Below are 63,607 nucleotides of genomic sequence, written 5' to 3' on the forward strand. Positions count from 1 at the left end.
GTTTGGCGTTTGATGATTGTCCTCCACTGACACCACGGCCACACCGGCCTCTTGGTGGATAATCAAACCACTTTGATTGCACATTTAGGAGATGTCGTTTTTTTGGCAGAATCAGTTAGGTCTAAATAGATAGATTGATAGATATAGATTAATGCAGATTGCAAAACAAAATTGTGGAGAAAAAAAAGAAGAAAAAACTAATTAGATAAACACTAATATAGATCTCAATCAGAGCTCTTGCTTTACTAGACGGACTCAGGACTTCCGTATTAAGATTGTGCACTTCTTCACTCCACCATTGAGTGGCAGCACTGGAATGATCAATGACCTGCAGCGCCATTCACATGTTTTTATTTAGGAGGAAATCCTCCCTTGGTATCGGATATTATGAAAGTTGATGCATTAAACATTTTCCTCTTCACGTCTTCTTAATGTCTTTTTTGTCTTTCTTTCTCTGGGCACAAAACCTCGATCCACTCCAACTTTCCCAACCTTCACAACAAGCCGAATCATATCACCCACACAACGACTGATATGTTAATGTCACCCCATCACGCCGAACCTGATTGCACCCCCCCCCCCCCCCGTGCGGCAGAGGCAGCCTGATGGATGGACGTCCTCGTTCGAAAAGCAGCTCCTGCTGCTGCTGACGTGACCAGCTGGCGAACCCCCCCCCCCCCCCAGTTGTTAATGACACACATAGACCGAGGGTGCCGGCTGTATCTCTAAAAGAGACAATAGCCGTCAGTCTGAATGGAGCGCAGGCGTGAGGAGATCGAGGCCACGGCCCTCCCACCCCCGAGCATCCCGTGCAGATGAGACGCCAGTCGGTAAATGCTGGAAGGTTTTCGAGTGAACTTTGATCGATGACTGTGCGTAACCGAACAAGAGCTCCGATATAAGCTGTCCTACTGGCCAGATGTGACCATGCAGGACAGAGGGGGGCAGTCGGCCTTCATCAGAGTTGGATAACACAGTCGAAGGAACACAAGGATGAGATGATTGATCGCTAAAGAAGTCGTCTTACACGCACGAGGACACGAGGAGTCAGCGGGTAGTCCACGGCACTGTAGGACCAAACAAGCCGGATCCTAACTGCACACCTTCCCATTTAGTGCAGGTTGCTGCAGCTGAAAGGACGGACGGACGGCGAGCTGCACAGTCACACACGGCCGCATTATTCCGCATTGTAAGGGAATTTTAAAAAAGCAAAAAAGCCGATATGAAGAGTTTTTCCTTCTGCTCGGTCACGAAGCAGAGTGGGATCAGGTTTCAAAACACCGGAGCCTCACTCGTGCATGTTAAGCTGATCTTAATATGAACCGTCCCTGGAGCAACAAGCAGTCTTCTGCTTCCAAAACACGTGTGTGTGTGTGTGTGTGTGTGCGTGTGTGTGTGTGTGTGTGTGTGTGCTTGCCTGTAACTAAATATTGAGGAATCCTCCCATTTCCTGGATGAGAAGCATAGAGCAGCTCGTCTCAGTGTTCATCCGTCTCTGGTGTCGTCGCAGCTCCCGTCACGAGTGACACAACAGTTGATATTATCACTCACATCCGCGAGTAAACACCAGCTGGGGTTTTATTAACAAGGAGCTTTGTGATATTTGTATGTTTTTCAGGGTTTTCAGTATATTTTCGCTTTATCAGCCATCCCCGTTAAGACTCAACACCGTTTCGATTGCCGTGCCATGAAAATGTAGTGCTGATGCATTGTGTGTGTGGGTACCACAGAGGCCCTTTGGCTATAGACTCTTATTTCAAATGCTAAAGAAATGAAGAATGAAAAAGAATGCAATTCCAATTAAGTTCAGCATCATTAATCTTTATTGATTTCACTGCTAGAGTTGATTATGCAATGAGGAATTGTGAGGCGGGGGTTCAGGAACAAACACAATACATTGTAGGTTACTTTCACACACGAGACACATAAAAGCTCAGAACATCCTGACTGTTCTCCGGTATTTTGATCCAATCCAACTTGGTTCACAGACCTGTTTAAAGGGCCCCAGGAGAGCTTCTCTCCAATGTTGTAAAACCACCGGGTACCAAACAAATATAATAAGAGCGCTGCAGTCCTCGCTGTCTGGCAATGTGTATCAGCGGTAGTTTTTCACGTCAAAATGTCTAAACAACGACCCTCGGGGAAGCTAGAAAAGATACGGCGTTGGTTTTAAGACAACAGCAGTGTTTCTGCAGAGAACAAACCTGCATTAGAGGAATCTCACCTAAAGGTTTTGTGTCTTTTAAGCGCAACAAAGTTTCTTCCCGACTCGTGCCCCCGTGTCGGTATCCATGCCAACAGATCAAGGCTGTCCCCAGAGAGAGATAAGAGGAGAGATGTATACACGGAATGTGTGTGTGTGTGTGTGTGAGGTAATAAACCAAGGAATGGCCTTTACAAAATCTATTTAGCCACCAACACACTTCAACTGTGTTTCCATGGTTACCTTAACTAGGATGTTGAGAGGGGGAAAGGGAGCAAAAGGAGGGAAACGATGATAAGAGTGTGCACATTGAGGGAAAACAAATAAAGACGATAAAGACGGGGGGAGGGGGGGGGGGAAGGGCGGGAGACGCCGGAAATGTGACATTATGAGGAAAAAGACAGCGGACAGGAAGTCAAAAGGAAGAAATAAGCAGAGTTTTTTTATAGAATCAGAAATCAAAGTTCCTACAGGAACGACCACAAAAAACAGCTGGATATCAAGTGGGGGGAACAATGGCCTGAAAGCAGGCATGTTGCTAAGCACTTACAGATCTCCACAGACGGATAGAAACGTAATTGTTTTTGCAAAAAGCTCTGAAAAGGAGACTATATTGACGTTAATGAATAGTGTCAGTGTAATTATCAAAGCAGATGGCATGAAAACAAACCCTCTGAGGCACATTGATTAAATGCTTTTCCTCCGTTGCCTCTCTTATGGCACAATTAAAAAGAGCAGCGTAATTTGTATTTCAGCAATGATTATTGTTTTATTAAACAGCATTACAAAAAAAGAATTGTCCCTCTGATTAGTGTGTTTATTCTGCAGTGCAGCCGAATCTCAGGGGAAAAAGGACCCGTCTGCGTTCATCGTGTGTTACAACTGTAATTATGTTTTAAGTGTGAAACACTCACAGAAAGCAGACAAAATAACCCGCTGGCTCCAGGACGGACGGATCAGGAATTCCACAGTGAGCTGCTGCTCTCGTGATTAAAAGGGGCGAAGACAACTCAAGGATGTTCTTCTGTCACCATTTTGCACTTATGTGAATGAACTGAATTGAATATTTGTGACCGCAGCGCTGGGCTCAGGATGCGGTGACCCAACCGGAGAAATGAGTGGGACGGACGTCCTCTGTCTCCTCACAATGAACCGGCGGGGGGCTAAAGTCCGAAAGCGTCCGCTCGCCTCGGATGACCCCCCGAAGCGGCGTCACCGCTCTGATGAATGGTCGCTATAATCATCAATAATCCGAGCGAGAAGAGCCCCTCTGACGGCCCAGATTGCGGCAATCTGGATGTGCGTTTGTGTAAGTGTGCACACAAAAGATACGGATGTGGCTCTGATCTTTTGTTCCGGTGTGTGTTGTGGATCTTGTGTGTGTGTGTGTGTGTGTGTGTGTGTGTGTGGTCTGACAATTAGCGAGGAGACAGACAGAATGGATTTCCTGTCGGTGCAATGAGGAGACACAGTCCCTCAAAAGACACTGAACACACACATTTGTTTTCACTATCCTTGTGAGGACCGATGGTTTCAGAAAAATCCTTTTACATGTAAACGTAAAAAATGGGATTGTGTCGGTTTTAACATTTCCCTTTAAAGTGTAAAGTTTCTCATCTGTGTCCGTACGCAGCACATTGGCTCCTGGTTAATAAAAGACGGACTGGTTGTACTGGGACAGAGAGGCTGTGAGCTGAGAAGTGGAATAAAGCTAAAACTAAAATTCTTTATTAATATCCCAAATGAAACAATGTCCTCTGGGGCTGTAAACAGCATCAAAGTAAAAACCTCAACATCCGCTGCGTTGCCTAGCAACGTTCCATAATGGCGGACTGAGGACTCCCTTTGTGGCTTCTGGTTGTGTTTGTTTTTTCATTAATAATTCTTAATTTATTCGCTTGTCGTCACATTTTACCCATCGACGATTTAATTAATTTACCATTACTTCCTTTTGTCTCCCAGTGGTCCACCTGGCAGTACGGGAATCCCAGCTTGGCTGATGGCCTGTGACACACACGCACACACACACACACACACACACACACACACACACACGTGGAGGTGGCCCCACACCACGTCCTTTTTAAATTGAGGTCTTTCTTTGAGCCTCTTCCATTGCAGTACAGGAAGTGTTTGGCCTGGATCAATAAATGGCCCATCTGCACATTCCACCTGGGTGGGTCGAACACGCATGGAAGCACACCTCGGGATCATCGCTGGCATGCGGTGACGCGCGATGACGCGTGCAGTGGCCACCGCCACCGCCCCCACCGCCGCTAGACGCTCTGCATTCCGCGCCAACCTGCCTGGCAACAGCCTCTTCTGGTCCGCCCCTTCCAGCAACAGATCACACGGACGAGGGGAGACACACCCCCCCCCCCCCCCCTCGCCGCCGCGCTCCCCCCACCCCCCGCCTGTGGGAACCATCCTCTCCATGGCCCCTTCCCAGCTTCAGAGGAGCAGGGGTTCATCCCGCTGGTCAGTACCTCAGATCTGTGTTTCTCTGCCTCAGGAACAAGTGGTTGGACCTTTCAAAACGCATCTTCCCCACAGCACCATTTGAGCCTGGAACAAATTCAAATACTGCGTAACTTGGTCCCCTCCCCCGGCTCCACAGCTTCTATATTTAGATCCAGGACCCAGGGTACAGTAGCGGGGAAATCAGCCCCGTCCTGTGTGAGCGATGAGCTGCCGGCGGCCGGCCTCCTTTTCAGAGAATCGGCAAACAATTAGTCGCACGCGCAACCACGCACGCACGCACGGAACCACGGAGATGTGGACGTCATAACGCAGAATCAAGCCCCCCCCCGCCCCCCTCCGGAGCTTCAAGGTCCTTGTGAGGACACTCAGCGGTGCCCTCGGCCCGAACATCTCAGGTAAACTCCAAACTTGAACCTGAGCTCCTTCTGCATCTGAACCCTCAAAAAAGCCCCAAATGCCCTCACGTTCATTCCTACAATCCTGTCAGTGACTGGCTGAGGCAGGTTTGAACAAATATAGTATCTGTTTAATAGGGAAAAGCTCATATTGAATCGAAATATAAATACATCAAATAGAATCAAAATCAAAAAATGAGGTTAAACACAGCGGAAGCCTCACTGTTGGTGTGATACTGTACCGTGGCGTAAAGCAGTAATCCCTCTCCCACCAACCAGACAACTCAAGATCTACCAAAATTCGGTTTCCACGGTAACAGCCCCCAGCCCCCCCTCTCTATTTCGAATCTATTTAGCTAGATGCTAAAGGACCAGTCTTGCCTCCCCGACTCCGTCATCTCCTGTTTGCTTTGACTCACACAGACAGTTGGCATCCACCCCTCCACCCCCGCCTCCTCCTCCACCTCCTCCTCATCCTCCACCTCCTCCTCCTCCACCGCCTCCTCTTTCCCTTCGCTCTCAAAGGCCCAGTGCCAATCCCCACCAGAAGGCCTAAACCCTTAAGCCTTACGGGCTTAATTGATGTTAATTTTCAAGGTCTAATCCTCAAAAATGGTCTAAAAACCGTCGACTGTGTCCAATCCCGACCGTCCATATATTACACTTGGTACATAATGTACTCACAGAACATCGTCCCATGAAGAACACGTGAATCTTAATGAGGTAATTTATCAAGCAACCAGAGGCGTCGCCCCCTGCTGGTCATTCGAGAGAATGCAGGTGTGAGGCAGCTCCCATCGTGACGTCACACATCTCACAAAAAGAAAGAGCAGCTACACTCTAGTATATGACTTTTCCTTCTGAGTCTGTAGATTGATTGATAAGTATACGCATTGATTTTATGCGTGTCTACAACCCCTTTACCCCGTGTTAACGGTTGTTTGCTTTCTAATAAAGCGCATCCCCCCCCCCTCCCCCCATATTCCTGGGCGGTTTCGATATCAGACCAATCATATGTCACATCCCATTCTTCCGGCTAATTAATGCGCCGAGAGAACAAATTGGAAACATTTGACCTCCTCCAGCTTAAAAATAAGTCCCACCCAGAGGAGGCTTTGTCAGAGCGGCGCACGGGGGGGACGTCCCCATTTCCAGTGCATGCGTGTGTGCGCATGCGATAATTACTGCAGTGCAGAGGCTAATTGGGCCAATGCATGTGAACTTATTAAAATTTCTCCCTGCTGGTATCCATTTCCAATCTGGGGCTCATCTGTTGGACGGGGGAGGTGTCCTCGCTGGCTCCTGGGGGAAATGAAAGGAATCGTTCTCAGGTGACATCCAGAGGTATCGAGACGTCTGTCACAGCTCGGCTGGGCTGGACAACTTCCTCTTCCCCTCGTCCCAGGCGTCATGATAGCGGTTGTTCTCTGGATTCTTCTGTCAAAGGAAAGTCGACATCCGCGGAACAAAATACCGTCATCTTTATTATGTGGTTAACTGTGAATGAGAAGCACATCTAAAGAACCTCTGGTTCTTCTCCAATCGCTATACCGTGTGTGTGAGTGTGTTCATCCGAGAATGCCTTCTACTCCATGAACCAGATGAGAAGGAAGCCATCAGCCGAAGGGCAAGACAAGCTTTCCGCACAGCAACGCTGCAACACAGGCCCGCTGTGACCGTAAGCCGTTGTGTGTGTGTGTGTGTGTGTGTAGGCTACCTGAGGTCATATCATGCAAACAATAGATACACACAATAGGACCATCGGCCAATCCTTCATAGCCAAACCGATGAGTCACACAATCCATTGTTTTTTCAGTTGTTATTCATTGGGAGAATACAAAGTTCAAACTGTGAGTGAAAATCCAACTTACCACAATGGAAAAGAAGGTGGACAAAGACAAAGGGGAGGGGGGGGGGGGGGGGGGCTGGACTGTGGATAATTGGGAAGGGAGCAGAAGCCAAAGGGTTGGCTGGGGGCGAGGAAAACGGGAGTAAGAGAAGTACGTATGACAATGATGATGATGACGATGATGATGACGAGATGACGGCAGGTGAGGCTACAGATCCAGGGAGAGCAGAAAAGGGGCAGAGGTGACACACTCCGAGTTACAACGTAAAGTTTACAGCGTCAGCAGAAAGCGGCTTGAAGGGAGGCAGAGGCGCTTCAGGCAGACGCGAGGAAAGAGAGTAAATAATTGAGGAGGTAGATGAAGTGATCAGGGAGCGGATCAGCAGGTGTTCTTCCTCCTCTGTGATCTCTGCTTCGCCTCAGCGGGAAGCCGGCGGAGGGAATCAAAGGATGACTCATCCGCCATCGGCCCACTTCCTCCTCGTTACCCCTTTCCGACAAACGTGGCGGCGAGGAGGTGAAACTCGAGGTTTCCAGACTTCGCCGGGTGTTTAATTGATGCTGAGGCAAAGGGTGCATTACTGCCCATCTATAATTGACGTGACACGTCCCCCCCCCCCCCCCTTCCCCCCCACACTGTGTAAAGGGACACTCCAGACCCTCCGGATAGAATAAAAGGCATGCGCTTGCTATCGGCTGTCTTTATCTACACATTGTAAAGCAAACTAAAGGAGGTTACCTTAACCCCTGCAAACGCATAATACGGTTCTGTTTTAAAATACACCCGATGACCATCAACTGCTGTCGCAGATTGGTTGCACATATACGCTAAAAGGCCAACTTTTTTTTTGCTTTAAAGAACTGTAAAACGATTATTATGTTTTATTAAAGTGTTTTCCTTGTATTGGTTTAGGTCTAAGATTCGATCGATTGACTCGTAAACCCGGGGACAAAGTTAAAAAGCCAACCCAGTTTTACACATTCCACTAACTTGGTAAAATATCTACCTTATAGTCTGGAACGTGAATTGTACACAGAGTGCCTCTGATCAAATGCCACGCTGTTAACATCCAATAATATAAGATGATTAGCAGACGGATTGGAGGGTCTTTGATCAGAAACACAAAGTACAACACACAAATGTTTTCTGTTGTTCAAGCGCACACTTATTGAGTCAGGGGCTTGTGGGTGAGCGCTCGCGTTGCCTAGGCAACAGACAACCGCATCCACCCGACGACACGCGCTTTCTGAACGAGTGAAACTCACAGGCACGCACACTGAGTAATGCTCTCATTCTGACACACACACGTGTCACATAATATAATTAAGTGAGCAGGTGATTGAGTTTAGTTTATTTTGTATAGTTACTTATTGTTTGCTGTGGTCTCTATATATTGTTTGCTGTGATTTTCTTAGTTGTTGCTGTGGTTTTGCGTTATTGAATATAGCTGTCAACCTGTATTTCTTTCCCTCTCACGATTAATTGACACACCTGCACCTAATTAGCTCGGATTGGCCAGCTGGAAGATCCCTCCCAATAAAAGGAGGTGAGATCTCTTTCCAAAACGGATAGGCGTGCTGCACGAGAAGCAGCGGCTCGGACGGCTGGACGTGTGTCCCCCGGAATCACTGGCTGGATCCCCTGTGCCCTGCTGGAGCCGTTTCCTGGAATCCCCAAGGGCAACGTCCGCTACTCCCTAATGGAAGGTGCCCGGTCCGGCAGCTGACGGCGGAACAATATTGGGGAGACGCGTAGTGAAGGAGCAGAGTGGCGCCCCAGAAACCCTGGTCCCCGGACTCCTTCATGTGAAACGGACTCATTGAAATCACGTGAGAGTGATCCATTCGGTGCCTGGGACTGAGGAAAACCCGGATCAAATCACACTCTGGACTGAACCTTAACAGGTTCTTTTACGCTGGATCGAATCATCCCTCGGGTTTTATCGTCTCCTGGCTTTTTACTTGATGTGTTTTAAAATTCTTAAACTTATCTTAAATAGAAATAAATTATTGTTTTGATACGTATATATCTTGTCTGGCTGTTTCCTCGCTGTATTGGTGTGGCCCGGGAATCGAGTTCAATTTAAAAGTAGCCCGCTTCTTTACGGACAAAGAAGAGAAAAGGGGGGGGTTACATTAGTGGCGTTGTCGGCAGGATTCCCTTCCCACACCATGCAGCGTGGAATGGCAGACGAAAATGAAGGGCAGCCTGACGGTCCAGGGTGTAGTGTGTCACAGGGAATTGGGGCCCGATCAGAGAGTGTTCTGCCTAGTCCGCCTGTGATAAATGCAATGATGATGCCTTGGTTTATGGGAGTCCCCTGGATCCCAAGATTTAATGGGGACTCTAGTAAAATGAGTTTTGCTGAATGGAGTGGGCAGGTGCAGGCAATGCTGAGGGCACAAGGGTTAAATGAGGAACAGAAAGTTGATTTTATATATGGGGCACTTGAGGGTGACGCAAAGAGAGAGATGAGGCTACTGAACCCAGGAAGATGCTCCACAAGCGTCGACATGCTGCAGGAGCTAAAGAGGCTGTATGGGCATGTAACCCCAGTAGCCCAACTCCGGGCACGTTTTTTTAAATGTCTCCAACAGGAAGAGGAAACTGTTGCTGCTTTTATTCTTCGTCTCCGGGAGTTATTCTCTGCATGGAAGGAGCAGGAACCAGCGGGGTCTGCCCAGGACCAGATGACTATTAGAGACCAGCTTGTCCTGGGTTTGAGGCCTGGTGTGGTACAACAAGAACTCCAAAGGCAGGTGCGTAGAATGCCTACACTGACCTTTACCGAAGTGTGTAGTGAAGTGAAAGCATTAGAAGCTGAGCTCAAGATGGAGCCTGTCCGTGCCTCACGTATCTCTGTGCCACAGCCAAACCCATCCATGGTCGCACCTAGCCTAGAGGAGTGGAGGGAGACAGTAAGAGCCGAACTTAGACAAGAATTTTTAGACCAATTTTCTGTCCTTAAAGAAACCCTAACTGCTGAGATTAAACACCAATTCTCTTCTCAGACTATGGTGCGTAGAGACCCGCCCTTAACCTCTAGGGGGGCTGTTCGGGAAGGCCACTATACTACCTCCCCTAGGCGCCATCACACTCTGGAATGGGACGACCGGGGCAAACCAATCTGCAGAGGCTGTGGGAAAGCTGGTCACATCCAGAGGTACTGTCAACAGGGGAGGAGGCATTTAAACTAGCTGCCCCGACCACTGAGAGCCAGGTGGTTGGGGAGGTGGACCAAACGGACAAACCATCCCTGGTGGGGATGTGTCCAGGAGTTGAAGTTGTTGTTGCAGGAGTGAAATTGCCCTGCTTGCTTGATACAGGCTCACAAGTTACGCTGTTCAGTGAAACTTTCTTCCAGAAATGGCTGAGTGGAGAGCAGAAGCGAAGCCACAAGATCTGCTCTGGCTTTCTCTAAAAGCAGCTAATGGACTACAGATCCCATATACTGGCTACGCCATCTTGGATTTTTCTGTGGGAGGAGTCACAGTGCCAAGTAAAGGTGTTATCATTGTAAAGGATGAGTGCCTGAGTGCTGAAAGGGGAATCCTAGGGATGAATGTAATTTCACACTGCTGGAAGGAGCTGTTTCAGGGAGTCCACCCTGGCCTGACTGTCTTTGGTGCAACTATGTCGCGTGAAGCAAAGGGGGAATGGCAGCGTGCTTTTGCTGTTTGTCAAAAAGTGTCACAGGATGAATCATCTGATGGACTGATTGGAGTGGCCAGGTTAACCCGCCAAGATCCAGTCTATTTGCCTCCTAACAGTGAGATGGTGCTGTGGACACACCTCTATGGTGCGAAAACCAGGTCGGATTTTTGTGCTTTGGTGGAAGGCCCAGAACGAGATGATGAGTGGCAGGTGGCCCGGACTGTTACCACTGTGGTGAAAGGACGCCTCTCTATAAGGGTACGTAACTTAAATCCTTACCCTGTATTGATACCTCAACGGCGCCCCCTTGCTAATGTCTTCCAGGTTGACCCAAAGCAAATTCGAGGGGAAAAGGACCTTGTCTTGAGGACTGTAGATCCAGGTGTGGTGGAAGTGGCTGTGCAAACCAATCACATCAGCACAAAAGAACAGCATCCAGTCGACTTACTGAAAGGTGATGGCTTAACAGTAGACCAACAACAGCAGATGGACTCACTGCTACAGCGATGGAGAGACATCTTTGCAGCGGGTGACAAGGACTTTGGCCAGACCAGTGCAGTCCTCCACTCAATACCTACAGGTTCTGCACCACCCAGCAGGGAGCGCTACAGGCCAGTTCCACCAAGCCTTTATCCTGAATTGAGAGAACTTCTGCAAAACATGCTGGACAATGATGTCATAAAGGAAAGCTCCAGCCCTTGGGCAGCACCAATTGTCCTTGTGAAGAAGAAGGATGGATCCTGGCGTTTCTGCGTGGACTACAGGAAGCTCAACGCCCTAACCCACAAAGATGCCTACCCCTTGCCAAGGATAGAAGAATCCCTCACCAGTCTCAAGCAAGCTGCTTGGTATTCTACCCTGGACCTGGCCAGTGGATATTGGCAAGTAGATGTGGACCCGAGGGATCGAGAGAAGACTGCATTCACCACACCCCTGGGCTTGTATGAGTTCCAAAGGATGCCCTTTGGCCTTTGTAATGCACCTGCAACGTTTCAACGTCTGATGCAGCGGTGCCTGGGCGGGCAGGTCCATGACTCTCTCCTGATATACTTGGATGATGTTGTTGTATACTCCCCGGACTTTGACACTCACATCCACCATCTGGAGCAGGTTTTCGAGAAGTTGGCATCCCATGGCTTAAAGTTGCAACCCCACAAATGCAGCCTGTTCCAGAAGAAAGTCACATACCTTGGCCATGTCATCTCCGGTGAGGGGATATCCACAGATCCTGAAAAGACGGCTGTCGTTGAGAACTGGCCCATCCCCTCTACCATTAAGCAGGTACGATCATTTCTCGGGTTTGTGGGGTACTACAGAAGGTTTGTGAAGGGGTTTTCCAAAACGGCAGCACCCCTGAATGCTCTCCTAGTAGGTTCTGCTAGTATGCGGAGAGGAAATACTGCCATCAATTGGACTTCAGACTGCCAGATGGCATTTGACTCTTTGAAGACTGCTCTGGTGAGTGCCCCAATCTTAGCATATGCTGACTTCTCAAAACCCTTCCATCTTTATACTGACGCCAGCCTGGGGGGGTTGGGGGCTGTGTTGGCACAGCTACAGGATGGTAGAGAGAGAGTTATAGCTTACGCCAGCAGGAGCCTTAATCCCAACGAAAGGAACGATCAAAACTACAGTTCTTTTAAACTGGAGTTTCTAGCCCTTAAATGGGCGGTGACTGAAAAGTTTAAAGACTATTTGTGGGGGAATAAATTCCTGGCCTTTACGGATAATAACCCTCTCGTCCACCTAAATACAGCACACTTGGGAGCTACAGAACAACGGTGGGCAGCACAACTGGCGAATTTTGATTTTGAACTTAAGTATCGCCCTGGTGCTTCCAATCGTAATGCTGATGTTTTGTCTAGGTTACCTCAGGAAATGGAGCCTGACAAACAGGCCCAAGTGGGGACAGCCATGGTGGAGTCAGAGGCCAGCACAAAAGCCAAAGACAATTGGAAGGATTGGCAGGAGGAAGACCCGACGGTGGCCCAAATGAAGAATTGGGTGGATGGAAATCACTTCCCAGGAGCCGAGGAGAGGAAAGCATGTTTGCCTGCAACAAAACGCCTCCTAAAGGAATGGAACCGACTACACATCCAGGAGGGTGTGTTAAAGCGGAAGGCCCAAGAACATCATACAGGGTTGAGCCTCCACCAGATCGTGGTTCCCATGGACAAGACCCAGAAGTTGTGGGAGAAGTATCACAACGCCTCAGGCCATATGGGGATAGCAAAGATTGAGGGCTTGCTAAGAAAAACCTTCTATTGGCCCAGGATGGGTGCTGACTTGAAAGAATGGGCATCTAAATGTTTAACTTGCACTCAACAGAAAAGAGGACCAGAGGTAAGGGCACCGATGGTGCCTATTTTTGCATCATATCCTTTGGAAACTGTTTCGATTGACTATTTGTCGCTTGGTAGACATGGTGATGCCTATCCTTATCTGTTGGTAATAACTGATCTGTTTTCCAAGTACGGATGGGCTGTCCCTACAAAGGACCAGACAGCAGCCACTACGACACGTGCTCTTTGGCGACACCTAATCCAGCCATGGGGATGTCCAGAACGAATCCTTTCAGATCAGGGAGCAGCCTTTGAGTCAACCATGATGGCACAGCTGTGCAGTCTGTATGGGTGTACCAAAATCCGAACTACACCCTACAGGCCCCAAGGAAATGGGGCCTGTGAAAGGTTTAACAAGACTGTTCTTTCTCTGTTAGGAGCATTGAGCCCAGAAGACCAAGTACGGTGGCCAGATCACTTGCCAACACTCCTGCAGATGTATAACAACACCCCTCACGAGACCAGAGGATTGACCCCTCACTTTGTCATGTTTGGCCGACACGCTCGCCTGCCAGTGGAAACGGTTGTCAGTGCACCTCCATTGACCCAAAGACAAGACTTGGAGGGTTGGGTTTATCAACACAACCAGACCCTACAGAGAGTCTACAGACAGGTGGCAGTAAAAACCAGAGAGAGCAGAATGCGGGACAAGGCCAGGTATGATCAGAAAACAAGGAACCTCCCCTTGTTGCCCGGAGAGAGAGTGCTCTTGCGCAACTTCCGTCGCAGAGAGCAAGGGAAGTTGGCACCTCACTGGCAACCCCAACTTTATGTGGTTATTGACCAACTACGCCCAGGCCTGCCAGTTTTTCAGATAAAGCCTGAAGGAAAGGAGGGCCCCATCAGGACAATCCATCGGAATCACCTGAGGCCTTGTCTTTTCGAACCCCCTGAGGAGCCTCAACAAGCGCCTGAGACTGAAACGGTGAACCCTAATATTGCAAATGACTTGTATCCTGGGCCCTTGTTGTTCCCTCTGACCCTTGTGCCCATAGCATGCGACCCCCCTGCAGTTTTAGTGGACGATGACCCAGTAGTCCCTATGGCGGGACTTGAGCCAGGAGATGGATCACCCCTGCGTAGGTCCCAGAGACAAAATAGGGGTAGGCCTCCAGACAGGTATGGACACTAGGACTTTGTCGGGACGACAATGGTTAAAGGGGGGAGGAGTGTCACATAATATAATTAAGTGAGCAGGTGATTGAGTTTAGTTTATTTTGTATAGTTACTTATTGTTTGCTGTGGTCTCTATATATTGTTTGCTGTGATTTTCTTAGTTGTTGCTGTGGTTTTGCGTTATTGAATATAGCTGTCAACCTGTATTTCTTTCCCTCTCACGATTAATTGACACACCTGCACCTAATTAGCTCGGATTGGCCAGCTGGAAGATCCCTCCCAATAAAAGGAGGTGAGATCTCTTTCCAAAACGGATAGGCGTGCTGCACGAGAAGCAGCGGCTCGGACGGCTGGACGTGTGTCCCCCGGAATCACTGGCTGGATCCCCTGTGCCCTGCTGGAGCCGTTTCCTGGAATCCCCAAGGGCAACGTCCGCTACTCCCTAATGGAAGGTGCCCGGTCCGGCAGCTGACGGCGGAACAATATTGGGGAGACGCGTAGTGAAGGAGCAGAGTGGCGCCCCAGAAACCCTGGTCCCCGGACTCCTTCATGTGAAACGGACTCATTGAAATCACGTGAGAGTGATCCATTCGGTGCCTGGGACTGAGGAAAACCCGGATCAAATCACACTCTGGACTGAACCTTAACAGGTTCTTTTACGCTGGATCGAATCATCCCTCGGGTTTTATCGTCTCCTGGCTTTTTACTTGATGTGTTTTAAAATTCTTAAACTTATCTTAAATAGAAATAAATTATTGTTTTGATACGTATATATCTTGTCTGGCTGTTTCCTCGCTGTATTGGTGTGGCCCGGGAATCGAGTTCAATTTAAAAGTAGCCCGCTTCTTTACGGACAAAGAAGAGAAAAGGGGGGGGTTACACACGCACACGCACACACACACACACACACACACGCACACACTGACGTCCCTCAGGAGTCTGCTGTGTGATCAACTGTCCACGACGGTGCTCATTATTTCTATTGTGAGAAACAGCTGGGCGAGTCGTCACAGCTTTCAGTCTCAACACACACATTTAAAAAAAAAGGACGGTGTTCTTGTTGTCGGAAGTCGTTGTTGTTTTGAACGTGCCGTTTGATATAAGTGCTTTTAATGGAGGGGGGGGGGGGGGGGGGAAGAGAACTTCCCGTAAAAATATCTCAGTAATGAATAAAAATCGACTCTTTTTTTTTAAACGGTGGCACGGAGCGACTTCCGTACCTCGTAAACAGAGTTTCATGCGTTTAAGGGGAAAAGCTCAATCCAAAACAAATGTGGTAAAGCTGACTCACCTTTGGACGTCATGTCAGCCTGTCTTCCCTTCCTGCTGGTTTCCATGCCAGTGGACTATGAGAACCCCCCCCCCCCCCCCGCTGTCAATCAATGAAAAGACCACAGACCGAAGCAGTGATGCATCAACAAGAGGGAAACCTGCACAACCGGTCAAAAGCCGTGCTTCAAATCATTTGTCAAGCAAATTTTATTGATTTTTGGAGGCCGTGTGAGGAGATCACGCCTTGGCTCGTACAGTATAGGTGCGACGCCCTCCTTCGCCTCCACATGAGTCACTCCCGCTGCACTCAGCTCATCAATATTCCAAAACCTTTGCCTCCCTCCCCACGCCGGCGAGGCCCCCGGCTGCATCGCCAATTTAAACTTTTTCTCTTCCCTCCTCTCTCCTGCGCCCGCTGCGATGCGCCGGAGAGAGGCTGGAAGCAGCATCCTGATGAGCCCCCGTTCCCCTGCGGGGGGGGGGGGGGGGGGGGGGGGGGGGGGGGGATCCGAACCCGTCGTGTCCTTGATTGAGTTTACCAATCACACTGTTGAGAAGGGGGTGGGGGGCGGGGGGGGGCAGCTCTGAGAAGCTGTAACATTGAGCAGAAGTGCAGTGAATCTCTTTCCCCCAGGTGTGTCCGCCTTCTTGCCGGCCTTGTTTTGTCTCGTTAATGAGCCCCTCTGCAGCCTCAAAGGTCACCCGGCTTCACCTCGTCGGCCTCTGGTCCCCTCAAGCTGCCCCCCCCCCCCACCCTTCTTTTTCAAGGCTGAGAAGAGAAACCTTGAGAAGATTAAAACCACATTGATTGATTTCTGTAGTTTACATTCATCCCAAGTGCTGTGGGCTCTTTCCTTCTGATGCATTAAAACCACAAGATGAAATCCTTTTCAGAATCAAGCGTCTGAGAAATGAGCACTGTTTTAATGCGCAGTCACCCGGCTTCGTTTGAAGGATGACACTCTGCATCACGGCAACAAACACTCTGCCCCGTTAGCGGGAAAGCACAAAGAAATGTTTTCACCTTGGTCCAGAGGACCTTGGACCATCTGCCAATTTCCTGATTGGGTTCTGGTGCTCGGACCGGAGGGAGCGGCTGCGGTGGACTCCCCGGAGGAGGGAGACGGAGCAGCCTCATTCAGCCTCGGCCCATTTTCTCTCCTCCTCCTCCTCCTCCTCTTCCTCCTCCTCCAGAGGGAACTCAGGTTCCTTGATGTGAGGTGTCTCACGCTGGTTGGCTGGAAGTGGAGTTATCTCATCTAACTCAGGTGGACGCCAGAACAAATGTCATGTGTGTGTGCAGCCGAGAGACTTTTAAAGGACGGCCGTTCATCACCGTCTCGGGCCTAGCAGCAGCAGCTCGGAGGGGGGGGAGGAGGAGGAGGAGGGGGGGAGGGGAGGAGGAGGAGATTAAGCGGGCCGCCAGGTGCGTTAAAGCTGTCTCCGTGTGTTCAAGCCCAGTAGAGTTATGCACCACTGGGAGGGGGGGAGGAGGGTAAAAAAGGCGAGGTTTAGATTTCATGTCAATGCATAACCTCCCTATATGCAATTACAAAAGTTAACATACATATATTTTCACGAGTGCACAGTAAATAATAAACGGGTGGGTTTAAGGGCGGAGCTTTCATTCATCTCACATGCTTTTCTTTAGCAGGTACGTCGTCGTGAAATGGATTTTAAAAAGTAGTCAAAGTAGCCTTTACCAGCTGACTCCATACCGTCTTTAGTATTTAGTCTTCAGCCCGATGCCATGTGTGCGTCCACCATCAGAGACCGTTTGTGCTCGTGATTGGTGTTTTACATCAATGGATTTAGGTGGATTCACAGTAGTACGTGCTGTTGGTCCGGTCCATCTTCACGTGACTCAGATTCACGTTTGCGGTGACATCAGCATGTCAAGCAGCAGGCTAGTTCCTGGGACAACTGGAGAAAGGTGACCCCCACCAGAAGGTCTAGCAGATTGAAGTATATCAAACAGCAGGATATTCAGTTTCCGGCTCGAAGTGATTTGGAACGCACTCCAACGTGGTCAGACATTGATATGAAGAGACTTTTAAAATACACACAAATACAGTGCATTAATACATCATTAGGAGAACAGGCGTGACCCCGACATGCACGACGTGTAACGTATACACATATGGGTTTGTGTGCGTTAGGGTTGAAGTGATTACACACTCGGACACGCAGCCGAAAGGCTGTTTGTGAACAACCGTCGGGTCTCTCTCTCTCTCTCTCTCTCTCTTTTGAAACAATATCTGCTCTTTATTGAGCTCTCAGACTCGAGGCGGCGCTCCCCTGCAGAGCGAGTGTCACTGCTGGATATGCTGGTGAGGTTCAGGTCCAACGCGGCTGCCATTGTCTTTCCTGAAAAGACGAGTATCCGGTTACATGTCCAGCTCATTCATGGGTTTTCCACGTGTCATGGAGCTCGGGTCAAACGGAGCAGCGGAAAATGCTTTGAGTGGTTCCATAAACGAGGCTTTTTTTCACCATATGAACAAACTGCAATTGGGTTTTTCGTGTATTTCCTGTGGCCGTTGTATTGCAGCAGTAAAAACCAACCCGGGCCGTAACCTGGCAACACAACTGTAGGGATACAAATCATAAGCTGGATAATGTTGTTTCAACAATCAGCCTCAGAGAGCTTCGAGGATGCACTCGACCCTTCAGCACTGGGCTCCTTTTTATGCAGAATGATGTCATTTAAACCTTCCTGATTCACTTCATCCCACTCAACCCCCCCCCCCCCCACCCACCCACGTCCCCCTCGCTCTGCCTCTGATTGGCCGGTTGACGTTGCCTTTGTTGGTTGGGTCGTTTGGGTTTGGGCAAGCAGGTTGGTTATAGGGTGAGACCATCAGAGTCAGCCAATCAGAGACGGAGTTCAAGAGATGCTCAAAACATATCAGCATGTCAAACAGCGGGTAGTTTGGCTCGGGTCCATCGCTGGAAGGGGAAAAACAGACCGTGGGCAATTCTGTGATCGTGAAGCCTGCGGGGCAGAACATGTAAAAAACGACTGTAAAAACTGAGAAAACATCTCACAAAACTCACAAACCTGCAGCTTGAGGCGTTTCGATGAGTGGACGGAGAAAACAGAATTTTCCACCTTAGTTTTATTCCGTTCCTCCGCCAGAGAAAACATCACCTTTTTTGAGTTGGCGCAGTGAGCAGCATGCAGCTCCGTTGCGTTTAAAGGCTCAACAAAAACAAATACTCAAATGTCAAAATACTCGACTAAATGTGGCTTAACCAAAAGGTTTTTGTCTCACAATGGTTGGCATGATGGTCTTAGTGAATGATCTTTTACTACAATCTTTAGAACATGCACACTCGGGCCCCGCAGCGAGAAATCATCCCTCAACATTTCATTACTAAAACAAAGAAAATAAGAAGACTTTTAATGACATTCTGCCCGTTTATCGCCGTCTGCATTCTGCTTATCGACATGTCCAGACAAATACATACATGTTATCATGTGACTCATCTGTATGTTTGCTGGTGAATTCCTGTGTTTAAACACCTGTGTGTGCACTCGACCATCAACAAATAACCGAAATGGACTCATTGCAGCTGCTGTCTTTTACATAAAAAGACAGAAGAGGATCCCGATGCTTCAGCCGACTTCGACAAAGGTCGAACAGTTCTAACGGCGCTCGGCTTCGGGGGGGGGGGGGGGCGGAGCTCCGTCACGCGCGGCGGGGAGTAGTTCTGGAATACCGGAATGAAGGTCGGTTTTCTGGGCCGCTGTATTTCCCACAGTGACCGTCCCGCCGGGGGAAGAGGACGCGGTGGCTGCAGCGCAATGCGACCGCTGCGCTGTTACGCAAGGCCGGAGAAAGTGCAACAGCAGCATTGAACCCCCCCGGCTCGGATGAGGGAAATTGCAAACAGTACACAAAACGCCTGGGAGACAGAGAAGAGGGAGGAAAAGGCGTGCAGGGGGGGGGGGGGGGTAATCCAATCACATCAGTGTCCTCATTCACAGGACAGAGAGACAGTTATGAACAACTAATGAAATAAGCAGAAAGCTGAGTCAGATATTTGTCCCTGTCTCACCTTCGGTGATACAACAGAGAGGTGAGACAAGTCGGGGGTGGGGTGGGGTGGAGGTGTGTGGGTGGAGAGCACACCACGATAACAAAGCAGGACGGGATGTTCCTCCGCTTACAGTAACTCCTCCACTCCTTTCGGGTCAAAAGGTCACGGAAATAGAAGACGAGAGAAGCTCTTGCATAGCAGCTTCCCATCCGCTCAGATCGCTGCGAGCTGAAAGAGTGCATGTGAGACCATGCAATTGCACACACGGACACGTGCGCGCACACCCCCCGGCAGGCCTTTGGACACGCAACTCTCCAAGCACCAATCATTCACACTTCCGTGCACTTTGTGGAGCTAAACTTGGCACGAATCTCCGAACGAGAGCAGCAAACTGTGCCAGATTTCACCGCTCAACCTCCACAAATCAGCGCGGCATCCTTCACCTGGATACCGCGTCCGACAATACAAACACGATGTATCAACACAATCCGACAGAATCTGGCTGTATGCGTGGTTTTGACTCCTGGCTGAAGATCTGTTCTTTTTCTTCACATTTGTCTGACTCATATTGGAAGCTTCATCGCAGGCCTTTTTACCGGAGATATTTGGAAAGGCTTAAACAACTTTAACCTGTTGGCTTGGGGTATTTAACATAAAGCGGACCAGTTGGTCTGCGTTTGCTTGTTTTTACAAATGTAAATGTGTGTGTGGACGGGTTTTTCTACATTGTTGTCGGTTAAGATCAGGGGTCCTGATGTCTGATCAGTGAGGGGAACATCTGCACTTGTTCTTCTGGCCCAAAGTCATAGAAGCTCTTAGCACATCTTTCACTACACTGGATGAGCAACCACACCAAGACACACCAAACACTTAAAGGGCATTGCTTGGGCACATCTCTGTTTGAACGGTTGCGTTTCATCAAGGTTTAATGTATGAAAGTATTTGGATGTATATTTCATGGCTCAAAACAACATTTACTGTTTTAAATCAGTCCTCAAGCAAATTCTCTTAGACTTCCACTAATCAGAAATGATTTTAACTTAACGTAATTTGTCACCAAGGGTTTCTGTCACCTGTATTTCTAACACATATTAAATTAAGTGTCATTTTGATGTCTGCCCCTCCAAGGTCAGGGACGATACCACAACACTTCTTACGATGAGTCATCGCACCAAACGCAGAACGTTTTTGGACTGCAGACTCGTAATAATTAATGAACAGGTCCTTGGGTTGATCTCTTCCTTTGAGGAGTGCGAGGTACCTCACCGCCGCTTACCTTTCCTCGTCTACAATCCATTAGGGCTGCACGGTATACCGGTACTGGTATAGGATCTGATCTGGGATATGTTGTCGGCATCGATGGTCAATTTGGCGGCCCTTTTAACCCATGTTTAATCTCCGCAAAAAACAAACGTTTACAATGACGATGGACGTGCCTACGGCAGCACACGGCTAATTCACTGGCGTTAGCGTCCTTTTACTGACTCTGGTTACGAAAATTGTTGCTTTCATAATTAAAACAATTTTTGGCTCAAAAGGTAGTTAACGCCTACTTTAACACCGTTAAATCACCTGAAAACCATACACGGTCATTTTTATCAATAGTTTTTCTGGATAGTTAGCCAAAAACCCGCCAGGTCAGGAAACAGTGACATTAACTCATGGAAAAGAGCGATACAGGAGACCAGAGATGCACCAACACAACTTGTGCCCAAGAGAGGAGCTGTGTCTGTTTTGAGGGTTTTTTGGTTTTGATAAATCCGACGTAAGTTACGTTAGATCAGAAAACGATTTATTGCAAAGTCTTTCGAGCCTCTGGTGGCAACACTAGCAGACCAAAACAAGCTAACGCGCTAACGAGCTAACACGCCGGCCAGTTGCGAGCAAGTTGGCCAGCGAGCAGCGAACAGCGTTTTCGGGGTGAATTAATGAATGTGTTTACTTGAAAAAGCAATACCGTGATATACCGGGTTACCGTCAGAATGTTTCATAATACCGTGATACGGATTTTTAACCCACACCGTGCTGCCCTACAATCCACGCGGGCAGACGTTGTCTCTGGGAATCGCTTCGGCTCGGAGCTGTTTTCGTAGGCCGGCTGTCCCTTCCATGAGCAACCAAACTTAGTCCGACGAGGCCACCGGCTGTGAGTCATCTCCAACCTTCCCACAGCTGTCTCAGGGTCTGTGAGGCGTGACCATGGCTCAGTGTGTGTGTGTGTGTGTGATTCCAGATGCAAAGTGGCCAGGTTGCCCTACAAAAGTAAAAGAGCTCCTTATGTGTGCTGACTTCCACTGGTTTATTATTCAAGTGGTGCATGAAGAAGTCGGCGAGCAAATCCTGTAAATTGGAAGAGTTGTTATGCTTGGCTGAGGTGCTGGTGAGGGATGACAACTGATTGTGAGAGTCGAATATACACAGACTGTGAATAAATCAAATGGTACGTGAAGCATATCCATAACCTCACCCCTCCCCCAAAGAGAGGAATAAGAAAAAAACATCTCAAGTGTGGAGCGAAGAGTAGACTGGGATTTATTTTCTCCAAAAACAATATAAATATTTTAGTCATTTAACATTTTAAATAGTGTTATACGCTAAACTAATTAGTGTGATTATTATGTTATTTATTTATTTTCTGTGTTATAGCGTCATCTTGATTTGAGTCTTTTCTTTGGTATTTCTCACTAGTCTCAGCATTGTTGTAAAACCTTAAATCCCACTTTTTTCAAAAGGCCCATTTCCAAGACTTTCATTGTTGATGTTCTAGGGATCAAATTGTAGAAATAACAAGTTTAGGGTATTTTTCAAAGGATTTTAAAAGTGGAAACCATGCTCAAATCTAAAAACCAAAGTTCGATGGTAACTTTTATTTGCATGTCACAAATAATACGCATGAGTCTTTCAGAATTTCAATTCTGTGTCATTTTGCATGATGAAGATAAACCTCCAGTCATATCATACTATCAGAGTAACGAAGGAGGTCATGCTGTGTGTTATAAACACGGTACCTATAGGAACACTTTCCTGGTGCGTTGGTCTGTTTGTGACCTCTGCGCCTCCTCCATCTGCATGGAACACCCAATGTGGCGCTGCAGATTATATTAGTATCCACTCAGCGCGGGGCGCCATCATTCTATGTGACACACGCGCATGTGTATCTTAGCTTTCTCCAGCGAGACAGAGGGTGATGGGGGGGGGGGGGGGGGGGGGGGGGGGGGGGTAGAGGGAGAGAAAGAGAGGGAGAGAAATAAGAGGAGGGCTGTGCGCAACGTCGGTGCCAATAGGCGCAGCGCTGTCTAATTAAAACCCTACCACGTAATCCCCCCCCCCCCCCCCCCCGGTTTAAATCCACTCCACCGGAGCGCTCGGCACCAAAACACACCGTCCCGGATCGCCCATCCCGTCCAGACCTCCGGAGGAGAGGAAGACAGCGGCTCCCCGCACCGCAGCACCGCAGCACCGCCACTGCTGCCCCCCGCCTCCCGGTGACATGGTTTGCAGGGCTCGGCTGCTGTAGCCAAAGCCCCCCCCCCACCCTCCCCTACCCCCCCATCCATCCCACTCCCCCGCCCCCCACCCCAGTCTGCGTGGAAGGAGCAGCAGAAGCAGCACTCGTAAAGCAGACGGAGGATCCGGCATCAGGAGCAGGCGGGGGGAGAAGAGATCGTCTGGACAGCCCGAGACGATCATTCCTGCACCGGGAACCGGGAACCGTCCCGCACACCGGCCCCGCTGAACCGGAGCAGGGAGACCATCTTCCCCGCGACAGATACTACCTCGGCTTCATCGGGTAAGGACTAAGGGGAGAGGGGAGGGTGGGGGGGGGGGGGGAAGCATTCGTGTACAGCCCTCCTTAACGATGCGGGTCTCACGGGGGTCGTGTTGGGCTTTGGACACGCGATGTGTCGGACGTGAACCCGCCGACGGGACCTGAACCCATCCCGTAGATCTCCGGCGGGTCGTTAGATTGCTTTGTGTTCCCCTCTGTGCATCCCACACAGGTTGATCATCTTCTTGTAGAGATTGAGTCAAAATCTGCACCTAGCACAATAGGATGAGAGTGTTATTCGTGTATTTTATGAATGATGGATGCGCACGGTGCTGCTGTGCGTGCCACAGCCACGAGGAGCATAATTATGAGCTACGTTCATCCTCTTTGAGGTTTATGTGTCATTGACCACGCCGCGGTACAGTGGTTTCTGTTTTGTTCGAGCAGGCTGTGGTAGTAAGTTTATAAAGATGCATTGCCATATGTTCTTATTGCAGCGGTTGAGTCTATCTTGCTGATTCCTCCCCTACAGAAGAGTAGGATTACTACAATGTGAGCCGAGTGAAAGTTCCGTTGTCTGCTCCAGTCCTCTTCCACAGTAGCTCTGCATCGCATGCAGCTTGTGAGACATTTGGAATTTGTATCTCAATTGGAAATCTCTTCTTATTTGCAGCGTTGTGTGGTCAAAAATAATAAAATAATAGGCAGATGGGCCCGTGTGCACCATGACACCTTCAATCCGTCACCAGGTGTTCTGGGACCACTGCTCTCCTTTTCCCTTCAGAGAAGAAGAAGAATAAGCTACACTGATGCAACACCTTCTTCCCTAAATGCCACTCGGCTGCTTCCACTCCACCCACTCAGGTTTAACCGGTTCCTGTCTTGTGCAGTGCAGTCAGCTGACCCGACCCCTGCAGGGGACGTTGGCAGGTGACTGCCAGTCGTGTAGGGCTGAACGTGTCATTTTGAGGGCGGACGATGAGAGGCGTGGACAACGTGGCCGTCATTTGGGGGTGACCCCTGGGGTTAGTGATGACGGGTGGGGGGGGGGGGGGGGCGCGGCGGCGCATGTCCGGGGGGAGGAAGATCGCTCAGTCTGATCCGGCGTGTGTTTTGGTCTGGAAGAAGCGGGGTTTTAGCCTTCATGTGCTAACGCTAGTTGTTGCGTAAGAAGATAAATGTGTGGCGGAGTGCATCTCCCTCCCGCCTGCACACGCACACACACACACACACACACACACACACACACACACACACACACACATAACTTGCATACGCACACATGCGAGCAGATGTTAACCGTGAGGCGTTAAGCCACGATCTGAGGTGTGTTTCATTGAGCCCGGTGCTGTGCGATGCACTTCTTTTCCATAATTAGACACAGGTGACCTTGCTCTCGTACGTCACCGCGACCAGGTGCCCCCCCCCACCGCTGGTCTGCCTGGAATTCCCAAGTCCAAAACCCCCCCGAAAGTCACTTTGAATTAAGGAGTCTTTCTCTGCCACGTGGGCTCAGGTCACTGGTGGGTCATGTGATGGAAGCACATGGCGGCCGGGCCTCGCGGAGCTCGCTCTTTGTCCCGCAGAGAGACAAGTGAAACCTTCGAAATGCTCCCGAACGCTCGGAGACCTCTGTGGAGCCGGAGAGAGGCCCCCAGGCCTTGGGTCGGTGGGGCTAACCCCCCCCCCCCCCCCTCCCCCACCTACTCGCCTTGCATAGGAATGCTGTTTGTACATCTTCAGGCAGCAGGGGGAGGCCAGTGGAATTCGGTCCATGCAGAGGAAACTGCTGTTTTTTTATGTTAAATTTGTCTTTTGTACTTTTTTGATGATGCTCTCCCAAAAAACCCTGACGATGCCCTTGGTGAGATACTGTTTTTTGACTTGTGACCCTTTATCGACCAACGCTTATACCTTTTTTTTTCAAATGATCTGATCGAAATAATTCTAGAAAAGCTCCTCTTTAAACCTTTCACCAAAAATGTGGTCATAATTGTCAAGAAAAAACAACCCCAAAAAGACTAAACAAAAACACAACAATATGAAAGTTATAGAAGTTACATCAAACTTTTTTGTTTCTTTTAAGGGCGAAAACTTTCAAATGTTTTAACAACAATATTAGTATGTTTTCTTTGCTGTATTTACTGCAAGGGTTTGGTTCGATGAAATGTTGACATCATCTTATTACAATCACTCATATTATTAGCGCTCAAAGCTTCTGGAATAATCCAAAAAAGAAAGTACTTTTTGTGGAGGACACCTCAGTCGGCCCTCAAAAACCACGCCATGCCTGCAGTGCCCAAAATAGTCCCGATGACGTCATCGGGGTTGTTTCTCAGCCTCAACAAAGCTCCCCTCGAGCCACACAAGACATTATGCATGCTGTAGGCCCTCCTCGCGACTACTTAACTGAATTTCATGTGTCCCTTTAATGCACTACACTACCCATAATTCACCTGCCCTCGGGCGCCAGGGAGACAACAGAGAATCTGATCCACCTCGAAAGGAAGCCGCTTTGTCTCCGTCGCTTTTGCCTTCGTGCGCAGGGGAGTCGGCGGGTGGCCCCCGCGAGGGTCAACCGCAGGTCTGTAAGGGTCTTAATCCGCCCTGATCCCGAGGGGGGGGGGGGCGTCTCCTGCCCTTCACGTCCGGTCTGATGATGAAGCCCGCGGTGAGGCTGAGGGAGAGCAGCTGCTCCGCTCGAGGCCCCACGGCCCTGAAACGAAGATGTTACCTCCACCCTCAACGTAGGGATGCTTTGCGCCTCTTTTCTTTTTGTGTTTGTTTTCAGTCTCGCTGGCTCAACGTTGTGAGCACTTTATTCGACTGTTTATGAACTGTTTATGAACATTATTTCCATTCAGTGAGGTTCACCCATCCAGCGATGCACCAGGTTCCCTGTAGAAAGATGAATATCTCAAACATACGCATTGCGTTTGATGTCAATTCTGTTTCATATACTTTGAAGCTAAATGATTATTTCCATCATTATTGTGATTTTCCCAAGTATTGTTTATATTTTGTACTATCGTGTCCTTTACCAGCGCCTTTATTTCAAGTCATTTTGGGTTCCTTGTTGTCGACCTGAGTGGAACATCTGTGTGAGCAAACCAGATGTGGAGCTTAAGCAACATGATTATCCAAATCCCCCCCCCCCCCCTGTCGTAAAGACCTCTAGCTGCTGCCAGTGAATCCAATCAAAAGACGCTGGGCCCGAGTAATGTGACACAACTGCTTCGCGATTCCTCCTTTTGTCCTCCGGCAAACAAAAAAAACAAATAAGTTGGAACAAGAAAGAGCATCTGAAGCTGAAGCCATCAATCAGCCGACAGCGAGTAAGAGACGGTTTGATCAAACATGTGTCTGTGTGTGTGTGTGTCTTCTGATAAGACCCGTTGGAGAACACACACACTCCAGCGATACCTCGGCTGAGATCGTATCTCAAAGCGGCCTCAAAATAAGCAGGAATAAGAAGCGAGAGGTCCCCCTCCCCCCTCCCCCCCGCCCCCCACCTCGGCCTCTCCACGGGGCTGATAACGCCGCTCGCTGATCGCTTCAAGAGCAGCTGCCCACTCCACCACGCCGGCAGCACTTGGATTATGAAGCGCAGAGTTTAAACCCGAGAAACAGCTGCCGGGCGGCGGCGGCGGGGCGGCTGTAATCTGTCATCCGGACGGGGAAAGAAAGGACACGGCGTGTCTGCAGAGACCCGAGGAGCGCCGCGTCCTTCTGTCTGACTTATGCGGCCTGTGCGACCTGGGGGAGAGAGTGAAGGGGGGGGGGGCGTCCCTGGTTGCACCTAAACCTCCTGGACAAATGCACTAATGAGGACGCTCCGTGTTGAAGGGCGAGGGCAGAGTGGCCGCCATCGATGCTCCTCTGATGTATCTCTCACTTTTTTTTTTTTAAAGAACCGTCTGATTAACCCCCAGAATACCTTCTGTTGTCCCAGTTTCAGCTGCAGGACGTCGGATGGACCGGTCCCGCCAACGCTAACCCTAACCCTTGGACTTGTTTGGTTTGTGTATGAATTCTATTGGCCCGCTCCTTTTCGTCTCCTTCCATCTGTCTGTAGAGGGTCAGCACATCAACGGAGCGCGTTGCGGCTGCTTCTTGGGTGTTTCCACAGTGACGGCTGAACGAATTGAGAAATGTCTCCGTTTTGAAATGTCACAGCCCGTTTCATGCCGTGGCAGCATCCATTAAGCTCAGCAAAGGGCCCCCGAAAAGAAGCCGCCATCAATGCGGCGCCGGCCCGGCTCGGACGCATCTATGCATGCAGCTGCAACGACTCCCTGGACTCACGTCGCAAACCTGCATCCGCGGAGCTGCTCTGGCTCCCATTCGACGCGAGCGATGCTCTTTAATCATGCAAAGCGCTGCGGTGCGTGCGTTGGTGTCTCTCCTCTCGTACGTCACGGACACACACACACACACACACACACACACACACACACACACACACACACACACACACAATGTCTATCCCTGGAACAGGTTTCCTTGAGGTTGAGAAGGTTCGTTTCTTTAGCTTTTTGGTAGCTACAGACGCAGATATTTAGAGACGGACTCTGACTGCATTATTACTCATTATCGCGTGTGTAAATGAGCAGTTATTTTTTTTTTTTGTCTTCATTTAAATTGCTCCAGTTAGTTCTTCTCCTGTGGAGGAAGAGAAGCTAATGGCGTCAGCTAATCGGCACGTGACTAAACTTTTACCTGATTGAAATGTAAAAGTAAATCATACGCAGTTCTGTACCTTCATATCTGCATCACGTAAAAATAATGCGAGCCCTGCACGCGCCAGCACTGTGCCCCGTTGCATTGTGGGACATCTCCACCACGCGGCTCGTGATGAAGGGCGAAGGCTCGCTGAGTCGGCCCTTTTCCTTCCCTCCAGGGTATTTTTAGACACTTTCCCTCTGTTGTTTGGCTTTTTCATCAGCTGCAAAAGTGAGAGCTCGCTGCTCTCCGCCAGGTGTGAGATTCGGGTTGCTGTCAGAGTCCGATTATGGATCCTCTTCACCTGAATATATACATTAGAGCCTTTAGAGCCATTCGAGCAGCGCGGCCTCTCACAACTTCCTGGTTTGACTGTAACGACGCCCAAGCAGCAGCGAGCTCGGGCCCGAGGCATTTAGCGAAGATCGGGGGCTGTCGGGGGAATGACAGGGTGACATTGGCGTTGTTTTATTTTGGCGGGGCAGAAGGAGGGAGGGAAACAGAACGGAGAGGGGTGTAGTCTGTCAGCGTATTGATCGCAGCTGAGGATAGAAGTACATCAGGATTCTCCTTCACCTCCGCGGCAGGAATAGAACTGCCCCCCCCCCCCTCCCCCCGAGGGGAATCTGTAGACGCTGTTTATTGGTTTAGGGGTCAGTCGGACAATGTCACATGACTCGTCGATGGGAAACGTGATATATTATTTGGTTATAAAAATAGAACTTCATGCTTATTTCTCAAACCAGCAAACGACCCCATCGACTTTGAACTTTTGTGATGTGAGATTTGTCTCATAAGCGGGGGCTGTGTACCCCTGACGCTGTCCATGGCGGAGAAAAGAATGAGCATCAAACTCAGTGACGCAGGATCTTGGTTTGAACCGAACACACCTGCTCCAATCAGCAAATTGATTCATGATTTCCACGCCGTGTGCAGTGGGTGCGCTTGTGAATGCCGTATCGTTGGTAAAAACTGCTGCACTAATCTGTCTACAATCCCGAGGTTCATCCACGGGATTACGCTGATCGCTGTTTGGGCGCCGCGGCGGGTAATTATCGGACACGTTTTGTTGGCGTACCTGAAAAAAAAAAGACTCACACGCAACACGGCCACCTTTGATCCAGTTCAAGGCCTTGGAACCGGCTCAGACTTCTGGCGTGAGTGCACGTGTTTCTAAACGAGTTACACAACAGCGCCCCGACAGAAGGTTGCATTCTTTTACAGGGGAGAACGGCGCTGACGTCTTAAAGTGCGTCTATTAATACCACCGCGCCCCGCGGGAGCCCGGAACCTGGAACCCGGCTCCCTGAAAAAACTGCGACTAGAGGTCGAGCTGTCTCTCTCTGACCCCCCCACACCCCCCCTTCCGAAGCAGACCGAGTGCTTCCACGCGTTTTCTTTAATCCTTCCTTCCATCTGCTCTCCGCTTTGCCCGTAAAGCAGACTGGCCAATGGCAGCGGCCTTGGTTCGCACCCAATTGGCCATTGCCACAGCTGTGCTATGCTAGCAGGTAAAGGTGTACTAAATGTCCTTTTCCAATGACATATTTCATGTAATGCTCAAAACCTTCTGTCCTTTTCTATTTCCTAAACCTTAGTAGCGGTCGCTCCGACAGCTTGACTCGGTAGCAGCAGAGGGGGAGGGGGGGGTGGGGGGGGGGGGCTTAACGAATGGGTCAATTGCTTTCGCCCGACACATTTCACATGCATCGCTTTGCACCGTGCCATTATCACATAAAAACTTCCTGCATCATTTTTGCAATGCCACACAGCAGTCGGCGTGCAGGCAGGGAGGCGGACGGTGGAGCGGCTGCACGGCTGCATTCTGTGATGCAGGCCGCAAAGATGAGCTTTCTGGTGTGAATATTTCATGAGGGGCGAAGGCAGCGAAAGAGGCTAGAAAAATATGACATAAATATTACATCAACGAATATCCTCTCTCTCCTTGTTGGCGTCAGCCGGCTTGCGTCGCTCCCCTGGAAGGAAACACGGAAGAAAATGTGTGCTGACATGTTTGTAGGATTGATTTTTTTTTTTTTTTTTTCTTAAATTAAAAATGAAACGAGATTTCGGTGTGTCCTGGACATCGGCAGAGGGAGAAACTCGGGGGAAATGGTTGCTTGCTTTGGGATGGTTGGAGCGGTGTGACTTCTTCTGTAATCACCCCCCCGAAGCATGTGAAGCGGGACTTCTTGTTAAACACAAACAGGGGGACGTTTCCCTGCATGTCTTCAATAGTCCCAGATTCCATCACGGAGGACCGATTCGTTTTGACATGACTATTCATAATTCCCTCCACTGCACTCAGAAGAAGTCTCTCTTAATGTGATTATGGCGATCGTGGGAGCACGATCATTTCCATTGGTTCTTTGAGGTCCGTCTCTCGTCCCTTTCTCTCAAGCCTTTGAATCCCTCTTGAAATGTTGCTGCAGCGCTTCATTCTCCTCCTGGCAAATCATCGCGTAGTTTTCACATCCCATGCTTTAAATGAAATGAGGGAGGTGGCAGAGTACAATGAGGTCTCTTCAGGAGTTATTATCGGCATTTCGACATGCTCCGAAAACTCTTCGTGGAGAGAGAGAGAGAGAGAGAGAGAGAGAGAGAGAGAGAGAGAGAGAGCTCCACACACCGAGGACCAGTCCTCATTCTTATTTTTAACCGCTCCCTAAATGTCTTTTCCTTCAATAACTCTCCGCACCTTCATCAGTCCTTCTTCTTCTTCTTCTTCTTCTTCTTTTTTTTCCGCTGCCGGTCTCTTGAGATGGAAACATGGGCATTTGGAGCCTGGGTGATTTCATTGGTATGGATCGGTGACTTCGTGCCCGTTTTATCGGTGGCAGGAAAGGAGGCAGCATGCAGCGAGGAGAGAGGGGACGAACAGGGTTGATGTGAGGAGTTTGAATCCATGATTTACATGGAGGAGCTACCAGCGTTCCTCTCCCCAAAGTAGTGTGACAATCAAAGGAAGAATGTGCCACCTCCCACCTTTGCAATAAAACCAAATGAAATGGTCTACATCGTCGGGTGATGATCTTCCAAAACGTTTCCATTACTTCCTGGTTGGGATCAAGCTCTCTGAAGGACTCCTCAATAGTTACGCGAGGCCTATCCGTCGCCTCGGGAACGGGAGGAGACCCAACTCGGAGCCCCAACGATCTCGAAAATCACAGCTGGGTCACAAAGGGCTGGGCTGGGGAAAGGGGAGAAGAGAAGGAGGAGGAATCTGTGGTTGGCCCTCAAGTGGCCTCTCAGACTGCTGCTCTTTGAGAAGACACTCGAGTGGAGAGAGAAAGAGATCAGTGGCGTTTCTTTGATCCGTTGGGGTTTTTTTTTTCCTTCACTTGGTATCAGCTCGGCTTCGCTTCCTTCTTCAACTCTTCAACCCCTCGCTTTAGTTCCCCCCCCCCCCCCATAATGACTGAGCTGTTGGCAGAACGCGTTTTCTTGTCTTATGAGAACATTAAAACAGCTGCTCTCCTCCGCTTTCTCCCCACTTTGGTTTATAGCAGCTGCAGGTTGGGCGGACGCGGTGGAATCGGCCTTTTATTAAAATAGAAGACAGTCTATTTGTTTTTGTTATTCCACAGAGAATTTAGGGAGGATTTTTGCAGTAAAGCCGCAGCTACTCGGAGAATTCAATCACTTTTAGTGTCCACTGATGGGCAATACAATGCTTTAGGAATTTATAGCGCAATAAAATGGCTTCATACATTTTTAAAAAAAAAAAGCTATTATAATATTGGCACAAAATATCTGGCTACTGGCCGCTTAAAAGAAAACTATGTTCTGAATCACACCTCATTAAAGGTTTCATTAAAAGTTGTTCCTTGACTTATTAGATTACAGGGAGTTTGTTGCTACTTGGTAATTGTTTTTTTTAAATTATTTTCTATTTCATTCTCGATCGGTCTCTGACTTTCCATCATCCAACAAGGCTCTCTGTCTCCGGAGGGAACGTCTCACCGCTGCTTGTGATCCGCTGTCCACCTTCGTCCACCTTCGTCCCTTCGTCCCCTTCGTCCACCTTCGTCCCTTCGTCTCTTTCGTCCCTTCGTCCCCTTCGTCCACCTTCGTCCCTTCGTCTCCTTCGTCCCTTCGTCCCCTTCGTCCACCTTCGTCCCTTCGTCTCCTTCGTCCCTTCGTCCCTTCGTCCCCTTCGTCCACCTTCGTCCCGTCCCGTCCCGTTCCGTCCTCCTTGGGGCGCAGGGGTCAACCGGCCCAGACGCCGGTGACCCGCCTGGTGGCTCTGGAACAGATGTTGGAGGGGAAGAGTCCCTGTGGTGGGGGGGGGGGGGGGGGGGGGGGGCGATGGAGGGACGGTACGAAGGGGGGGGGGGGGGGGGGGGGGTCGGAAGTACAGGCACACAGGTCCAGGCCTGTTAACCTCTACAGGAAGCAGTGAGAAGCATTGGCGCTTGTTGTAGCGAGACGTGTACCTGGAGAAGACGAGTTAGGCACATCTGTCCAACGGTGGAGGGCGAACTAACCCGAGCAAATGAGATTAAAGGAGATGTGCGCGGAGATAACAGGAGATCGAGGACCAGGGACTCCATGTCAGTGTGATTTTATCAACTCGAGCAACGAGGCGATCGGCCCGAGTGGGTTTTGTTTTTTCGCAGGGCAGCAGATCAAAGACCTTCGACACCCACAGCGGGTTCACACCGCTATAAACACGGAGTTTATGTTCACGTATTTTGGCCGCGGAGGTCGAAGAGGTCGGACGAGTTGCAGCGGAAGGTGTCCGCGCACACACACACACACAGGACACTGCCTTTGATGGTGAAACATGGCTTAATTAGCTGTCTACTGCAGAGGAGGAAAGTTAACAAGTACACGTTGATCTTCCCTGGAAATGCAACCAAAACAACTTAATTGCTCACATGAAGGCCGAAAATGTTTTCAGATGAGAGCAAATTATATTTTGCAAGCCGTATTCAGGTTGTGTATTCATGCACAGTTTAAAATAATGATAATAATTGTGTTTGTACGTTCGTTTTATCAATGTTCCTTTCACAATTTTCTTCTAAAGGATTCAATGCACGGTTTAAAAACACCTTATTGTAAGCTCTGCAGTGTCACGTTAGAAAGACACCTTCATTTTTTCTGTTAATTTGCACACAAAAAAAGCCATCAAACAATGGCGGCGGTGATACTATTGTCTTCTCAGGGAGTTCAGAGCTGAGATGAAGATTATGAAATGTGGCACACACACACACACACAGCAAAAAGATGATTTGACACAAACACACAGCTGGCCAGATAAACCCGTAAATGTGATCAGTGGGCGCACCCCTTGTGACGCTCGAAGGATTATTCCGTGTTTTGCTCATGTGATGCAGCGGTTTGAAGCCGCGTGGAATTGCGCAACATTCCGTGTCGAGGGAATCGGGGCACGATACGATGCGACCGGGGCTTGGATTACATCCAAATCTGAATCGTGGAGGAGTGAGAGATTTTCTGTGCCCTGCTCTGAGACGGAGTGTGTATTCCAGATGGTTAGGAACAGACACCTTCCTCACCTGTCGCAGACAGTATCTATCTATAATCCTCTCTAATTGCTCTTTTCTTTTCTTTTTTTGGGGCGAGTGGCTCCAGTGACATCACGCTGCTTCTCATTGGTCACGAGAGGTCACCCATCCCTCCGGCTAATTGCCGCTGGTTTCTTTGTCCTGTCTCTGACAGACAGGTGGGGTGGGGGAAAAAGCGGCCTGGCTATAGTGCTGCAGTCGCTGTCGTCGTCAAGGAAACCAGGAGCCCGGTCCCGTCGCCATGGGGAAGCAGAACAGCAAGCTGCGGCCCGAGATGCTTCAGGACCTGCGGGAGAACACCGAGTTCTCCGACCACGAGCTGCAGGAGTGGTACAAGGTACGCGTTGACCCCCCAGAACAAAGAACGGTATTAGTGCACAAGTCACAAGGGACGGTAAATACTTTGCTTAGTGACCTGCTTAGTCATCTTGGTGCGTAGGCATTTTAGCACAATAACACAACCAAGTGCTGAATAAGGCAAACGCAATATTACAGTTGACTTTAAGCCACGGCGGCAAAGGGCGCAACACAGAAAGACAAAAACACAGACGACTCACAGACGTTGTGGCAGGGGCCTGTCAATCACAAGTTAACCCCCACCCACAAAATGTGTGTGTGTGTGTGTGTGTGTTTGTGTTTGTGTCACTTCTTTACAGCTTCGTGCGTGGACTAAACCCATGCAACAGCAGTGCATGAGAATAAGAGCTGATATTCCACCACTTCCCTCTCTTAAGTCCCACTGAACCCAGGTCCCTTCACAAAGTGGTGCTCGCTCTCAGCAGGGTTATCTCCAGGAGGCTGGAGACGTGATGTGGACCTCAGAGGACATTCCTCTCTCAGTGCTGCTTCATCAACGGGACTCAGTGAAAAGAAGATAGAACCGCTTTCAACCATCCAAGACCAAGCACCTTTTTCAGCCTGTTTCACGTGGAATGTGAAATGGTCCATTTGGATCCGACGATGCAGAGGTGTGTTGTATTCTCCGGGACCAACTCATCCCCCCCCCCGTGTGTCGTCCTCTCCCCCAGGGCTTCTTGAAGGACTGCCCCAGCGGCACCCTGAACGTGGAGGAGTTCAAGAAGATCTACGCCAACTTCTTCCCCTACGGCGACGCCTCCAAGTTCGCGGAGCACGTCTTCCGAACGTTTGACACCAACGCCGACGGGACGATAGACTTCCGGGAGTTCATCATCGCCCTGAGCGTGACGTCCCGGGGAAAGCTGGAGCAGAAGCTGAAGTGGGCCTTCAGCATGTACGACCTGGACGGAAACGGGTACATCAGCCGCGATGAGATGCTGGAGATCGTGCAGGTGAGCAAAGGACTCTGGGTATTGCCGTTCTTATGTGGTACAGTGCAACCCACAACAATCATTAGAACCCTTATCGTAGGATGAGAGGGCTCTTAGTTCCTCTCATAACCTTTGAAAAACAACTTAACCCGTGAAGAAACCATTTGAATCCCTTATTTTACAGTGTTTGTCCTCTGGCCAAGGAGTAAACCCGCAGTGACAGCATTATTTTCTCCACTTGTTGGCGAGTCTTCCACAGCGTAAGAGGATTTTTTGAAAAGCTGAGTCATTATTGTCAATCCGCATCAATTGAGCTGCCAGTGCAATCAGTGGAGTTCCTTACGGTTATTATAGGCGGCACAAACAAATCAAGTTCAGAGGGATCTAAAACAGTGACACGTGACATTTGTGTGGTGACCCCCGATTTATGTCAGAAGTATGTTAGTTTAAAAAAAACTTAACTTCACATTTATTAACCCAAAAACGATCCTTGGCAGTTACACACTTTGTATGTTCAAAGAGGCTCAACGTTGATGTGCAAAGACCTTTAAAGACATACTTAAGCACAGGGCTACATTAGTGCTGGATGTAATCCTGTCACTCTGGAAGAGGAGAAATAAAGACACGTGGAGATATCTGCCCACGGATCTCGCTGTGTGTGTGTGTGTGTGTGTGTGTGTGTGTGTGTGTGTGTGTGTCCCTGTGTGTGGGCTTCTGGGTTCTCATAGATTAGCGGGTTAAATTTAACCCGAGTTCATCCCTGAGTGTGCAGAATACCGGGATTATCCTTAACCTCGTTAAGGTTACGTTGCGTTGGGCGAGAGAGGAGGGGCCCCATTGAGAGAGAGAGAGAGACGTGGTCCTCATAGGAGGGAGTTGTTCTAATTATGGGATGACAATTCACATAATCTCCAACAAAACACAGAGATCGGAAAGTTTTATCAAATATAAAGAAAACGGTGAATGGATGCATGTCATTATTAAACTAATGTTATAAGGAGGATATTTACCCCCAAAAGAGTTGTATGAGAGGGTTGCTGTGTTACTCAACCTGTGTCATACACATAAAAATGATAATCAGATATCAATGTCAGTCATTAAAAAATGGCCTTTCAATTGCATCGATGTGCATTCCTCTGTGAATGGAGTTTGTCCAAAGTTTGAATAAATATTTTCACATGCAATGAATCTCTTTCTCTCTGAAGGAAGACGAGAGGTACGGTTTTACAGCCGTTACCCAGAAGGCACAGAGGGCTTACGTTGTGCAAGCCCCCCTTCCCTTCTGCAGGGACACCGATCTGCAGTCAGTCAGTTTTAACACCCCCCCCCCCCCCCCCCCGCCCTCCCGGCGGAGGAGCTTTGATTTAATGGGCGCGTAAGCTGATTGTAGATCTGCATCTCAGGCCGGCTGAGACTCTTCTTGCAGAGGTTAATTTAATGCTGTCAGGGGACACGAGGCGCTCGTAACGACCCGCAGGCTGAAGATGTATCAGATCAATGCCGTAAGCTCCACTTGTAAACCCCCCCCCCACCGCCCCCCCTGAAGGCATGTATGCGGACCCCGGGAGCAGCATCGGGAGAAACAAATGTCCTTAAATCATGTGGACTGAATGTAGAAAGCGTTTATCAGCAGCATCTCGAGAAGCTGCAGTGGCTTTATTTTTTTTTTACTTCTTTCCTGCTGAGTCTCCTTAACGAGTCCCCTGATGGCTTGACTTTGTCTTTCTGTTCTGCCGCCCACCCCATAACCCTGTCTTCCTCCGGTCTCCCCCCCCCCTGCCCCTTCAGGCCATCTACAAGATGGTGTCGTCCGTGATGAAGATGCCAGAGGACGAATCCACGCCGGAGAAGAGGACGGACAAGATCTTCAGACAAATGGACCTCAACAACGACGGTGAGACGGATAAACGGCTGCTTGGAGGTCCGACTGTGCAGAAGGAGGGAGGGGTTGTGGATGATGTGTCAGTGATGGTTCTCCAGAAGCATTTGTTTTTTTGGGGGGAAAACCCCACATGGAACCCAAATCTCTCAATGTAGAAACAGGTTTTTGTAAGAACCCAGCTTTGCATATATTCAGTTTTTTTTTTTTACACATCCTCCCATAATCTCCTTTTATAAAACCATTCTTTGATTTACCTTCATATTGCATATTTACACATAATACATAAACAACAGAGCGACTCTGCAGTAAGTAGCTTTTTTAAATGACTCAGCAGAACCGTTAACATATAAGATTAATGTGTTCATCAGTACAGTACAGAGGGCTTCATGTAACACAGTCCTCCAAAATAAAAGCTTTTTTTTCCCCCCTTTTGTGTCTTCCATCTCTCTCTCGCCTGCAGGCAAATTGTCCCTGGAGGAGTTCATCAAAGGTGCCAAAAGCGACCCCTCCATTGTCCGGCTACTCCAGTGCGACCCCAGCTCGGCCTCCCAGTTCTGAAGCCCCCCCCCCCCCCCACCTCCTTGCTACGACCCTTTCCCCCTCACCCTCTCTGTTGCTTTTGAATCACTCAAATCAACGCATGATGGTTCTCGTCTCTCGTATCGATTTTTCTTTTGTCCGTTTTGTGTGCGACGATGGAGGAGGGATTTTAAGGAGCATAAGAAAAGCCGTCACTATCATTTCGCTTTTATTTATTTTGTTACATTTGGAAAAACTGAAGGGACATTTAAGGATAAGGCGTCGGTGGCCTCCGCTAACGTTCCCGCGTATCTCTCCCTCTCTCCCTGTGGAACGATGGATTTCCAAGGAGCTCGTGACAAAGTGTGGATTTTTTCGTCCTCCGACACGCATGTACATGGTGTATATATATATACTGTATGTCCCTATATGTCACAAGGTGAAGGTCTCCTTCATGTACGGCTCACGCTCTCTGGCATTGAAAAGGCAGTATTATGTAGCACAGCTTTCCTAGTCTGATCAGAGTGGTCGGGGAGGATAGTCGGGATTTTACTGCTATATGATCTTTTGCTGAAAAAAAAAAGGCCTAAAATCCCCATCTGCTTTTTATTGATATCTACTCGCATTTTTGTTATTTGTTTTTTAAAAACGAGATGTTATTCTTTCTTTAATTTGTACATATTGTTTTCTTTCATCAAGCGGTTTCATTTATTCATTTTTACTTGTAATATTGTGCTTTTAATTTGATACGTTATTCCGGTTCACAGTGATCGGGAGAGAAGGCGTGAGATGTGCTGGATCCTTTTGGGGAGTGGAGGATCCGCTTAGGCATCACGAGGGGAACCCCATTACGCTTTTTTTGATCAACACCAGTAGCACACGCGGTCCGCCGCCGCCCCGCCGCGTGTTTGTAAAGTCCGGGCTGCGCGCATTCGGTAGTGAATGTAACGCGTGCACGTGAACATGCACTGTGAGTATTTAGAGGTCCTTCAACAATCAGAGCGGCCAACGTCTGAGATCCTGCATGATCCTACGGGCCCACGACTCGCACAGGGATAGCTAACGCACATCGCCATATTTTTAACGCGGCGCAGTATTTGTCTTGCTTTGGCACTAACCCCCCCACCCCCCAACCCACCAACCCACCAAACCCCCCAACCTCTGACCGACAGGGAACTCACCAAGGGCTCGTTCATCACTCTCCAGCTGAACGCTTCAATTACCTCCTGGATTAGCAGCTAGATGAAGGGACTTGTTCCACGAGACAGGATGCACCGGCGTTCCCATCGGAGTTCTTAAGGTGTCCACGGCGCCAGTGGCCGCGTTCGCGTTGGGTTCGTTGAGGGGAGCGGAAAACGCGTCGACGGGCCGGGAACCCGGTCGGTCGCCCCCCGACGCGAAGAGGAGATGCAACTTCAAAAAGGGTCCAGAGCTGGACACCACGCAGGCTTCAGGGAGTACCGGCTCCACCCACACCACCCACAAGGCCCTCATCGGCTGGGCCCTACTGACATCTTCTGTTTATTGAGCTCAGGCATGTAATAACTATAGTTCCTATTAGTTTGATAGATCATTGAAAAGATCATTGCATAAAACATAGCGTATTGTTATCGATTTAACTGCCACAAAGTATATGAAACTTGTACAAAAGGTTTTCCTTTTGAAGGAGCTTCATTTAAATGCAGACTGATAAAATGATTCCAGGTGGTTGAGCATCTGTATCATCAAAGGTTTAGACGGACTTTGCACTATACATTTTGAGACAAACAGTAACTGGGTGGGATTTGTCCCTTTAGCGTATTCCCTGGATTTCACAAACAAACATATGATTTGTTTAACAGCCCAACATTTCACTGGCTCACAAACCAAACTAGCGCAGCAGGAGGGGCAAAGTGAGCTTCCAGTGCTGCCGCATCCACACGTTGGGCCGGACCTCGGAGGGTAACAAACCCGGGAGCATCTTCTTTGGGATCCTGAAGTGTCAGTGACCCCACCTGGCAGGATGAGGAAGTCCAGTTTAGCCCTTTTCTCTCTCGTCACTGCTCCTAAAGAACTGACACCTTGCGTTTGATAACTAGCCCGCCTTCTTTGGTTCTTCCTTACTAACCTACCTTTCCTTCCTTCCTATTTTTTTCTGTTGCATGGAAACCTCTTGTGAGGATTGTCATGTTTGTTCCAATGGATCTGAAATTGATATATTGAAATATACTTATGTGTTTCAAAGCTGCCCGTGTGGACTGTTTTCTCATTTCTGGTTATTTGTAAAGAATGCACCAAGCATGCTGCCATTACCACATTTTAACTTCAGCTACCAAACACACACATGGAGGCAAAACTTAATAAATACTTTATTTACTTGTCGACTTGCAGTAGCATAATAAAAGAAGAGACTCCATCCTTCACCCAGACAGATAAAAGCTTGTACGTCACACACGTCTCCACTGACGGGTCAGCCGTGTTCCCTCCACGCGTCATACCAACAACACGGGACCCTGGACACGGGAGAGCGACCGCCGTCACCATGACAACGCGAACGTACGCGGTAACCTCACAGTAAAACGTTACAACGCGTCGTTATCACACTTCTGCTTTTGGCTATTGATCGGGACCCTCTGAACAGAATAAATAAACACAAATAAACCTTGAAATTGCAGCCTAGATGTTTCCTCCTGCTTCTAGTCGTCATGCGAAGCTAAATTAAGCTAGTTGTCACTGTGAGATCAATCAATCTGCCTCTGTGCAAAACTATTCTGTCAACTCTGAACGATTTTGTCTCACGCAGCCAACAGGAACCATGTGACCCTCGTCAGAACATAAATACATGGACAGACGCGCTAAAAAACTGGTCCCCTGCGCGACTAACCCGAGCCGCTGCTAATTACAACATCCAGTCCATCCAAGTAGGGCAGCTCGACGCTCTAAATCCAGAAGCCGGACCTTTCCAGCGCGGCCCCCCCTCGCAGCGGCCGGTGCCGCTCCGGGGCCCTTTGCGGGCTCCCTCGCTCGGAGGGAGGGAGACTCCGGTGCTGATGGGGGGGAAGCTGTGGCCGGGCAGCAGGTCTGTGCTGCCTCGTCCGAGGGTCGCGGTGACCACTCAGAGGTTCAGAGCGGCACCTTAGAGGAGGTTGAGTGCGGCGCGTTGGAGCTTCAGGGTGACCCGTTGGAGCTTCAGGGTGACGCGTTGGAGCTTCAGGGTGACGCGTTGGAGCTTCAGGGTGACCCGTTGGAGCTTCAGGGTGACGCGTTGGAGCTTCAGTGTGACGCGTTGGAGCTTCAGTGTGACGCGTTGGAGCTTCAGGGTGACGCGTTGGAGCTTCAGTGTGACCCGTTGGAGCTTCAGTGTGACCCGTTGGAGCTTCAGGGTGACGCGTTGGAGCTTCAGGGTGACGCGTTGGAGCTTTAGTGTGTTGCGTTGGAGCTTCAGGGTGACGCGTTGGAGCTTCTGTGTGACGCGTTGGAGCTTCAGTACGGCGCGTTGGAGCTTCAGGGTGACGCGTTGGAGCTTCAGGGTGATGCGTTGGAGCTTCAGGGTGACGCGTTGGAGCTTCAGTGTGATGCGTTGGAGCTTCTGTGTGGTGTTTTGGAGCTTCTGTGTGGCGAGAAGGAGCAGCTTCCTTCATCGGCCTCACCACATTGATCTACAAAAACATATTAACCGTTTAGTTACATTAACAATAATAATACCTTCGTTTTGGATAACCCTAGGGTTAGGGTAATGTATTAGGGTTTCTTGGTACCCAAAGACGCTATAGAGTTTAAAACGTATAGGTAAGAGAGACTGACAAGGCCCTGTCGCCCCAGGTCCGACGCATGGTCCGGATACATTTTGTAATATATGGTTGTGAATCATCCAATAGTTTATACTCGAAATCTCACCGCTTGTCTCAAGTCCCTGGTTGTCTTCCTGTTGCGGCAGCAGGTTAGACCCAGGAACGAAACACAGACCGCGAAGCACCGGGCGGAGAACACCATCTGGATGACACAGGTCAGGATCAGAGGCACCCAGAGGATCAGAGTGGTGCTCTGGGGAGAGACGGAGCAAAGCAGAGACAGCGTAGCTTAAAATACGCAGAATGGATCAAATTCGGACTGAACGGAGGGAATTCAGAGAGGACCTGACAGGCCACAAAGAGGATGAAAGGTATAGGTAGAGCTTTCTTAAGGAAAAAAACTGGCCTTTCCTTACTGGCTCTAAGCTACAGCTATTAACATCAGAACCAGTAGCTCAAAACACCCCCGGGTGATGTGATTGGCCCTCCGGCAGCCATGATGGATGGTCCCCTCTCCTCTCAAAAACTAAAAGAGGGATCTTTATTTTTGGTTTACAATTTCTTTTTTTTTTTTTATCTGAGGTAAAACTCTGAACTCTGACCTAGAAGCTCGGCTGCATTCATCTACACCGGGACTCCCGCGAGTGTGACTCCAGCTCAGGACAAAGGTCACCCAAGTGACAAACCGCAGACGACTGGCCGCGCTTAAAAAGGCCAAATCCGTGCTGATGTGTGGCGGGGGCGGCTGTGAGGACGAGCGGGCCTGACAGTCCGTCTGCTGCAGCACACTGGGACCCGGACGCAGCCCGAAGGGGGGCTGACGGTGTCGGGGCGGCGTTCCTGCCCCTCCCCCCCCACCCCCGCACCAGACGCAGAACGTAAGTGACAGAAAAGACACGCACGCCTCCACAATGTGCAGCCGCAGCGCTCTGCCGTGTTTGTGCCGACGCTTGAAGCTCAGGGGGGGGGGGGTCACGCCTCCGTCCCGGGACTCACGTAGATCCGCGTGGGGTCAAAAGGACACTCCCCCGTGATGCTGAAGTAGCCGACGGCGTCGGGGAAGCGGCAGTGGGTCACGAAGTTCCGCCCCCCGCGAACCACGGCGCTCACCGCGGACACGGACAGTCCGACGGCCGAGGCCGCCGCCGTGAGCGCCGCCGCCAGGCCGACCGACAACAGAGACCAGGTCTGAGGGGGGGGGGGACAAACAGGAAGGGATCAGAAGGCTGGTGGTTGATGAGACAAAGCTTCCGCAATGCATGGTGGGAAAAATGAGTAAATACATACAGTGTATTTTTACTTTGAGCTTCTCACTTCCTAAAGGATTTCAATTGGCCTAAAAAAACAGCTGGTTTTAAAAAAGGAAGATGCTAGAATTTTTTTTTTCTTCTCATGAACAACAATTCCCACAAATGGATTAAAATGAACAATTATTCATCAGTTTGTCAATTAGTGGATTAACAGAAAATGAATGCTGGTAGATGTCAGTATCGCACAGCCAACAAGACTGCAGCTGAGAATGTGCAAAAACAAAAACTATTTCATTGTTGTTTGAGTGATGTTTGCTATAAAGAGTCTAGCACTTCATTCGGCGTCTCGAAAAAACATTTTCAGATGAAACTACGTGATTATGACCCTGGACGAGAAGAGGCGATAATTCATCAGTAAACATTCCATCTATGAAAAGAATGAGTCCGCCTCCACAGGGTTTGCTTTTCACTTCCGTTAATGCAGCCACGCCTCAAAAATCCTGAAAGTGGTGTTTATGGTGAAAGAAATACATGCAAATAACACAAAACTTGTGTTTTTACAGTGTATTTTCTGCAATTATCCACAACCCAAAGAAGTCAGCAGCTTTGAGCAATGCTAAGGTGGCTGAACCTGTCCTTTAATGCGTTTACATGCGGCACAGCACATGGTGAGAACGTGGTGAGAACGTGGTGAGAACGACCCGACGGATCAAAGTCCGTGAAGGGAAGAAGTTTACTGACCAGGCCTCTGCTCTTCTTGTTTTTAGACAGGACGATAGCCACAACGCCGCCAACGATTCCCTGCAGAGACCAGACGGAGGCGATTCAGGGAATATTCACGTCGCTCTGTATTTGCGGCTGTGAACGAGTTTGAATGAACACTCTCACCCACCATGAAGCATCTTAAATGTGTTTTAGTAACTTTCTGGGGCTTTGAATGTTGGTTTTTGCGAAGCCGAAAGAAAAACAGGCACTTACATGATTCCTGGTAACTTTCAATTAATTAAAGATTATCAGATACATTTTAGACTTTCACTTTTTCAAAAAGGGGGGGGGGGTCAACATATATATATATATATATATATATATATATATATATATATATATATCCAACAAGGAGGGTTCTTCAAGGGCTGTTTGTTCAAGATTTCTGCGTTACGAGTTTTACTGTAGCTACATCTGCGGTCTATACGGTCCTCGAGGGAACATCCCACATCCCACACAGAGACGTATTAAGACGTTTTCTTAACGGGGGGGAGGGGGGAAGAGGGACTCACCACGAGGCCCGAGGCGAGGGCGACCACGTTGGCGACGGTGTACTCCGTGGCCCCGGCCTGCTCGTCGTTGGCGACGTGTCGGAGCACCACGCCGTGCATCAGCGCGCCCAGCAGGAAGTTCACGTGACCCAGGAGGAGCATCCACAGACCCATCTTCATCAGGGTGTGGGGCACCTCCAGGCTGGCACAACACAAACCTGGAGGGGCACACACACACACACACAGGATCCCCACAGAGGAGGAGAGGATTCACGTGACGTTACGTCATGCTCACTGTTTTGATCGGTGACAGGAGAGCGAGGTCAAGCGCCCGGCGGCGTTGACCGCGGTGTCAATCATTTGCTGCTGAACACACAACCGCAGGACGGGCCGCCAAACAACATCAAGAGGGACGCCGCATTTTACATGCGATTAAAATGATGATTTATTATTAGCACTTTTTGCCGATATGGCACATGTCAAAAAAGACCATTGCGATTTAGCATTTCTGGCAATTCACAAAAATAAATATTGGAAATAATCATTAATAATAAATCATTTTTCTTTACTCCTGTGTGAAAAGTATATTCATTGCAAAATTATTATTTTTTTAAATGACATAATGTATGTTTCTATGTCTCCATGCATGCAGACAAACATAATATTATAATAATATAATAAAATAGTTCCATTTAGAAGTATTGCCACAAGTATACACAAAATGTATACGTAAAAATATTAATTAAAAAAAACATTTAGGGACAAACGTGTGTCCATCTGCTTCATTTATAACCCAACCCCAAAAAATTATACAAACTTTAGTGTGTGTGTGTGTGTGTCTGCACACGCGCAGGACAGTATGGATTTGACTTGAGCCTCAAATACATTTATTTAAGAGTAATTCATTAAAAGGACTAATGGGTTCTGTGTCTGTTTCAGGGATTTAACCAGAAATTCCTAAAGATGAACAGTGAAATCACACTTTACGTCACAGCTCGTTTGCGCACAGGTGCGCGCACCGGAACAAACATTCCTCACAATCACATGACTCCCGTTTAAATGGGTTTTAAAAAAGTTGCCAGACACGTGTCGTCTTTTACCTGCACGGGCCATCTCCGTGAGGACCTTTCGGAGGGATTAGCGCCGTGTCTTCCCTTCTGTCCGACCGGCAGGCAGCCCGCCGCTGTCCCTCACTCAGCACAAGGTGAAAGGGAAAAGTGACCCTTTTCAAAATAAAGTACCATCATATGTAAGTGTTTCAGTATATGGCCTGCCGCCTGCGTTTGATAAACGCTGTGTGGAATGAGCAAAAATTGTTTTTAACAAATAGAGGAAATAAACATTAATTCATGTGATGTTCAATGAATAATCTACTGTAGATTTTCACTTATTTAAAATATATATTTTTAATGCTTTTATCTTGAAACCAATTTGTCGTTAGTAGAATTCCTTCAACTTTACAAAGGTAAACCTGCCTGTATGTTGGGGTTTAAAAACAAATCCAGTCATCTGCCCCTACTGAATATTACCTTATTTATTTATATTTACATGTACTTATTTTATTAGTTCAAGGTCCATGAAAGACGAGCAGAAACAAACATGACAGACAGCTGTGGGCTTTATTAAGATCTGATGACCGGGTGAAAGAGCAGAATGGTAAATACAAGTTAGGAATTTTGTATACATGCTTAATTGGCTGAGCAGTACAAACATAATGCGCACCCCAGTTGAACTGATTCCCAGGTTCTCTGCATGTGGCACAATGACGGTGTGGTGCCACCAGGTGGAGAAATGAAGGTGGAGTTGGTAGATCTTATCCATGCTCGGTTTTTATTGTGTAGTTGGAAATGTTTTCAGTGCTTTGACAATTTGTGTTATTCTTGGGGAATACAAAAAACAAATGATGTCAGGTTTAATTGTTTTTTCATGGACAAAATCTGTAATGTGATCTTTAGATCAATGGAAAAAAATAATCTAATACCCTTACGAAGCATACTGTTTCTTACAAAAAGAGAAGAAGACCCTGTTCAGCTTGACTTTTTAAATGAATGTGCCCTCAAAGGGGAAAAAAGAAACACCCAATTGTGCGTCAGCTAGAGGCCTATAACCACAATTATTGATTGCCTTTTAAGAGGCAACGGAGGACTTGCAGTCCGCGCTGGGGTGGACCTTCCTGGACGAGGTGCGGACGCTGCCCGTCCTCTTCAGGGTCACCATCCGGAAAGCCACCAGGTAGAAGATCTCGCAAATGTTGAGCACCACGCACACGACGGACGCCCCCACCATGAAGTAGGTGAAGACGGTCTTTTCGGTGGGCCGGGCTATGTAGCAGTCCACCAGGTTGGGACAGGGCTTGACGTCGCACTGCACCTTCCTGGGCAGCCGGAAGCTGTCGTAGACGCGGTGCAGCAGGTAGAGGAACGTGATCTCGAAGGCGGTCTTGATGAAGAGGCTCCCCAGGTACGTCCACCACAGGCCGCCGTGCTTTTGGCCCGGGTTGTCGTACAGCCCGGTGTCCTCCCCGTGCTTGGCCCGGTACTCGCGGTCCCGCTTCTTCCGGTAGGTAACGTGCAGCACCACCATGAAGGAGGGGCAGGTGACGAAGATGAGCTGCAGAGCCCACAGGCGAATGTGGGAGATGGGGAAGAAGTAGTCGTAGCAGAGGTTGGTGCAACCCGGCTGGCGGGTGTTGCAGTCAAAGTGTCCCTGGTCGTCGCTCCAGACCCGCTCGGCGGCCACCACGAAGACCAGCACCCGGAAGACGAAGACCACCGAGAGCCAGATGCGTCCGAAGGCGGTGGAGTACTTGTTGACTCCGCTGAGAAGACCCTCCAGGAATTTCCAATCCATGAGTTCAGCTTTGGCGGGTGTCGTTTGACCTGTGACCTGTGCTTTTTTTTTAAAAAGGGAGGGCTAGGAGACAATAAAGAGAGACACGGACAAAGTTAGCAAGTTATTCAGAGAAATATCTCTTACAGTGTAAAAATACACGTTGTTGCCGTGTTGGAGATATTGGCAGCCTGCATCCAGTCAGCCTGGATTTGGCTGAAGAGTACTTAAGATACGGCTTCTTTTTTCACATTAAACCAGTTCTTTGACACAACCTCAATCCTCGCAGCTTTTTCACTCACTCAAAACATTTCGTCCCGTTTGAAGAAAGACGTCTTTAAAAAAAAGACGTCTTCACAATCCTCACAATCTTTACGGAAAGTTTAAGTTTTAGAAAGTCTTTGCTTCAAACGCACGCGTTTCTCAGCTCACCTTTAGAAAGGCCCTCAGTCCATCGTGTTGAGACGAGGAATTCGCTCAGCAGGTGACCTCTCTCCTGCAGCGGGGCGAGGATATTAACTGCCCTCGTGGAACCACTCGTGGACACAATCAGGGGAGTGGGGGGGGGGGGGGGGCGTGGCCACTTTTGGTATCCACCCAAAGATTACATTCAAACCTCTGGCTACTTCCTGCCAGGACTAGTTTACCTCACGCTTGTCGAGGTCTCTTTTACTGTGGCAGTTGTGTTGGGATTACGCAACCTTGGGTTGAATTGGATCCAGAATAGAAAAAAAAGACCCATCAGGTGTTTAACCGAGCATGGAATTGTGGTCGCTGTGTGACTCAATGAAAGAGAAAACAAATCAATAAAGATAATAACTAACGACGAGGAGACCTTATTGGAGACACGTTTAGGAGTGGCTGTGTGCGCTGGATACCCCCCCCCCCCCCCCTCTCCACAGGTGGTGACTCTCTATCAGCCCAGCCGTGATTTCAGCGATATGTGCCTTTGTATCCTTTGATAAATCTGGATTAAACCGGGCCACTCACGTCTGTTTGTGCAAACACTCCCGGAGCCATTGGCGCTCCGACGCGGCTGAGATACGGAGTATCGGCCGGTTTTCGGTCAGTCAGCATTACCGTGTTCGTTTTCTCAGGTGAGATTAGTACACTCGGTTTTAATCGACCGCAACCCGCATTCCGGCACAGCAGGCCGAGATTAGATTGACATGAAGGCGGGATCCGTAAGAAGTGATGGTTTTTATCAACTTTGGTCAATAATGTCACTCCCATCTGTAACTGTGCGTGAATCATTTAGAAATGCCATTATTTTTAAATTCATCACTATTGGTTAATTTGACTCCAAACATACTGCACCCATATGTATACGCCCTGCATGCTTTGGGTTATTTAAATAGCCGAATTAGACCAAGCTGTATACAGGCCATCAGTCTAACGTGTAAAATCTACGTGCACCAATAAAAGAGGAAAAGCAAAGTTTCACAAGATAGTTGTTTATTTTATAAAATATCATCTTCATTTTCTGGTTCAAGCGAGTTTGTGTTACATTACACACACTCACATCTCAACAACGACAAAAAACATCTCACTTGACAAACATTCTTTTAAATGTCCTTTAATTCATCAGTGATTTTAGGTCAGCAGTCGTAAAAAGACAACAATATATTATGGGACAAAAATCATTATTTTGAAAGGGCAGAAAATCTGACATTCCTTCGAAACCACTGACATGTTGCAGATAAATGCGGAGCAGCCCCAAAGCTACCAAACACAGTTCCATATTCCTACAAATCAAACATGTCTCTCAAGAGACGGCGACGCTGTACGCTGGCGCTGAACTCTCGTTGTCCACCATCTTGTCCTTCTCCTTGAAGGCCGAGTTCCGCTTCCCGCTCTCGGGCGTTCTGACCATCGCGAAGGAGTTCTCTCTCGCCGAGCGACCTCCTCCTCCTCGGCAGCACTCCCGGAGCCTCTTGCAGCACAGGTAGAAGACCTCGATGAGAGTGAGGAGGATGCACGCGAAGCTGGTCACCACCATGAAGATGGTGAAGATCCTCTTCTCCGTGGGCCTAGAGGACAAAACATGGCGGTAACATTAATATCACCCCCCCGTTGAGTTCGCCAGGACCTGCACCCGCCCGCTGAGCTCACCTGGCGATGTAGCAGTCCACCACGTTGGGACACGGCTCCTCGTCGCACTTCACCAGCGGCGGGAAGAACGTGGCCTCGTAGATGTAGAACAGCAGGAAGACGAACACGCCGTCCACCAGTATCTTAAACAGCAGGCTCAGGAAGTAGGTCCACCACAGGCCCCCTCGCTTCTTCCCCGTGTGGTCGTACAGGGGGGCGCAGTCGTCCCCGTGCTTCAGCCGGTGCTTGCGCTCGCGTTCCTCCCGGTAGGACACGTGCAGCGTCACCAGGAGGGACGGGCAGGTGACGAAGATCAGCTGCAGGGCCCAGAGGCGCGTGTAGGCGACGGGGTAGTAGTGGTCGTAGCACACGTTGTGACAGCCGGGCTGCCGGGTGTTGCAGTCGAAGTCCTTCTGCTCGTCGCCCCAGACCTTCTCGCAGGCCACCAGGAAGACCAGGAGCCGGAAGATGAAGACGATGGCGAGCCAGATGCGGCCGAACGCCGTGGAGTGTTTGTTCACCCCGCTGAGGAGGCCCTCCAGGAAGGCCCAGTTCATGGCGTCGTTTTCAGGTGTGCTTTGTGACCACCTTCGGGGAGCAAGTGAGGGATCAGAGCGCTGCAGAGGAGCCCGGGAGGCTTGGACACAAACTGAGCTCAGCCTCGCACAAAGGCTCTTTAATAAAGCACTTATTACTGCTGCCTTCTTGGCACGGGCTGAAGGGGAGGGAGGAATATGGAAGAGAGCAAACATAGACTCATTCTTCTGCTGAAGTCACTGGTGGGAGCCGGTTCATAGCAAACACCTTCACTAACGAGAAAGGAATAAAGAGAGGCAGGCCCCCTGCTGTTCAGGGTGCAGCCAATCAAATAAATAATTAGACATTTTGGGAAATACGCTTATTGGCTTATTTATTTGAGGGTTTGATGAGAAGATCATTGCCTCGCTCCATGTCCTCCTTGCAATCAATGTTCAAGTCAATCGGTAAAAGTGGGAAAAAAATACACTTTTGTATATCCCCTAGTTGCGAGACCACAAGAATATCTAAATGTGCAAAAATTCAAGAGTTTTTGAATATGACAAAGTCCTCAAAAGTGCGATTGAAGTGGTGAAATAATAATAAGAATTCTTAGCAATAACAAAAACGATGTTTTCGGGTACACGAATCACCAAACAAAATAAAAGTATACATAACTGAAATAACATAGTGTCAATAATGCTCCATACAGTAGATATGGGGTTATATGTAGCCTATGGACATTGTTGGTTTTTCATCTCATTTTAATTTGTACATTGCTGTGTTTAAATAATTTGTAAAAATAATTTTCTTATTTTTATTAGGTACAGTATAACCGGAAGTCATCGGGAAGGGGGGGGGGCGGCGTCATAAACTGAGACAGATTCCAGATTTGCGAACACTACTCCTCTGCAGAGCCGAAATACATCATGACCTCGCACCGGTCCCGCTCCGCTCGGTGATCCCCCTCCACCCCCCCTTCACCTCACACCTTCAGCTCCGGGCCGAGGGGTTTACTTCCATCGCTGGGGGGTTTGGGGTGAGCCTGTCACTCCGCCCTGGGGGCTTCCCACCATCTCCTCTCTGCACAGCGACGGGAGGTGAGAAGAGCGAGGGGCCGGTGGGACGACCCGCCGCTGGCCATCGGCTAACCTAGCTATCGGCTAGCTTAGCTCTGCGCTAACTTAGCTAGCTAGCGAGCTAAGTCGTTAGCGCCTGGCCGCGTAAACAGCCGGTCGAACTAACGAACCGGACGGTAGCCTGTCAGCCGAGTTTAACCGTCAATGTTATGTACGCAACCGCCCGTCTTGTATGCGATCGATGTCACTTCGAAAGTGGAAGTTTTTAGTTAAGTTTTTGGCCAAGATAAAAAAAAAGACCTAAAGTGTCAATTTTTACAGACTCACTAGGAATGTTTTATGTGCTTCAAAATAAAAGTCCCAACCGACCTCTTATATATACTTTAAAAAGCAAAGCTAATGTAGTTATTAGCCTCGTCAAAAGTGCTATGTCTCCAAATATTTCACATAAGCCGAGATTTGGCATTAGCTCAGAAACAGACAGTTTCTGGTTTACAATGTAAATAATTCAGTAAAGCTTTCTGCCAAGTGTACCTCTGGTTATTAAGTCAGTCTGTGCTTGGTGTTTCAGTCATCAGAGCTGTTGTACACATTTGAAGTTAAAGTGAGGTGATTATTACAAGTGTAATAACCATTATCAGAAAAAAAGATTGACATGTCATGTAAATGCTTTTATTCCGGTGGCCAGATTGCAATACTTCCGCGTTGTACACGTCATCTACCTGCTAACTTAACGCAGTGAAGCGGCGAGCTGATGGGAGGGCTGGTGCTCCGGGGGGAACCGAGCGGAGTTGACATCTTTAGCCTAGCCGACATAGCCCGCAGAGCGAGTCATCCGCTGTCGTTGTTTTTGTCTATTTGTGTGTGTGTGTGTGTGTGTGGCAGCATGCTAACGGGGGACGCTTAACCCCCGCAGCACACCGCAGCGAGGGCTCCCGTCCGACTCCGCAGAGGTCCGGCCGAGCTGAACCATGCGACAGTGGTGTGTCCCCTCCGCGACCCCTCGCACCGAAGCCCTCCCGGGGCGGCTGTCCGTGTCACCCCCTCCACCAGGTGAGGTAGACGGGACGCGGACCTAGCTTTAACTTCGGGTCTCTTCTCCCCCCCCCCTCACCCACTCCCCATAAATAGACCATGATAAAAGTGAGCGGTCTTATTGTGGCTCCGCGGGTCTGTCCTGTGAACACTCAAAACGTGACACACAATTCGGTATAGATCCCTTTTAACAAGACCAGCTTTTTAATAAAGAACATAGCAAAGTCCTAAAATATCAAGGTGGGTCCACCACACGTCAAATGTACGAAGTGATGTTGTACTATATATATGACCGCGTGTACTTGAAGAGGTCGAGTATATACGTTGTCCAGTAAAACTTTTAGATGTTCCGTTCACACTGTAGTCTGCATAACGGCGAGGGCCCGGGCTTTGGCTTTGGCCCCTGCACAGGTCACGTAAAGGTGGCGGGATGGATGTGACGGGTTATGTATGCACGAGTGATCTTACTTTAATTCCTCCCCGGACGCGTGGAGCAAGGTTAGTCTGTTAGTCTGTGCCAAGTGTTTGAAAGGGTGCCAACATTTCTGAATGACCCAGGGGTTCTTCAGAGGAGAATGCAGTCCCCCCCCCCCCCCCCCCCCCACCCCCACCCACACTCACACTCCCCACTAGTTCCATGTTGTTAGAACAACTAAAGTTTAAAGTGTTGTACTTTGTTTAAATAAACCTGGACGAAAGAAGTGTCTCATTTGATTTAGGCTTTAAAATGTCTTTTCATCTATTAATAATCCTCTTATCAGTTTGTCTGCCGGTTCCAAAAGACATTTGGGACGTTTTATCTAAATTTGCGATCTATCAAAGGTAGAGATAAATATAGCTGCATATGTCCCAGTAACACTTATTAGAGTGTTTGTTGTCGTTTATCTGGTAAGAAAATCTTTTGGGGTATTAATGCAGCCCCCCCCCCCCCCCCCCCCCCGCCACCACAAACGCACACCCACATCTGCAGATGCCAGGATGGAGTGCTGCGAGGTGGAGCCGCGCTACACCATCGAGCAGATCGACCTCCTGCAGCGCCTGCGTCTCTCCGGCATGACCAAGCCTCAGATCATCCACGCCCTGGAGTCCCTGGAGAGGCTGGACCCGGACCGCCGCCCGCCCCGCTGTGACTCCCAGCCCGCCACGTCCAACAACGCCCCGGCCCCCGCCCCCGCCGCCACCGCCGCCGCCCCGGCCCCGTCCTCCTCCACGTCCTCCTCCTCCTCGCTGTCCCTGGCCTCCGCCACCACGCAGACCTCCGGCCTGGACGGCGCCGCGCTGTCCCCTAGCAACAGCTACGAGGCGTCTCCTCCGCCCCTCTACCCTCCCAGCGTGGCGGTTCAGCGGTCCTTCAGCTACGACATGATGGGGGAGGAGGAGTGGGACCTGGAGGAGAAAGTGGAGGAGTACATGAGGTGAGCGGGGAATGATGATGATAGAGTAGGAGGAGGAGGAGGAGGAGGAGGGCGATGGTGGAGCTCAGTGGACTATTATAACATCAGATGATGGCAGCTGAGGTCCCCTGAGCTGCAGGCTTATTCTCCAGAATTTGAGTGGAGTTAATTCAGGTCAAGTGTTCAGGGATGGAGGAGGGGAAAAAAAAGAGAAGCATCAGTGAATAAGGTTGGTCGGAGCGAAGGAGCCGGTGCCTCAACCACCGCGCAGCGCTTCTGACGCCGCGGCGGCTTGTTGTTGCTTCTTGCAGGAGAGACAGCAACCTGGTGAAGGAGGAGATCAAAACGTTCCTCAACAATCGCAGGATCTCTCAGGCCATCGTAGGCCAAGTCACAGGTACTGTGTTTTCTCTCTGAAGCATCTCACACAGTGTCAGATGCAGCAAACGACCTCGTCATGTCCCGATTAGGATTGATTGATTCTTGAGGCCAGACGTGGAATCCAATTGATCTGCTTTACAATGGAATGACCAAACATAACCAAAACCAAAAAAAAGTAAGCTGGGGGTGCACAACATCTTTATAAAACTTGAACTGCAGTAATTTATAGATGTGATATGTTTATGAGATGATTAAAGTGTAGTTTACCAAGCAGCAACACCTGTATCTACATTGTAGAAGCTGTAACGGCTGAAAAGAACCGCAGATGATTCACAAACTCCCAAACGGAAGAATAATCGTCAACCGTCTCGATAAATTATTCATCGTTTCAGTCACCTTTTAACAAAGAATACCTCACAGTCCAAACATTTGTTGCTTCCAGCTTCTAAGCTTCATTTTAAATGAAATAAACGGTCAAATTGGGATCCGGGAAGCTATGATAAGCAGAAATGGAGTGTCTTCAAAGATCCATCATTTCATCAAAATATAACTGGTAAACCTAAACAATGCTAATGAATGTCCAAACAAGTGAGCTAAAGGTAATCCTGCACCGTGACTTATGTTTGACAGAACGATGAAGGAGGAACAATGCAACGACCTCTCAGCAGTAAACCGTGAAGTAGCGCAATGTCCACAAAGGCCTGCACCAAACCACGTGTCCTTAATTAAGCTATTGATATCAGAGGATTCGCTCAACAGGATCTGGCTCACAGCCGATTTCCCCCCCCCCCCGTCCCCCCCCGGTCCAGTTCGGGGCCCCCGCCTAATAAATCGATGTCTGTAATGTCCCTCCTGCACAGGCATCAGCCAGAGCTACATCTCCCAGTGGCTTCTGCAGCAGGGCCTGGAGATGAGCGACTCCAAGCGCCGCGCCTTCTACCGCTGGTACCTGCTGGAGAGGAACAACCCGGGTGAGTCGTGGGGCGGGGCAAGCAGGTCGGGGGAGGGGGGGGGGGGGAATAGACAGGAAGATCTATCAGGAGAAAGTGCAGATCATCGCCTGTGGGTCGAATGTCGGGGGGGGGGGGGGGAGTGATGATGGATCAGACCTGAATAAAAGGATGAGAGCTGGGTATTCTTTTTGCGGTACGTGAACCACTGCTTGCTACCTTTCCCTCATATGTTCCTCCCCTCCCCCTCCCCCCCCCTCCCCACCCATGATCCTGCACGGTAAACTAATTTCTCACACGCTAACTCCATCCCGGTCCTGGAGGTGCCGTGAGGTCAAGGAAGGACACAATAAGTCTATGATTCCAAAGGAAAGACGAATGATAAAGGTAGTTCTGTCACAGGAGATGCTGATCGATAATATTAAGCCTTCTGGTTTTAGAAATGAAACCTCTGTGTGGGAGGGGAGGGGGGGCTAGAGTAACAGCTCAGGGATAAGTGCATTTCTCCTCAGGCAGCCTGTCAGAACCGATCCTCGATACCCCCACCACCCCCCCCCCCCCCTTCTCCTCCTCCCCTTCGCCCCCCAAGCTTTGATGTAGCTCCTCGGTAGTTCTCAGCTGGATGCTGGAGGTACTCTGGTGCTGGTTTTCATTCCTTAACGGGGATACTAACAATAACTAATTCCCTCGGTGGCCCACAATGCTTTGCCTCCGATTAAAGGCTCCTACAGACCCCCCCCATTGTGAGCGAGTCCAATTGACTTCTTATCCAAGGAATCAAAGATATACCTTATCAATTTTTAAATTGATTCTGACTGTAACCTGCCCGGCTGGTCCACAGGAGTGTGTCACGTGACTCCCGATCACTCCATTTCTATTGGCTTAAACCCGGTGTCCGTCATCTAACCCGTGGCTGAGGCCCGCCTGACCGTTGGTTTTGTCCCAACTGAAGGGCTGAGGTGGAGTGAAAGCCAGCACAGCGTGAGTCCCAGGGCCAGGGGAGGGGACAGAGACGGGACGGTGGCGGGGGCCAGCGGCTGCCTCCCCAACCCCAACACCAACCTCAACCCCAACCCAGTGTGGAGCAGGCAGAGAGAGCTGCTGATGCACTTGCTGCCGTGGTACACTGCGGCCGCCGCCGCCGCCCAGGCCCAGCCAGGTAAACCCTCCCCCCCTGCCCATCAAACCCCCCCCCCCCACCGCCGGGCCCCAGCGGCCTGCACTCCGGAGTGGAGGCCTCTCTCTGAGGCAGTTAAAATGTTACGTCATGGCCGTGATTGTTGATATGTAACATGTGGCCGCTGCGGTTGGCGGCGCCGCGGCGGGGTTTTTTTTTTTTTTTTTTTGTCGAGCTGTTGCGACGGGAAGCCGCGGTCTCAAACGTGGGTGTTGCTCTCCCTCAGGGGCCACGCTGTCCATGCGCTCCCTGGTGAAGGAGGAGCCCGACTGGAGGACGGGGATCATGGCAGGCGACCGAGTGGGGGCGGTGGGCGGGCCTCTGAGGCTGCGCAGGGGGAGCAGGTTCACCTGGAGGAAGGAGTGCCAATCAATCATGGAGAGGTGAGGTTTTGACTTTGATTTCCTTCTGCAAAGGATTGTGGGTCGCAGGCAAACATGACCGACACGCATGATGCTCCTTTTTTCTTTAAGCATAAAAGTAGGAAAAAACAGGGACGTTCCAGTGCGACAGTTTCCTAAAAGCCACAAAGTGAGGTTTAAATACACAAATCGGCGCTGGTTCACTAAGCGATAGCTGGCGGTAATGTTAGTCACCCTCTTCTGGGGCGTTTGTGCGTCGCCGATGTGACGTCTATTAGGTGTCTTCTGTCTCTTCGTCTTCTTCTTCTCCGTGTTGCGTCTGTCCCGGTGAGAGGGGAGCAGAGAGAGAGAGAGAGAGGAGATTGATTTCTGTATCGCCTGCTAGCTGTAAGTACACGGCGCAGTCTGGGCACTCCCAGTAATAAGAACACACACACACACACACACACACTACGCAATCCTACCGCAGTGCTGATCCCGATGAGCCAGTTTACACCCAAGGACGTGCGTGCGTGTGATGGCGAGACGAAGAGAACGGTGTCTGGAGGAAAATTGATCCCCAGCGTGTTCTGTAATGCGAGCTAATGATTCTTTTTCAGCCTTCAGGATGTAAAGAATCTCAACATGAGAGAGGAAAGAAAGAAAGAAAGAACGTTGCTTTGATCTCTACCTTTCAAACGCACATTTGTGCTCCTTTTTATTACCGAGAGCTTTCAGCATGACATGAATCCACTTAATGGCTCTATTCCTTTACAGTGTGAAGGCGGTTTGTACCTTCCTGGTGCCGTAAAACGAGGGTCTCCCCCCCCCGCACCCCAACACACACCTACATGGGACTCTGTCTTTCTACAATATGACCTTGATCTTAAATGCAACATCAAAAGAGATTTTGGTCATGTTGCTTCATTAATTTGGTTTTTTTCCATATAATTAAGAGTATTTTGGTGCAGTAAAGTTAATATATATTCATTTAAATGTGTAGAAACATTCCTCATCACACATGCTATGTGTTTGTTTGTTGTAGCTTTGTTTTAGCTAAAGACAACGTGCTTCCTTTTCCATGTTCTTTCTCTGTTTTCGCCGACGGGACGTCCTGAAATCTGGAGCCCTGCTGTTTTTAGAATCCCACTCAAGTGTTTCTTTCTGCCCCAGTTTCTTCGTGGAGAACCAGTACCCGGACGAGGCCAAGCGAGAGGAGATCGCCAACGCGTGTAACTCCGTCATTCAGAAACCAGGTGACTTATTCACAGGTTGATGATAACCACCATCAGTTGCACGTCTTTTTTTGTTTTAATCAACACTTTCACCTGCTGGATATTTAACTGAAGTAATTTAAAACATTGATCCTTGAAGTCTTATTTTTGTCAAAATTGCACCTTTTTATTCTACTGAAACAGAATATATCAAAACAGTATAATATATAAGGGTTCTTTCACCTCAGAGGTCACAGAGAACCGCTCTGCTTTTCCTCATGGTGGTAAAAGGTAGAAAGCATGAACCCGAGGTGCCCTTGTGGGGGGGGGGGGGTGGGGGGATGGCCCTTTCTAAGGGGTGTGGTGTTTCTCATCCCCCCCCAGGCTGCAAGCTGTCTGAGTTTGAGCGCGTCACGGCGTTGAAGGTGTACAACTGGTTTGCCAACCGCCGGAAGGAGATGAAGAGGAGGGCGAACATCGGTGAGGATCAAAAGAAAAGCCCTGTTTTCTTTCACGCCCCCCCCCCACCCCATGTCTCCGTCTCTGACCCCCCCCCCCCCCCCCCCCCCGCCTCTCTGTCGTAACGCAACCAGAAGCCGCCATTTTGGAAAGCCACGGAATTGAGGTGCCGAGCCCGAGCGGCCACTCGAACGGCGAGGAGGGAGAGCTGCAGGAGTTTGCCGAGCAGGTGAGTCATCGATTCTCAGGCGGCTCTCTGCTGCGTTAACGCTGCAGTGACCAGCAGGGGGCGCTCCCTCTGGTCCCATAGAAGTCCGTGAGAAAAGGGCCGCCGCTTCTCTCTTGATTTTATTCCCAAAGTAAACGTTGTAAACGTGAGTTTATGGTCTCGGTCTCTAGTTTCAAGTCTTCTTCAACACAGCGTTGACGTTCTTTTAGTGAGCGATGGTCCAAATATTTGTGTGCGACTCCAGGTGTTCTTGCTCATCCGTCCTCAGGAGGAAGCCTCTTCCCACAGGATTGTTGACCAACAAGACCCATCGTCGTTGGCGACCAGGGAGGCCGCGGCCCCGCCGAGCCCCCACCCTCAGGTCCCTGATCGGAAAGAGGAGCTCGCCAAAAGGGAGACGGTGGACGAGGAGTGACCGGAGCCGCTGCAGTTTGGATCATATTTGAATTTTTCCGGCAAGATGAAATGGGGGGGGGGAGTGTCTCCTCCTCCACCCACGTAGAGACTTTTCGAGACAAATCGCACCCAACAGTCAAAGGGAGAAGGGTGCTGAAGCTCGCTGAGGTGCCTCTAATAGTAAGGAGGCCACTGTATTTATCAACAGTAATCCTGCTCATATTAATGGCAATATACAGTATATATAAATATATATATCATTATATAGTGCATTCCAAGATGGTATTAAAGAGCCTAAATTCCTTAGAGGGAGGATTATGTAATGGATACCTCGCCCATTTTAAAGCTAAGCCTTTTCTTTGTGTCTTCGCTACATGCCTTCCGTTAGCCTTTAAAAGGAGCGCTTGTTTTGATGGACTGTCTTGACGTGAGTGTGCCAAGCCTGCAGGTCAGGTGCGTTTTGGGCGTGTCGGGGTCCGTAAGACTCTCGACCTCAATCGGGCCGATCGATTTCAGTCGGTCAATCAACGAGTGCTGTTGCTACGGAGTCCGAAAAAAGCCCCTGAGGGACGTCTGGCATCTCAGGTAACCCCAAAAAACCCGGTGGATAAGAACGGCGAAATGGTCTCAACGCGCTTTAATTTCTTCATCTTCGTCATCTTAAATGTCTTTAACCAAAACAGGACATGTTATTTATACCTTTTTATATTAGCAGAAAGCGTGTGTGTGTGTGTGTATATAATTTATATACATATACGTATATATATATATATATATAGACACGCGTCGCAGTATGTCGTCTTCATTGTTCGACCCGATGCTGCAGCTTTTTGGAGTCTTCCCTCATCTCAAACCTCAACTCAGCCAGTGAAGCTCGACTCGATCCGTGTTCCTCGTTTTCCTTTTTGTTACGTTTGAAATAACGCTAAAAACAACAATGTGATCAAAACCGACGCGTCGGCACCTTCTCTCCTGTTGGGATAAGCGTGTGTGTGTGTGTGTGTGTGTGTGCGTGTGTGTGTGTTGGATGACCTCCTACAGACTCCACTGTAACTCTGCATACTTGCCGGCTCCCTTGAAGTTCATGAAACGGACTACCACGTGACCACGTTACCTCGTAAAGCCAAAGCTTCGCCACAGCAGAGCAGAGCGAGCAGGAAGCGAGGCGGGCGGCGTGGAGCCGCACCACGTAGACGTTCGGTTCGCTCGGTGCAGCTGAAAGCTGCAGCTTACCTCAGAATGTCTCTCAGAGACAGGGACAGGGACAGTGTTATGTAGCATTTCTAACTGGTCCCGAGTCGGTTCTGATTATTACGCTTCTCTCTATCTGCTTTTATCTAACAACCAGAAGAAAAAAAACAACAATAACAATAAAATTGTAAACGAATGCCGTGATGTGTCTCGACTTATTTTTCGGAGTTCTGATTATTATATATTTAAGCTTTTAAAATTAAACTCAATTGAACTTGTGTCAGAAAGGTTCCGAGGGATGGAGCTGTCATTCTGAATGTAAACAACATGCTCAGCTGAAAATAACCAACTAACTGATTTTTATCTTTACCACATGATGCAAGTTCTGAACTAATTAAAGATTCTTTTATGAGAGAAACTGTACTCATAACATCGCTCCCGTGTTAATGTTTAATTTGACCTGGCAGGACGCAAAGAGGGGAAACAAACGGCATTTGGAAAAGCATCAGTGCTCCGTTGCCCCTGGATACGATGACTGATGTAACGCAATTACCTCAACGCCTTAGAGTTCTCCCCCCCCCCCCCCCCCCCCCCCCCCCCCCCAAAAAAAAACCCCCTGAAGCGTTTCAGGCTGACTGTAAATCCATTGTGTGCAGGAAGTATCGCGGTGATAGGAGGCCAGTGGCCTGACTGGGTGCTTCCTCTGTTTTTCCACCAGAGGGAGACATTGTCCACCTTTTTGGGAGCGACGCACTCGGAAGAATCGACGTTGAACCTCTGCTATTTTTACCCTCGAGTTGAAAAGTTTTTTGTCTGCATGTCTCGTTTACGCCTTCGCGATCTCATCTCATTTGCGGGACGAAACGACATCTGCTGGCGTTCACACTGACTGATCTCAAGTCCTCACTCCTCTCGGGAAGTCTTCTTTGCAGCTGTGCCCCCCCCAAAACATCTGCTGAATGCAAACTCTTTCACCAAATAAAATATACAACGGCGCACCAAGAGGAGGTCTATTCCGACACGATATTACTTTATTCCTTATTGGATTTTTGGGCTTTGCCAAGACTCACATCTGGGGCTTCCATGTTGTGTTGGGGTCATGTGATCTTCCCTCGCCAACGGCTATCAGACGGGAGCTAACGTTAGCGCATAAAGGAACCACTCTGCACACACACACACACACACACACAGGATGCATGCGACACCAACCGGGCTCTTCTATCATTCATCCCCTCAGAAGTACTTTTCCTCCCCCCCCTCCCCCTCCCCCTCCGCCTCCCCTCGTGGGAAAACAGAATTCATGACCCGTCACCTTTTTCCGCTGACGGCACAGGCCGCCCGCCGCCTCGCTAAACGCTTTTCCCGCCTATTTTGGCGGCCTCGCAAAACACTTGATGACACACACACACACACACACACAAGCGGCGTGAGAAGAAGGCCACTCCATCGCATTCGCGTGTCACCGCTTGCTTGATGGCTCGAGGGTGTCGGACAGCCCCACTTGGCTTTTTGATTACGCGCCTTTTTTACCCGCCGAGAGAGAACGTGTTCAAGTGGCGATCTGTTGAACACTACACCCCCCGTCCCCCCGTCCCCGTCCCCCATCCCCCTCCCAGCGCCCTCTTGTCTGAGTACACCTTTTGAAGCGAGGGGTCCTTTTTGTGCGGCGACAGAGAAGGAGGCGCAGGGAGGAGGTGTTAGGCGGCAGAGATAAAGGAGGCAAAGGGAAAGGTTACCTTCAGACCCGAGGCCCGCTTGTGTGAATAGGAGGGAGAAAAATGTCGTCTATAAAAACCCTGTGTGTGTGTGTGTGTGTGTGTGTGTGTGTGTGTTAAAAAGGCCTCTGCAGCCAAATAGGTCATCTGCCCTTGAAGGAACGACACAAGACTGGGTGAGTAGGAGCTTTTTTTTCTTCTTTTTTTTTCAATGTCCTATTTCACAGGACACATAACAAGAAAACACACACACACACACAAGCACACACACACACACACTGCTCTGAATCTGTCAGGGTCTGCCCCCCCCCCCCCCCTCCTCCCCCATTCTTCCAGTCGGATCTGAATAAACCACAAAGAACTTGTTGCAATCTCACCGCGCTTATTATTATTTTTATTTTTCCCATAATTCATAGCATCCCTCAGCGGCGCCTAGCAACGTCTCAAATGAGCTCGGGCAGGTCGGAGTATTGTGCCTCTCCTTGGAGGCTTTGTCCCTCTTCACTTCATCAGAGGGGGGGGGGGAGGGGGGGGGCGCTTTACAGTCAATTTCCAGCTTTGTTCTCACACAGTTATTTGTATTTGTGCAGGTTAATAAACATTAGCATAAAATACAAGATGTAAACAGGCGTGGATGCTACTTTGGTCCCTCGGCAGGTAAACAAAAAGGAAACTAAAGAGAAATAGAAGAGTTGATGATGTAGAGATACACATATAGCACAAGGAAAAAGATAAAAAACATTCAACACAATGTGAAGTTAAAAGTGGCTCATTATTCAAAAAGCCACGGTGGGGTCGACCTTCGCTCAAAGGTCAAACTACTTGAGACGGGAGAGTTTTAATGAACACGGAGTTTAGAGAAGCTCGAACGAGATGCAGGAGCCGCAAACTCCACCTTTTACTCATTTACTCAGGTGCTCACTTTCCGACACTTTGGATCCGAAGTGGTTCCCTGTAACGGATCAACTCAACCGGCTGTTATTATTTCAACTGACGTGTGCTGACCTCTGACCTCGATGCGCCGCACACACTGACCTGAGCTTCCTCCCGGCTCGCGCCTCCGTCTTTTGGTCCGAGACGTTTCCGGACGGTTTTGATGTGTCTTTGTTGCGAGATTACGACCCCCCCCCCCCCCCATGCGTTTCCTCCTCGCTCTCATTACCGCTCGCTGCCGGCGCCTCGGCTGACCTCGGAGACAGCCGGACGATAATGGCTCATTTAGGCCATCAGTCCGTGGGAGGAAGGTAATGGGAGGGGGGGCGGGAGGGGGGGGGGGGGGCTCCGGGAGGTAGTTTGTCTCCTACACAGGTAATTAACACGCTTATTAACTCCTCGGCTCGTATTATAGTCACGATCCCGAGGGGGGGGGGGGGGGAGAAAGGTGGAGGCGGAATATCTTCACTGCTCCGAGTCTGATGCTGAAGGTTGAGAGGTGACTGGATCACTGGGTTGTTTTGAGAGTGCTGTGTTTCCGGCATGGGGGGCGGGCGGGGGGGGGGGGGGTTTCAATTGTGTGGGTAGCTTTCATATCTCAGGCTGAGAGTGAAGCGACGGCAGGAAATCTAGATGCAAGCCCTCAAAAAAAACAGTGCCACTGTGTGATGCTGAGGTACGAAGCCGCTCTCATTATTCCAGTGAAACGAGTGTGGACCTGAACATGGTTTCCGGGGGAAATGAACCCTCCTAATTACGGTTCCCCTGGAATGTTCTTAAGCGCCGACGAGGACATCCAAAGAGGCGGGGTCACGGTGCAGGGGAAAAGTTGGTGGAACTTTTCTCCCTTTTCTGGCCGTCTAGCTGGGAGGAAGCCGCACCGTGTGACACACTCCCAGAGAGCCCCGCAGGGCGCCATTTGATCACAAGTCTCTGGCTGTGGGGAACACGGCGTTTTAGTTGTCACGAACACATGCCGACACACACACACACACATATAAATGCACCTGCGTGTACACACACACACACACACACACACACACACACACACACACAGACAGACAGACCTTGATCAAAGGAATCGCTGAAAAGAAGCTCAAAGGCAGATTTTTCTTCTCTCCTTTACGCTTCTATTTCACCTTAAAAGAATAGCGGCTTTGAAGAGGCCCCCGTGTGGAAAAGGGTTATCATTTACAGTCATTAAAACCTGAATGCGGGATGAGTTACGCCTGCATTCACCAAACTACCTGCTGCAATCCGCTGAAGAGAGAGAGACAATCATGGACATTTCTTCACGGAGCTCACACGGCCCAGAAAGGCCTTTCGAGGCCCAAACTCTAATTACCTATAAGCACTAAATCCTTTTTTTTTGGTGTCAGAGATTATTTTCGACAGACACTACGCCCAACGTGTGCACGTATCCAGCGAGGCTCTCGACCCTCCACCTGTTTCTGGGGAAGAATGTGCCGAGATGAAGAAAAAAAGAAGGATATATCCAGCCATCCCTCCGTCAGTCAGTCCGTCCTTTCAACCGAACCCCCCCCCCCCCCCCCGGGGAATCAGTTGCTTGAAAACTGCGTGAAACGCTTGTGTTTTTATTTAGTTGTTGGTGGAAGAACGGCCTTCGCGCCGGGAGCAGGAAGCAGAGGCCTGAACTCGTTTCACGACGCTTACACTTTCATTTCAACGCTGGAGGACGCCTTCGGATGAAGATCCCTCCGCGGGGAGACGTCGAACCTCGTGGGACGGAGAGGAGGAGGAGGAGGAGGGCAGGTGGAGATGAAGGGAAGAAGGGGGGGCTGGGGGGTGGGGGTTGTTACAGACCTAAGCAGGTGTGACAGCTCTGAAAGCTTTCATGGGGGAAAGAAAGGTTCCCGACGCTAAAGTGAGCGCGACCCTCCGACTGAACCCGGCTATCTCGGCCTCGCACGCCTCCTCGCCTCAACCGGCCCGACAGCAGGAGGACCTCCGCTGAGAGTGTGACGCTAAAGGATTTCAGCCCACACTTCCCTGTTCTCCTTCAGTTCACCTCCGCAAACACACACACACACACACAGGCAGCGGGATCAAGAGGGGCTTGAAATTGGCGCATCGTCCAATTGGTGCAGCCTCTGAGGAGTTGAGATGATGTTTCATGGTTCCCCAGAGGAAGATCCAATTGACTCCTAATGTTGCTAACGAGCCAGAGTGAAGTTGACACATTTGTTTTTTGTATTGGATGTGACCCACGTGCATGGTTCCCAGAGGAAGAATCTCACGGGCTCCTGGAGCGCCAAAAAGAGATGGCGCTACTGTTCTCGAGTGTAGTGTCTCCAAAGCTATGACATTTGGTCAG

The 63,607-nt window shown here is 49.4% G+C and overlaps 6 protein-coding genes across 12 annotated transcripts in view; 3 read left to right on the forward strand and 3 right to left on the reverse strand.

Annotated features, from left to right (window-relative positions):
* nt5c1aa (5'-nucleotidase, cytosolic IAa) overlaps nucleotides 1-427 on the forward strand; it is a 9,921-nt gene extending 9,494 nt beyond the window's left edge. The window contains exon 7 of the mRNA XM_062558650.1: nucleotides 1-427. This exon is cut by the window's left edge and continues 1,277 nt beyond it. The gene's annotated coding sequence lies outside the window, so the exon portion shown is untranslated.
* A 22,489-nt stretch (nucleotides 428-22,916) lies between these two features.
* On the forward strand, nucleotides 22,917-39,293 carry LOC119219036 (hippocalcin-like protein 1). 2 transcript variants are annotated; one of them, XM_037473898.2, is made up of 5 exons: nucleotides 22,917-23,147; nucleotides 33,531-33,713; nucleotides 34,405-34,686; nucleotides 36,454-36,559; nucleotides 37,008-39,293. In XM_037473898.2, exons 2-5 carry the CDS (start codon nucleotides 33,618-33,620, stop codon nucleotides 37,103-37,105), a joined length of 582 nt encoding a protein of 193 aa, XP_037329795.1. In that variant the 5' UTR covers nucleotides 22,917-23,147; nucleotides 33,531-33,617; the 3' UTR covers nucleotides 37,106-39,293. The 2 variants fall into 2 exon arrangements, with proteins under 2 accessions (XP_037329795.1, XP_037329796.1); XM_037473899.2 differs by having other exon boundaries at nucleotides 33,535-33,713.
* Nucleotides 39,294-39,376: 83 nt separating this feature from the next.
* LOC119218967 (uncharacterized) lies at nucleotides 39,377-44,572 on the reverse strand. The gene is made up of 6 exons (XM_037473788.2): nucleotides 44,443-44,572; nucleotides 43,364-43,560; nucleotides 42,828-42,887; nucleotides 41,833-42,024; nucleotides 40,943-41,089; nucleotides 39,377-40,704 (listed from the first exon to the last, which is right to left on the reverse strand). The coding sequence occupies exons 1-6, from the start codon at nucleotides 44,453-44,455 to the stop codon at nucleotides 39,985-39,987; spliced, it is 1,329 nt and encodes a 442-aa protein (XP_037329685.2). The 5' UTR covers nucleotides 44,456-44,572; the 3' UTR covers nucleotides 39,377-39,984.
* Nucleotides 44,573-44,914: 342 nt separating this feature from the next.
* LOC119219025 (gap junction beta-3 protein-like) lies at nucleotides 44,915-46,692 on the reverse strand. The gene is made up of 2 exons (XM_037473885.2): nucleotides 46,604-46,692; nucleotides 44,915-46,255 (listed from the first exon to the last, which is right to left on the reverse strand). The coding sequence occupies exon 2, from the start codon at nucleotides 46,190-46,192 to the stop codon at nucleotides 45,470-45,472; it is 723 nt and encodes a 240-aa protein (XP_037329782.2). The 5' UTR covers nucleotides 46,193-46,255; nucleotides 46,604-46,692; the 3' UTR covers nucleotides 44,915-45,469.
* A 933-nt stretch (nucleotides 46,693-47,625) lies between these two features.
* On the reverse strand, nucleotides 47,626-49,899 carry LOC119219021 (gap junction beta-3 protein-like). 2 transcript variants are annotated; one of them, XM_062558469.1, is made up of 3 exons: nucleotides 49,770-49,899; nucleotides 48,284-48,850; nucleotides 47,626-48,201 (listed from the first exon to the last, which is right to left on the reverse strand). In XM_062558469.1, the coding sequence occupies exons 2-3, from the start codon at nucleotides 48,817-48,819 to the stop codon at nucleotides 47,937-47,939; spliced, it is 801 nt and encodes a 266-aa protein (XP_062414453.1). In that variant the 5' UTR covers nucleotides 48,820-48,850; nucleotides 49,770-49,899; the 3' UTR covers nucleotides 47,626-47,936. The 2 variants fall into 2 exon arrangements, with proteins under 2 accessions (XP_062414453.1, XP_037329778.2); XM_037473881.2 differs by lacking the exon at nucleotides 49,770-49,899 and having other exon boundaries at nucleotides 48,284-49,571.
* zgc:91944 (uncharacterized protein LOC436941 homolog) lies at nucleotides 49,743-58,820 on the forward strand. 5 transcript variants are annotated; one of them, XM_037473781.2, is made up of 11 exons: nucleotides 49,743-49,878; nucleotides 50,743-50,910; nucleotides 51,863-52,307; nucleotides 52,598-52,683; nucleotides 53,528-53,638; nucleotides 54,570-54,776; nucleotides 55,021-55,177; nucleotides 56,309-56,391; nucleotides 56,734-56,829; nucleotides 56,943-57,037; nucleotides 57,306-58,820. In XM_037473781.2, the coding sequence occupies exons 2-11, from the start codon at nucleotides 50,829-50,831 to the stop codon at nucleotides 57,450-57,452; spliced, it is 1,509 nt and encodes a 502-aa protein (XP_037329678.2). In that variant the 5' UTR covers nucleotides 49,743-49,878; nucleotides 50,743-50,828; the 3' UTR covers nucleotides 57,453-58,820. The 5 variants fall into 5 exon arrangements, with proteins under 5 accessions (XP_037329678.2, XP_037329680.2, XP_037329681.2 ...); XM_037473783.2 differs by having other exon boundaries at nucleotides 56,946-57,037; XM_037473782.2 differs by having other exon boundaries at nucleotides 49,764-49,878; nucleotides 50,774-50,910.
* The last annotated feature ends 4,787 nt before the right edge of the window (nucleotides 58,821-63,607 follow it).

This window comes from Pungitius pungitius, chromosome 17 (genome assembly GCF_949316345.1).
Source record: "Pungitius pungitius chromosome 17, fPunPun2.1, whole genome shotgun sequence".
NCBI lineage: Eukaryota > Metazoa > Chordata > Actinopteri > Perciformes > Gasterosteidae > Pungitius > Pungitius pungitius.

What these genes read in the sequence shown, in the direction of transcription:
- LOC119219021 (XM_037473881.2), bottom strand. Translation starts at nt 49,014, where the DNA reads ATGTTTGCTCTCTTCCATATTCCTCCCTCCCCTTCAGCCCGTGCCAAG. An exon ending in GTGGACTGCTACATCGCCAG is followed by an intron (nt 48,202 to 48,283) that starts GTGAGCTCAGCG and finishes TTTGTCCTCTAG; the next exon opens with GCCCACGGAGAAGAGGATCT.
- zgc:91944 (XM_037473781.2), top strand. Translation starts at nt 50,829, where the DNA reads ATGCGACAGTGGTGTGTCCCCTCCGCGACCCCTCGCACCGAAGCCCTC. An exon ending in GCTGGAGAGGAACAACCCGG is followed by an intron (nt 53,639 to 54,569) that starts GTGAGTCGTGGG and finishes TCCCAACTGAAG; the next exon opens with GGCTGAGGTGGAGTGAAAGC. An exon ending in GAAGAGGAGGGCGAACATCG is followed by an intron (nt 56,830 to 56,942) that starts GTGAGGATCAAA and finishes TAACGCAACCAG; the next exon opens with AAGCCGCCATTTTGGAAAGC.
- LOC119219025 (XM_037473885.2), bottom strand. Translation starts at nt 46,192, where the DNA reads ATGGATTGGAAATTCCTGGAGGGTCTTCTCAGCGGAGTCAACAAGTAC.
- LOC119219036 (XM_037473898.2), top strand. Translation starts at nt 33,618, where the DNA reads ATGGGGAAGCAGAACAGCAAGCTGCGGCCCGAGATGCTTCAGGACCTG. An exon ending in AGCTGCAGGAGTGGTACAAG is followed by an intron (nt 33,714 to 34,404) that starts GTACGCGTTGAC and finishes CCTCTCCCCCAG; the next exon opens with GGCTTCTTGAAGGACTGCCC. An exon ending in AGATGCTGGAGATCGTGCAG is followed by an intron (nt 34,687 to 36,453) that starts GTGAGCAAAGGA and finishes CTGCCCCTTCAG; the next exon opens with GCCATCTACAAGATGGTGTC.
- LOC119218967 (XM_037473788.2), bottom strand. An exon ending in TTGACCCCACGCGGATCTAC is followed by an intron (nt 41,090 to 41,832) that starts GTGAGTCCCGGG and finishes GTCTCTCCCCAG; the next exon opens with AGCACCACTCTGATCCTCTG. An exon ending in CCAGGGACTTGAGACAAGCG is followed by an intron (nt 40,705 to 40,942) that starts GTGAGATTTCGA and finishes ATGTTTTTGTAG; the next exon opens with ATCAATGTGGTGAGGCCGAT.